General features: G+C 33.7%; 7 protein-coding genes and 1 long non-coding RNA gene across 18 annotated transcripts; 5 read left to right on the top strand and 3 right to left on the bottom strand.

Moving 5' to 3' along the window:
* The first annotated feature begins 7,513 nt into the window (after positions 1-7,513).
* On the top strand, positions 7,514-12,104 carry LOC103487380 (uncharacterized). The gene is made up of 8 exons (XM_008445676.3): positions 7,514-7,782; positions 7,865-8,001; positions 8,414-9,398; positions 9,881-9,972; positions 10,565-10,639; positions 10,809-10,870; positions 10,952-11,021; positions 11,134-12,104. The coding sequence occupies exons 1-8, from the start codon at positions 7,614-7,616 to the stop codon at positions 11,929-11,931; spliced, it is 2,388 nt and encodes a 795-aa protein (XP_008443898.1). The 5' UTR covers positions 7,514-7,613; the 3' UTR covers positions 11,932-12,104.
* A 2,451-nt stretch (positions 12,105-14,555) lies between these two features.
* LOC103487379 (transmembrane 9 superfamily member 11-like) lies at positions 14,556-17,630 on the top strand. Of its 2 annotated transcripts, XM_051081573.1 has the most exons (4): positions 14,556-14,709; positions 14,824-14,870; positions 14,975-15,150; positions 15,341-17,630. In XM_051081573.1, exon 4 carries the CDS (start codon positions 15,374-15,376, stop codon positions 17,345-17,347), a length of 1,974 nt encoding a protein of 657 aa, XP_050937530.1. In that variant the 5' UTR covers positions 14,556-14,709; positions 14,824-14,870; positions 14,975-15,150; positions 15,341-15,373; the 3' UTR covers positions 17,348-17,630. The 2 variants fall into 2 exon arrangements, with proteins under 2 accessions (XP_050937530.1, XP_016899800.1); XM_017044311.2 differs by lacking the exon at positions 14,556-14,709 and having other exon boundaries at positions 14,733-15,150.
* Positions 17,631-19,949: 2,319 nt separating this feature from the next.
* LOC103487378 (sugar transport protein 7) lies at positions 19,950-23,433 on the top strand. 3 transcript variants are annotated; one of them, XM_008445673.3, is made up of 4 exons: positions 19,950-20,671; positions 21,304-21,624; positions 21,884-22,510; positions 22,721-23,433. In XM_008445673.3, exons 1-4 carry the CDS (start codon positions 20,603-20,605, stop codon positions 23,165-23,167), a joined length of 1,464 nt encoding a protein of 487 aa, XP_008443895.2. In that variant the 5' UTR covers positions 19,950-20,602; the 3' UTR covers positions 23,168-23,433. The 3 variants fall into 3 exon arrangements, with proteins under 3 accessions (XP_008443895.2, XP_050937529.1, XP_050937528.1); XM_051081572.1 differs by having other exon boundaries at positions 20,305-20,680; positions 21,290-21,624; XM_051081571.1 differs by lacking the exon at positions 21,304-21,624 and having other exon boundaries at positions 20,305-20,671; positions 21,888-22,510.
* Positions 21,307-21,985, bottom strand: LOC127148226 (uncharacterized). Its single transcript, XR_007819067.1, has 2 exons — positions 21,842-21,985; positions 21,307-21,698 (listed from the first exon to the last, which is right to left on the bottom strand). It is a non-coding gene; the product is annotated as an uncharacterized LOC127148226 (long non-coding RNA).
* A 1,358-nt stretch (positions 23,434-24,791) lies between the features above and the next one.
* LOC103487492 (uncharacterized) lies at positions 24,792-25,715 on the bottom strand. Its single transcript, XM_008445818.1, has one exon. The coding sequence runs from the start codon at positions 25,713-25,715 to the stop codon at positions 24,792-24,794; it is 924 nt and encodes a 307-aa protein (XP_008444040.1).
* Positions 25,716-30,187: 4,472 nt separating this feature from the next.
* On the top strand, positions 30,188-48,480 carry LOC103487375 (dicer-like protein 4). Of its 5 annotated transcripts, XM_008445666.3 has the most exons (25): positions 30,188-31,117; positions 31,741-31,918; positions 32,793-32,903; positions 33,175-33,315; positions 33,409-33,481; positions 34,437-34,501; positions 36,040-36,183; positions 36,263-36,391; positions 38,176-38,317; positions 38,548-38,644; positions 39,254-39,446; positions 40,838-40,998; positions 41,083-41,289; positions 41,405-41,676; positions 41,753-42,024; positions 42,107-42,540; positions 42,692-42,792; positions 44,045-44,250; positions 44,336-44,545; positions 45,220-45,678; positions 45,791-46,063; positions 46,512-46,838; positions 47,369-47,690; positions 47,772-47,886; positions 48,043-48,480. In XM_008445666.3, exons 1-25 carry the CDS (start codon positions 30,951-30,953, stop codon positions 48,200-48,202), a joined length of 4,959 nt encoding a protein of 1,652 aa, XP_008443888.1. In that variant the 5' UTR covers positions 30,188-30,950; the 3' UTR covers positions 48,203-48,480. The 5 variants fall into 5 exon arrangements, with proteins under 5 accessions (XP_008443888.1, XP_050937523.1, XP_008443889.1 ...); XM_051081566.1 differs by lacking the exon at positions 32,793-32,903; XM_008445667.3 differs by lacking the exon at positions 48,043-48,480 and having other exon boundaries at positions 47,758-47,873.
* Positions 39,488-57,282, bottom strand: LOC103487377 (uncharacterized). Of its 3 annotated transcripts, none has more exons than XM_008445672.3 (5): positions 57,085-57,282; positions 56,206-56,977; positions 55,146-55,552; positions 54,526-54,624; positions 39,488-40,275 (listed from the first exon to the last, which is right to left on the bottom strand). In XM_008445672.3, the coding sequence occupies exons 1-5, from the start codon at positions 57,213-57,215 to the stop codon at positions 40,161-40,163; spliced, it is 1,524 nt and encodes a 507-aa protein (XP_008443894.1). In that variant the 5' UTR covers positions 57,216-57,282; the 3' UTR covers positions 39,488-40,160. The 3 variants fall into 3 exon arrangements, with proteins under 3 accessions (XP_008443894.1, XP_050937526.1, XP_008443893.1); XM_051081569.1 differs by lacking the exon at positions 39,488-40,275 and adding an exon at positions 53,295-53,820; XM_008445671.3 differs by lacking the exon at positions 39,488-40,275 and adding an exon at positions 53,295-53,923 and having other exon boundaries at positions 57,085-57,281.
* Positions 48,853-52,618, top strand: LOC103487376 (uncharacterized). Of its 2 annotated transcripts, XM_008445670.3 has the most exons (9): positions 48,853-49,017; positions 49,092-49,149; positions 49,860-49,968; positions 50,040-50,181; positions 50,325-50,376; positions 50,475-50,621; positions 50,714-50,825; positions 50,907-51,033; positions 52,136-52,618. In XM_008445670.3, the coding sequence occupies exons 1-9, from the start codon at positions 48,935-48,937 to the stop codon at positions 52,593-52,595; spliced, it is 1,290 nt and encodes a 429-aa protein (XP_008443892.1). In that variant the 5' UTR covers positions 48,853-48,934; the 3' UTR covers positions 52,596-52,618. The 2 variants fall into 2 exon arrangements, with proteins under 2 accessions (XP_008443892.1, XP_050937527.1); XM_051081570.1 differs by lacking the exons at positions 48,853-49,017; positions 49,092-49,149; positions 49,860-49,968 and having other exon boundaries at positions 50,299-50,376.
* Positions 57,283-59,950: the final 2,668 nt, after the last annotated feature.

Below are 59,950 nucleotides of genomic sequence, written 5' to 3'. Positions count from 1 at the left end.
TCATTGTTGTGGACATCTATAACTTTCTAATGGCCCCTGTCGTCTGTTCATAGACCTCCCTCGCATACATGCATTCTATATGCAGCCATAATCTTTAAGGACAATATTAAGTGATATCTAATTTTTGCTTCTGGAATGTTTAGATACAATATATTTGATGTCTGGTAGGTACATCAATTACGTGGTAGTTGGTTTAGTTATAGGATATTTTAGTCTTTTTAAACTTTTTAGAAACTCTCTAAGTTGAATTCTTTAACGTTGTACATCTTAATTCAAATGATGGTATTTTTTACAATATCACACTTTTGTTTTTTTATTATCTATTCGATTTTTCTATTTTAGTAACTAAATTTTCTTTTTGTTATTTGTACAAAGTAAACTTTTAATTTTGCCATTTATCTAATCGCCCTTAAAAAAAACCAAGTCGAGGCCAAGATATGTCGAAGCAAAAAAGAGTTGGGCATTTGGGTCAATCTATCTGTTGCCTCGGAGACTAACCCAATTAATATGCAATGCGTAAGATGGGTCCATCCTCATCCTCCAAAACTAAAGAGCCCAAGCATCATATGGGTCATCTCAAACAATGCCTTCAATCAATAAATTTGCATATTATCTTATTAGATTGGAAAACAACCGAATTCCCATATGAAACAGGAAAAGACCTAAGTTAACTTTTTTTATAATTTTATCATCCTAGTTGATCATATAAAATTACTAGAATCTTACTCTCAAACTATCTAGCTTCCCTATTCTCTTTCACCTTTTGACTTAAGTCACATGTGGCAAGCACTACATTGGTGTGCATGTTTTCTCTTTTACAAATGACACTCTTTCTCCTTCAAAATAAATTCTTGTGTCATGTGATGACCCAAATTTGTTTTCTTTATCCCAAATATTGACATCAACAATAAGTAGGTGTTGCATGTCACAATTGTTTAGTTAAACTTTATAAATCTTCTCAAAATTGTTTGTGTTCACTAGAAAAAAAGTCCACTTTTTTTTGCCTATTTTATAACTTTGAATATTGACATACTTCATGAAACTTATGATCTATTTTAGTACAAGAATGGTAAAAAAGAAAGATCCAACCTTTGAACTAAATTCATTTTAACACATGGTACATAAATATAAAATATCTCACATCTTCCACTAAATTATGGTTTATACTCATGAATTCTCAAACTTGGATTTCTTGAAGACTTAATATATACTTTTAATAATTGATCGATATTGGTGTAAGTACTAGACACATAGCAAGATGTGTTGAACTCAACGTTTGGTAGTAGAGGTTGGATGCTTGGAATGTTGGATGCTTGGAAGTGAAAATTGGATGCCTAAGGTATGCGGCCAAGAACTTGTCGCATGGATCTTGTTGCCTAGGATTTGGACGCTTCGTCCGCGTCGCTTGGAGAACAACACATGGATCTCGTCGACTGGTTTTTTTCGTCTGGAAGTTTGAATGCCTAGGGTATGTGATCAAAATTTTGCAAAACAAAAACTTGTGAAAGTGGTTGAGCCGCAGAGCACTCTTTCTTTGAGATGTTTCATGTCTCTACCACGGATGCAAAAAGATCTTGTAATTTTCATATCATTTCTAAGATAAAACAACCAACTCGATTGGAATTGCATCAAAATTTATTAGAATACTCAACAACTAATAAGACAAAATGAACATTTTAAGAGACAATAAAATACTATATGTTGAGCGAAAAGTGAACAACGCTGTCATTCGATAAGTAACCAGCCTCAACCGAAAATGATAAATAAATGATTTAATACATTTAATAAGTACAAAACATTTAATTAAAAATAATATTTATATCATTAATTTACTCATCACACATGTACAAACAGGGTGTATGCAAAGATATCAACACAAACCTTCATTTATCCATCTCCTCGCATCTTCTAAAACATCAACACCCTTTGAAGCCAAAACCATGACTCGAAGTTAAGGGTATTTAAGAGTCTTCTATTCACTAATCTTAACCATGTAAGAGTCCCATAGGTGAATAAAATATTAACAGAGATATTTCTCTTTATAAACAAAATTTTGATCAATAATTAATAATCACTATGCACATGGGTCGGTTCTTCAAGGCCATAGCGGCAGTTAATAGAGAATGGGACAACATATAGGAGGTTACACTTCCACCATCTTCTATTCATTCTAATTTCAATCCTTCCATTACATTTACTTAGTTTTTCCTTCTTTTTTTTCCCAAAGGCAACTACGTTAAGTTAATAAAAAAAATCAAACTATTTATAAATGTAACAAAAATATCACACGTAGATGTTGATAAACACTAATAGAAATATAGATTATGAAATTTCGTTTTAGTTACGAATAGGAAAATAATTTAAAAGATAATATAAAAAATGAAAAATCATAAACCATAATTGATTCCTAATACCCATTTTTACTACTATACTAACCACTTTAAAAGGACTATTCTAAATTGACGTAGGTAATTATTATTGAAATCGATTAAATAATTTTTATGAAAAAAACAAAATATGCAAGTATATATTTAAAATTTATAGTAAAAATGTTAATAAAAAATAAAAAATAATAAAAACTCTATACTAAATTTGTAAGAGAGATAAAATTTAAGATTTATCAAAAAAAAAAAAATAGGTGGGACTAGAATTAAATAAACATTAAAATATGTTATTTTAACTTTTAATTTATTATGAAATATAAATTTTGTTATTTTAGTATGGGGAGAATAATTTATTATAAAAAGAATAAAATTTGAATTTTTGGTAGAAAGACAATGCGAAGTTGGAAATTAGTTGTGAAGGACAGAGGAGAGGAAAACGAATCTGCCAGGTTGGTCTACGTGTTACCCTTTTCCTTTCTTAATATTACATGATTTCCATTATCCCACAATTGTTTTAAAATGAAAAAATCAAATCAAATCCAGTGAAGAAAAAGAGCATTTGACACAATATTTATTTTTTAAAAAAAAAGTTTAAATGCAATGAATTTTATTTTTTAATAATTTTATTTTAAAATCTTTTAAAAAATATAATAAAACAACAAAATATTTGTATAGAACAATTTTAGAAACGACAAAAGTTAGGCTACCATGAAAAATACTAAAAATGTTACGTCAACACGTAATATATTTAGTACACCATCGATTAGATTTAATTATTGTTTGTTAGACGATCGTTTAAATTTACTAATATATTTGATAACACGGATAATATATTTGGTACACTGTTGTTCAAATTTTGTTATTACTTGGTACAAGATTGTTTAGAAGTTTGTTATATTCATGAAGATTTATTTTTTTATGTAAATAATTCGTTAAATATTTTATTTTTGAGAAAATCTCAAAGGTGTTTTCAACTTGAATAATTACTATGGACAAAAATTAACTCACTCTGGTCCTTTCTAGAATTAGATATTTGCACTAAAGCAAACTTATTTAAAAATGAATAAAAAAAGATAAAATGCAAAAATAACTAATTTTCTTTTTTAAGATTTGAAATTACCATTAGTGCCCCTTATTTAAAATGGAAAAAATAAAATAAAATTTAATAAATAAGTATTGTAATTTTTTAAAAATATAACAAAATCACAAAATATTTAACGAAAACGAAAAAAACCCCATCGTTTAAATTCGTTTAGATACGTTGATTTAAAGCTTAAATTTTTTTAGTGATGAAGGATCTTAGGATAGATTTGAGATGAATGTTGGCTTAAAGTTTAAATTTTAGTGATGAATGATCTTAGGATGACATTAGTGACTTGGAAAATTACTAAAATATCTCCATCCTCACGCAAGGCTAGCTCGTTACGAAATGATAAAGTTAAGTAATAAGTGCACACTTAGCAAATAAATATTAGTTAATTAATTTCATATTGTTGTACTTATTTGTTAATTAATACAAATTAATTTCATACTGTAAATTTAGTTCACATACCTCTATTTAAATTGATTAAATATTAAAATATGAAAAATTCTCTAATTTTTAGATAGAAAATATGTAAATATGTTGTTAAAATTTATAATGAAAATTTTCATTTATTAAAAGTAGGAACTGAAATTGAATATTTAAAATTACATAGAATAAAATTGAAACTTGTAGGTACCAAATTGATATTTTAACGTAGTATAGGGACGAAATTGATATTTTAATATTATATATATTTATTGGCCCACAAATAGAGTAAAAAGTAAAGATATTTTTATAATCGCAGAAACCAAGAAAAAATGGATCAACGGTTAAAAGCAATCGATGGATGCTTCCATTCCATCTTCATCACATGGAAAGAATGGAACAAGATTCCTGAATTTCGCCTAAAGAAACTTGGATCCAGAAGACTTCAACCTCAATTTGTAATAGATGAAATGATTTTCAAACGAGAATCATTTCACCCAAATCAAGAACAAAAATCCATTCCATTAAATCAATGAATGAATGAATCAATCAATCAACAAAGATTAGAAGAAGAAACAGAGTCAAGTAATTAAAATCTACATTCATCACTTCACTCTTTCCAAATCAAGAATTCCACATAAGATATATATATTACAAAACTAAAATCAAATTAGATCAACAAAACAAGAAATAAGAAACAAAAATCAGAACGACAATACGGCTCATCTCTTGTAAGATCCAAGGCTTTCGACCTGATCCATGGACGGCGAAGAAGGAGAAGAAACGCCAGAAGCCGCAGAAGCAGCAACCATAGCCAAACAGCCCTCACTCCAGGCTCGTCTGATCGGGTAGGAGACGGACTTATGTTTAGACAAGGAATGAGAACAGCGTCTATTATCTCGGTCGTGAAGAGCGCAGCTGCAGTTCTTATGGTAAGGACGGCGGTCGATCCCGGCGTCGGGGCCAGCGATGCAGCCGTGGTAGACGCATCTGAGAAAGGCGTCGGCCATGGAGAAGAGCGTGGGGGAATGGCCGGTGCCGGAGGGGGTTTGAGGGAAAGAAGGGGAAGGGAGAAGAAGGGGTTTATATAGGGAGTGAGGAAATTAAAGGGGAGGTTGAAGGGAAGACAGTTGTCGGGAAAGTGGAAAAGGGGGAATTAAGCGATGTGGGATCCGTGTGATGTGCGTTGGGAGTTGGCCTACTTTGCTGCTTGCCGCCTTGCCATGTGATGCCATTCGGCCTTTTGGGTTGTACAAGACATTGACTCACTCATTGTTATTACTATTTTTATTTTCTCAATAAATTATTTCGTGCCTTTATGCTTGTTTTTGACCATATTCCAATTCTCTATTTTTTGAATGAATTTTTGTATATATTAAATCCATGGAAATGTGGAAATGTCGATGAAAATATCAACACGTCATTGATGGAAAATAATAAACAATGTAAGGATATTAAACAAATATTTACTATATTTATTATATGTTTTAAATACTTTTACATATTACTATTATAGTTGGAGTCCTAAACATGGATGAGCTATAGCAATCCATCTCACGAACTTCAATTTGATACCTTCAATACCCCTAGATTCAACACTTTTAACCTTAAGTTTTCATTAAATATTCACTTTTAATCTTTAATATTTATTAACTATTTTAAAATAATTATGGAGTGAAATTTGAAATTTACTTTTAACCATTATAAAATATAGTAAAACTTAATTAATTACGATCGTTTTAAATTAATTAATAAAAATTAACTTGAGAATATTTAATGAATCAATGTTATAAGTGTAAAACTTAATATACATCCACCAACTTGAAATAAAACTTAAAACCTCAATAGTAAAATTATAATATTTTGAATATTGAGACTAAATTAGAGCCAAATTCAAAATTTAAGAACTAATTTTATAATATTTTAAAACTTGGGAACAATATAAAAATTAGACCTTACACGTAGAGAGATAAAAAAGATGTATTTTCATTTTTGCCATGAGCTTAGCTATGTCCCCGTAGACAAAATGTCTTAGGTTTAAATCTTCCATCCATACATTTTCTTAATCGTATTTTTTTTAAAAAAAATACATATAATTTTTTTATGAACTTTAATAAAAGTAGCAATTGAATTCAAATATTAAAAAAAATAATTCGAAGAGAGTAAAAAATATGTATATTAAATTATTATCTATATTAAAAATATTCATTAATGTTGGTATGATCGCACCCTACATGTATTAAAAATCTTCATAATATGATGATTAAATCAATTAAAGTTAAATATTAAATTTTTATTAAACTATTTGCTTATATTTTTCTTTTGTTCTTAGTTTGACTTTGACATGCTAATATATTTTTTTTGTCTAATGGAATGCTTTTATAATTTTTTACATAAAGAGTATATGACTTGAACATTGATAATACGTGTTTGATGTCAATTGATCTTTAATAGAAATTATTAAGTTTGCAGTACTTGTGTTATGTTTATTTATGCGAATATAATTCGATCTTTAATAATTAATCATTTTGATTCTACATGTTGAAGACATATACTTAATTTGAGGAAGCATGTGAATGTTCTTGAAGTTGAAGTATTAGAAGATCGTGTTTATCTTTAAAGGACTTGCATGAGTATTTAGCTTCCAAGTGTTTTGGAAAGTGTTCTAATTGTTAAGAAAATTCTCTTTAGGTTGGCTATGAAAAATTCTCCATTTATAGAGTTTTTATCGTTAGTTTGGGTTTGGTTGGTTTATAAACCTAACACTTGGGTCTAACTAATTGGATTTTGGGTTTAGTTTGTCTTTAGGACAGGTTAGACCTATTCTTTTTGGCCCAATCAATACTAAATCTATCAAAATTCATTAATTCAATCAAATCTTCAATTTCCACTTCAAACCCACAATGACTTTAATGAGTCTTCAATTTGATAATTTGAAACCTCATCGTTAATTTGAGAAATTATGTAATTTTTTGTAATTAGTCTAAAATTTCTTATTCAACCACACTAATTGAATCGAAAGAAAACACACATCTCCAGATAATTTTGTTAAAGTGAAAATATGCAAATAAAAAAAAATTGTTAATTATAATGATTGTTGTAATCAAAACCTCTATGATCTATCGATCCATTCTCTAAACTAACAACAATGTTACGGTTTCACCTTTAAAAAGGATAATGGTACAAACTATAATTGAACATAAGTGTTATTCCAACACGACTGTGGAACTATATAATCAAACTCAAATATAATACATCAAATTTGTTATTTATTAAGAATGGTTTGAAACATGGCTATGGTTAGTTGTTAATGTTACCATTTCAAAATTTAGAGCCTTTTTAGCCTAATGATAGCAAAACTGGGAGACCGAATCTCCCCCCTCATACTATATATATTAGGTGAAATTATACTAATTTAAATTAAAATTTATGGAGTTGAAAATTTAAAAATTTTGTTTGTAGATCATGATTGGGGTTTACTTCAATGAAATTAGGGTTGAAAAGAGTTGGGATTCTGTTAAGAATAAAGTTGGGCTTAAACGGGCCTTAAAGAGGAGTTGAAGGCTTTGAAGCTTACGTGCCCAGAAAGTTAATGGATCCCATTATACTTTGTTGTTTTATCCAACCACCGAGTCGACGCCACCGCAAGGTTCCGCTTTGTAGCGGTTTATTTAAGAGTTCGGGATTTGGATTTATGGCCTATCTTGCACAGGCGTACGATGGCCGGAGGAAGACGAAGAACGAACCATGCCAAATCCAGTGATATCTTCAGGAAGAACAAGACTAATTCCGCCAGAAGAAGATCGGACCCGCCATCAAATTTGTTTGTCGATGGAGGGTTTTTATCCGATTGGCAGTTTCAGTTATCGCCGCCCATTTCCGCTCGAGGTGCGATTTTCTCTTTCTCTGCATCGGTCTTGATCATTTTCTTTCTACGTTTATTGATTTTGTTTTGCCATTTTTTCTTTAGAGGGAAATTCTAGGGCGAAGGGCAAGTCTGGATCAAAATCGGCTACCTTAGATCGTAAAAAGATTGCTTCATCAAGTGGGACTAAACAATCCAATGGTTATGCTATTGGCTACGAGTACCCTTCTGCTCCGAATCAGGTATTTCTTACTTGATTCACCGTTCTCTCCTCTTTTAGTCTTCTTTATTCTTTTGTTCTTTATGTTGAGTTTTCTTTTCCTATTAAATGTTTTCTTTTCTTTAATTGTTTTTAGCTTTTCTTGACGCATTCTTTATCTCAGTGTGTTAGAAAGTCTGGTTACATGAGATATACTTCTGTCTTGGCTTCTTGATACTTTCTTTTCCTATCAAATGTTTTCTTTTCTTGAATTGTTTTTAGCTTTTCTTGGCACATTCTTTATCCTAGTATGTTGGCAAATTTTGTTTATTTCGAAGGTATTTTACTTCTTGTTCTTTTATTATGTTACTGTTCTATGACATTATGTCTTTTTATTGAGATGGGGGGACTCTTTTAGATTCATTTTCAAGAATTTCTTTTGGCGCTTTTCACAGGAAGATTTGCAGTCGGAATCCCGTGGTCTGCAGAATGATGCAGAGTGTAGCTTGGACGACTCGCAGCCTTTTATATTACTTAATTCTAAGAGTAATCAAATTGTCGCCTATGTAGATGAAAATCCACAATTAATGGCGGATAATTTAGAATTTACTTATGATTATGGTACTAGTTTTGTGTTAGGTGATAGTTCACATAGAGGACTAGGGTTTCAAGATGACGATGAACTTGTTACAAAGCAGAACACAGATGATGATTCAGCCACACAAGTGGAAGAACAAGGAGGATTATGTACTGGTTCATTATCCTTTGAGAAGGAAACTGGTACAGATGAGAAGGTTGATGGCAGGGTAGGAGTTGAAACGGCTAATGAGATGGTAGCTGAAGCCTCACCTTCCAACAAAAATTCAGATGATATGTACTCTCCAAAAAATTCAGGTTTCTTGTCAATTGGTGGTGTGAGATTATACACCCAAGATGTATCTGATGAAGAAAGTGATGATGATGGGGAGTCATCTGATGGAACTTCCGAGTACTCCGAGCCTTTAGAGTCAGATGAATCATCTGAAGGTGATAGCTCTGTGGAAATGTCTTGCAGTGGTTCCGATATTGATGATGAGGTGGCTGAAGATTATCTTGAAGGGGTTGGTGGAAGTAAGAATATTTTAAAATCCAAATGGTTAGTAAAACAAGAGTTGCTAGAGTCTGGTGATGATAGTTCTAGCAGTAGCCTTGATGACACTTTAAAGAAATTAGGCGGTATTGCTTTGCAGGAAGCATCAAAAGAATATGGAATGATAAAAACTAGATCAAGAAATAAAAGATCCGTTGTTTCTAGAGATCATTGGTCAGCACTGGCTCTAGATGACATGCTAGTAAAAGATATTAGATCTACATCAGGTAGAAAGCAAAAGAATGCTTCTCAGTTTGCTCGTTCTTGGCCTCCAAAAGCTTCGACAAGTAAAGCTACTAGAAAGTATCCCGGTAAAGATCTCATTTTCTCGGAAAATTTATTAATCACATAGGTTGTCTTCTCTTTCTACGATAAGTTATTCAATCAATTGAATGAAGCACATATAAAAGTAGAAAAAAGACTCGATTCCACTAGGGGAAGTAGAATAAAAAGACTTGCAGTGTAGTTCATACCCAAATTTCTGAAAATAATTGAACCTGCGAGAAAAGGAAGAAGGATTTGCTTCATATAAAGAGTTCTAGGTAATTTACCCCAGAAACCTTAACTTGATTCTCTAAAATATGGCCTCCAGGGAATAAATAAAGCAGAATGCAGAATAAGGTCTACTCTGTGAAATGGCTGTAATTCCTTGTTGCAGAATATCGGACTTTAATATGTAGACTCTGGGAATGAAGGGAAAAGTTTTAGTATTCCTAATTGACTTCTGCTCTTGTGTCGTGTGCAAGTCATCTAGTAAACTTTTGATATGCAATAATATTGCAGTTGTTGTCAGGTGAAAAGAAGAAATATCGTAAAGAAGCTATTGCAGCAAAGCGTCGAGAAAGAATGCTTAATCGGGGTGTTGATCTAATGCAAATAAGTCTGGTATTATTTATTTTTTTTTTTCATCCGGTATTGAATTTTCTCTAAAGTTTTGTTCTACAAATAAATCACTTGTGTAGTATGCACCTGAATTATGGATAGTTAAGAACCTTGTTCTACTGAACATCTCAAGTCCAGTACTGCATTGTTTCTTTTCACAAGGTCTTTAACAATGTATTCTCATTGCTCCTTCTTCATAAAAACAAAACGTACAATGGTAGAATTTGTAATTGGAAGCATAACTATTTGATGTACAATGTTATTCAATTTTATTGCTATGTTATATAAATAATAGTCCGTAGGGTGGGAGAGAGGGGAGTGTAAAACAATTAGAGAATAGGGTGGGAGGGATCAAAGCATAAGAAGACAACGGGATTGAAGAGGGTTTTTCTTTTTTCTTTTAAAGAAAAGAAAACTGTGCTCTCGAGTCATGCATTTCTTTGATCTGCAGTAGGAATGTAATCTTTGTTATCATTTCTATTCATTTGCAATTTCTCCATGTAAATATGGCCTTATTGTAGCATATACTTCACTTTGCACAAATTGCCTTCTTTGATTTTTGCATATCTAAACTTCCAGTTTCTTTGAATTGTAGAGATTGGAGCACATGGTTCTCAATAAAGAAGATATGTACGCTTTCCAACCTATGCATCCCCGTGATTGTTCCCAGGTATGTAGCATGCTACTTCACTTGCAGTTTGTTATCAGTTTGTGCCATGAAGAGGACAACGTTCCCAGTAATATTTGTCCTTGTAGGGTGTAAACTTGATTGATTCCTTTAAGGCTGCTCCATTCTGGATCCTTTTATTTTGTCAATAATGACAGTTGGATATCATTAGGTACGACGATTGGCAGCAATTTACCGCTTGCATAGTGGATGCCAAGGTTCTGGTAAAAAAAGGTAAATGTTAATTTCTTTTCTTTTTTGTCATTTCAGTCATTAACTGCTGATGCTTAAACTTCGCTGTAATTTGTTTCTCAGGTTTGTAACGGTAACTCGAACACAGCACACTGGAATGCCATCAGCAAGTGATCAAGTTCGCCTTGAACAGGTTATTGAAATCTTTTGGGTTTGAGAATTCTTTTCTAAATGTTGTCGGACTCAACTTCTTGGATGGTCCACAAACTTACTGTTTTTATCCCCCTTTTCTTCCCAAATCTCAGCTAATTGGAGCAAGAGACGAGGATAATGACTTTTCTGTTGCGGAAGGCTCAAACATAAAATCACGGGGCAGCGACAGAAGCAGAGAAAAGAAAAATACCAAAGTTCGTGGTTTGCACACATTGGAATTTGATCAATCTGTAAGCAATAAGTCGAGGTCAAAGGGTTCTGCAGGTAAGGGCTCGAGTCAGAAAATGACTGGCAAAAAATATGCTGATCAACCAGTCTCATTTGTATCATGTGGAGTAATGCAACCAGAATTAATGGAAGTGAGACAGGTCCATGATGCTAATGATGTAGACAAAGGTAAGGACATTGTAGCTACATCCGAAATGATCGAGATGATCACTAGTAATGTCAATAATACGGATATAAGTAGGGATAGTATTGGTTCGTTTGAGCTGCACACCAAGGGTTTTGGGTCAAAAATGATGGCAAAAATGGGATTCGTGGAAGGCGGAGGATTAGGGAAAGATGGTCAAGGAATGACTCATCCCATTGAAGTGATGAAACGACCAAAATCACTAGGGTTAGGCATCGAGTTCTCCGAGGCCTCGACATCTGCCGCTGGTGATAACCAAGCAAGTTGGGTATCTTCTGCCAGAACGAGGTCCGGTGCTTTGGAAAAATCTAAAAGAATTGGTGCTTTTGAAGTGCACACTAAAGGATTTGGGTCAAAGATGATGGCGAAGATGGGATTTGTTGAAGGCATGGGATTGGGAAAAGATTCACAAGGGATAGTCAACCCTTTGCTTCCTGTTAGACGGCCTAAAGCTCGAGGATTGGGAGCCAAAAGTTAGATATTCAAGAATAGATGTTCGTTTCATCATGTTGCTAATACATTACTTCTCTTAGATTCTCACATTCTGTGTCAATGTCCTTAACAGAGTAAGTACAGTGCAATCCTGTTATTTTCCTCAACTCTTCCTCTTAAATTAGTGATAATGAAAAGACAGAAACTTTATTTTCTTTACTATTAAGAATAAGGAGTGTTCATGGGTTGGGTTTTCGGCCTAAAGCTTACAAACTCTGACTATAGGCCTCGGATAAGAACGTATGGCTAGGGTGATTACAAGAGTGAGGAGACACGATAGAGACAAGAATTTAAAATTAGACCTTTAAATGTTAAAGGACAAAATAGATACTAAATACTAAAACTTGCATGAGTAAATTGCAAGAACCACCATATATGGTGCTTCAAATTTTTATTTGCAAAATTGAGCCCTCGACGTAGTTCAATTTTTATCATATTTTATCAATTTTTATCGTTTGAGGTTTAATTTTGAAGGCTTAATATCACTTACATCTTAAGGATGTAATTGCAACTACTTATTTAATAAGGTTGTTTTTGTCCCATGTGCTTAAAGTTGATGTCTCGGATATAACCTTAGATACAAGTTTTGAGCTTCTTTTTTATCTGCAGCTCTCTTTTTCCTCTCCCATGTTTTCTCATGCTTTTGTTTTTTTTTTTTTCTTCTTCTCCATGTTATCACTTTTCTTCTCCAGCTTTTCCATCTCGCTTCTTCTTCTTTGTGGCGATGAACAAGGTGATCTTTGAATTATTGATTTTATTTTAACAAAATTGTATACCGTGACTATTTGGTTCTTCAATTATTAAAACTAACACTTAAATCTTCATGTTTGAAAAATAGTTTTAGATGGTCTATAATTTGATTTTGATCGTTAGTTGATTGACATAAAATAATTCGGTAAAATAGTGTGTGGCAACATAGATCAAGCTCTTTGATACAACCATCGTTGTGCTCTCCATCATCGTCATTCGTAGTTCATTCCCGCCTTACAATATATCAACACTAGTGAAACGTTTTCAGATATGTTTTGTTTTGTAATACTAACCAAACGAGTCGATGTTGTATTGTATATTGATTTCTCGTGTTATTTGCTGATGGATATAAATCAACGAAGAACTATTATTTTCCTATAATTTTTGGTCACTGTGAATTTAGTTGAATTCAGGATCTTTTTTACAAAGAACTAACTGTGGTTGGGAAACTACAAAAATTGGGAGACCAAGGTATGCTTCTGATATCACTTTTAACACTTCTTTGTATGCTTAAAGGGTGGTTTAATTTTTGCAATTTGTCTCTTTTGCAATTTGTCTCGACTACATATAAAATTCTTAGTATTTAATTTTTTTTTTCTTTTTTACATTTCTAGAAGTACAATTCTAAATTCTCATGATCTTAATCCTGTCTTGACTCTTGGCATTTTCTCAAGTCCTAATGTAACATTTGCCTCCCAATCCTCAGAGCTTTAGGCCATCTAACAGGAAGCAAAGGGTTGACTATCCCTTGTGAATCTTTTCCCAATCTCATGCCTTCGACAAATCCCATCTTTGCTATCATCTTCGACCCAAATCCTTTAGTGTGCACTTCAAAGCACCAATTTTTTTAGATTTTTTCAAAGCACGGGACCCCGTTCTAGCAGAGGATGCCCAACTTGCCTTGTTATCACCAACAGTAGATGTTGAGGCCTCGGAGAACTTGATGCCCTAACCCTAATGATTTTGGTCGTTTCATCACTTCAATGGGTAGAGTCATTCCTTGACCATCTTTCCCTAGTCCTCCAACTTGTACGAATCCCATTTTTGCCATCTTTTTGACCCAAAACCCTTGATGTGCAGCTCAAATGAACCAATACTATCCACACTTATATCCATATTATTGACATTACTAGTGGTCATCTTAGTCATTTTGAATGTAGTTACAATGTCCTTACTTTTGTCTACATTATTAACTTCATTGACCTGTTTCTCTTCCATTAGTTTCGGTTGCATTATTTCACCTGATACATTAGCCTATTTTTTGCCGGTCACATTCTGACTCGATCCCTTACCTGCAGATCCCTTTGACCTTGATCTATTCTGGCGACGAGGTATAGTACACCAATATTGTATGCTGTAGTAATATAGTACACCAATGCTATTTGGCCTATTAACTATATCCATATTATTGACATTACTCGTGGTCATCTCGAACCTTTCGAATGCAGCTACAATATCCTTGCCTTTATCTACGACATTAGCATCATTGACGGCGACGATGATGAATGACGGCGACGATGACAACAATAATGATGACAATGACGACGACGACGCATTAACTCTAGTTGCATTATTACTTCATACAATACAATCAGGACATGTTGATCAACATATACTTTTTGTTCATCATATCTGATTTATTTCCTGTCAATAACAACATTTTACTGCTTTGTAACAGTAAACCGAAATATCAATTTCTGTTTTTTAAGAAATTGATGAAAATTAATTTAATTATTTTTAAAGCAATAAGATATTAACACAAAGGATGAGAAAAAAAATATTTTTCAAGAAAATCAAAAATCATTTTTACTTAAAACTCTTTTTAGTAAATCGAATAAAACTGAACTTTTGATGTGTTTGGAAAGTTCTTCGGAATGATTTTCGAAGACCTTAAAAAATTTTAAAAGGACTGCCTGTGAAAAATTATCAAAACACAATCTTATAACTAAACATTAGTGATGTTGGGCCGAAAATCAGAAAAAATGGAGATAAATGCAAGAAATTCAAGTGTCAGGTAATCATAATCCTAAACTTAGTAAAGATCTATCTCATCCTTATCATTATACTTCTTTATTCTTCAATTCTGATCTCTGACTTGAGCGTCGGAGTCTTTTTTTTTGTTTTGCAGATTCTCCTTTCTCAAATTACAAATTTACGGTTACCATCGAAGCTTAGGTGCGTTTCGTCACATTTGCTACTAAGAAAGATTATGTGAAATAAATATATACAAAAACGAATGTGATTACTAATTGAAGAGGACAGAATGGTCATTTTAATAGATTGGCCACAACTTCTAGTCTTTCGTCTTCACCAGTCCACCGTTACGGTAATTTAACACGCCGGGAAGGAAAACATCAAATCTATTAAATTCTTCTTCAAGCTCGAGGAGTTTGGAGCAGCAGCTGCAAATTCCTTCCTCTGCCGGAGATTTTCCTTCCAATTTTCTATGTCTCAGGTCAGTTTAACTTCGTTCTTTCTTTGATTCCTTCTTCCTGGAACTTCCATTTCTTGTTCTCTGATTTCGTTTTTGTTGCCAGTTATACGTTATGTGAATTCCTTTATTATTATTATTTTTTTTTTGGTGAATTTGAGAGCTGCTGTAGATTTACCGTTTTGTTATCCACTTTTGTATGTGACTCTTCTAGATCTGACTTTAATCGAGCTCGTACTCTTCAAGGATGGAGTTTTTGGGTGGATTTAGGATCTGGGTCTTATCCCTATGTTTGATTTTTCAATCTGGATATGGGTTTTATCTTCCGGGGAGTTATCCTCTAAAACATGTTGTGGGTGATGACTTATCTGTCAAAGTTAATTCTATAACCTCAATCGATACCGAAATGCCGTTTAGCTATTACAGTTTGCCTTTCTGTAAGCCTCCAGGGGGTGTTAAGGATAGTGCTGAAAATCTTGGTGAGCTTCTTATGGGGGACCGAATTGAGAACTCGCCGTATTTGTTTAAGATGTATAAGAATCAGACAGATGTGTTCTTGTGTCAAACGGATCCATTGACTGATGATCAGTTTAAGAACTTAAAGGAGAGGATTGATGAGATGTATCAAGTGAACTTGATCCTGGATAATTTACCGGCAATCCGGTATACCAAGAAAGAAGGCTATCCTTTGCGTTGGACAGGATATCCTGTAGGAATCAACATCAAGGGTTCCTACTATGTCTTTAATCATTTGAAATTTAAGGTTCTTGTTCACAAATATGAGGAGACCAACGTTGTGAATGTAATGGGAACGGGAGATGCTGCAGGTGTGATCCCATCAATCAGTAAACAAGAATTAGATGTCCCGGGATACATGGTTGTTGGATTCGAGGTTGTACCCTGCAGTCCTTTGCACAAGGTGGAATTAGCTAAGAACTTAAAGATGTACGAAAAGTTTCCAAATCCTGTTCAATGTGACCCTAGCAGTGTATCAATGCAAATTAACAAAGGGCAACCTATAGTATTCACGTATGAGGTTACATTTGAAGAGAGTGACATCAAGTGGCCTTCTCGATGGGATGCATATTTGAAAATGGAGGGTTCAAAAGTTCATTGGTTTTCAATCTTGAACTCTTTGATGGTGATAACATTTCTAGCCGGTATTGTTCTTGTAATTTTCTTGAGGACTGTCCGACGAGATCTTACACGTTATGAGGAACTTGACAAGGAGGCTCAAGCGCAGATGAACGAGGAGTTATCTGGTTGGAAGCTTGTTGTGGGGGATGTTTTCCGTGCTCCAGCCAATCCTGCACTTTTGTGTATAATGGTTGGTGATGGGGTTCAGCTTCTAGGGATGGGAATTGTGACCATATTGTTTGCTGCTCTCGGGTTCATGTCCCCAGCATCCCGTGGAACACTGATTACAGGTATGCTATTTTTCTATATGATTCTCGGTGTCGCAGCAGGGTACGTTGCTGTACGTCTTTGGAGAACTATCTGTTGTGGCGACCACAGAGGATGGATCTCAGTCTCATGGAAGGCTGCTTGTTTCTTCCCTGGCATTGCCTTTCTAATTCTTACTACACTGAATTTTCTATTGTGGGGTAGTGGAAGCACTGGTGCCATTCCTTTTTCGCTCTTCGTTATCCTACTTTTGCTGTGGTTCTGTATATCAGTTCCTCTTACTCTTGTTGGTGGGTACTTTGGTGCCAAGGCACCTCATATTGAGTACCCTGTCAGAACCAATCAAATCCCAAGGGAAATTCCACCCCAGAAATACCCATCATGGCTTTTAGTACTTGGCGCTGGCACTCTTCCATTCGGCACCTTGTTCATCGAACTCTTCTTCATCATGTCTAGCCTCTGGATGGGTCGTGTTTATTATGTTTTCGGGTTTCTCTTTATAGTGTTGGTGCTTCTTGTTGTTGTTTGTGCTGAGGTATCCTTAGTGCTAACCTATATGCATCTATGCGTAGAAGATTGGAAATGGTGGTGGAAGTCTTTCTTTGCTTCTGGTTCAGTTGCCTTATACATCTTCTTGTACTCGATTAATTATCTCATCTTTGATCTTAAGAGCTTGAGCGGACCCGTCTCAGCCACCCTCTACCTTGGTTATTCACTCTTCATGGTTCTTGCAATCATGTTCACCACTGGAACAGTTGGATTCCTCTCATCGTTCTGGTTCGTGCATTACTTGTTCTCTTCTGTGAAGCTGGATTGAGTAATCTCATCATGTCCAAACTCCTGAAACCATTAAAAGGTGCAGCAAGCAAGCTCTATGCAGATGTTCTATCATGTATTAGTCATTGGCTTTGTTTTTTTTTTCACTCAATTTGAGCATGGATCTAGATAATGTAGCAACAATAATTGGTTAGAAGTTTTGCTTCCTATTGTTTTATGGAGCTCATTGTATGACATTTCGAACCTGAGTTTACTTTCAGCTTTTTTGTTATAGAAAAGACCAATAGTAGCTCATTATAAGTGGTGGGTAGTTTACAACTAAATGGTTTACATTGTATTTTTTGCTTTATCAAAACCATATATTTCTCAGCCTCTAGCACTCGAAAAGTTCTGTTTTTAATCTTTGGGGATACATGGTAGAGCGGCAATGATCCTCGTCCCTCCCCGATTTACTTGATGTTGAAAGAGCTTTTGATGCATGAAGTTCGAGCATCGATCAAAATCTGAGCTAGTAATTTGATTTGGGAAGGGGTCAAGTTCTACCTCAAACATGTATATATATCTTCAATTTTTTCACTTATGATAAATTTTTGCTGGTCCCACATGTTCAATGAATTGTAAACATGTATATAGTGTAAAGTAGTAGAGCTAGATTGTTGTTACAACATAGCAAACTTACTGGATGATTAATTTGAACAAAATTTGATTTTATCAAAATTAGTTGGATTTGTGGAAATTTTTGGATTGTTAGTTTGTTAAAATTAGTGGAGTGAATTAGCAGAAATTGAATTAATGGTATTAATTGCAATATTTATTTAAGTCTTAATCAAAAGTTTAGGGTGGAGTTTGATTTAATTTATAACCAGTTTAAGAATACAAGATGAATTTTTTTCCCTTTTACTTTTTCTAGTTAATTTGAAAAATCGAATAAAGAAATAAATGGGGTAGGGTCCCAGAAATTTCTATCTTACAGGTACTAAAGTCCTTTGATTGATTGCTCATTTCAAAATGAATCCACAAATCACATCTTTATTTTCACTCTTCACACTAGTTTTCTTCAAACAAAAATCGCATTTAAATGATAAAACTATAAAAAAATATCAAAGTATATTTACGATAGATCGTAATAGACTATCATAATGTGACATAAATAAATAACAGTCTATCAATGATAGATCGTAATAGACTATCATAATAGTGATTTTTGTTTTACTATTATAGACTATCAATATGATATTTTAGAGATTCATTTTACCATAAAAAATCACTTTATTTTTCTTTTATATGTTCATGATAAATCAACTAAAGCAATTCTCTTGCTTTTACTAAAGAAAAAGTTCTCTTTACTGAATATGTGATACTTTTTTTAGTTGTTTTTATCATTATTTCTTACAAAAAAAAACAATTATTTTTTATTTTTTGGAAGAGCTTTTCCTTTCATTTTCATGTGGAATCAAATATATTTCAAATTTTAATCATTTAAAAATTCAGCATATATATCATTTTATGTTGTTTCTCTTCTTAAATTTGTCAGTCTGTCTAATCAACTCATATTCTTTCTCAACTCTTATCTTAAAAGAAGTTTTGATAATGATATAAAATGTAGAAGCCACTTTATATCATTGTATTTCAAGTGAATACTACAATTCCCCATATTTCAGTTATGAAAAATCAAACTCCACTATCCATTCTGAAACTTTAAAATCACTTTAACAAATCATTGTCTTATCCAACTCATCTTTTGTAAAAATAATTTAAAACGTAATTTAAACTGATATTAGGTTTAAAATTTATGAACCTAGCGTGATTGACTTAAAGCACGTTACTGCTGCAAGCAATAGTAATCAAAGTATTAATCCAAATATAATTTAGTTAAAATATATGGTGGTAGATAAAGATAAGAAAGTCAGAAAAACGTACATCATAGCATGACATGACATCTAAACAGAAAGCAAGTCCGGACTAGTTTTGATAAAGAAATCAAAATCAAAAGAGAGAAAAACGAACACATGCAACAAAAACCTTGAAATTATCAATATGTCCAAGTGGAGCTTATCTCACAATTATATAACTTTCAAATTGGTGAGGCCATATGCCAACTCAGAAAGACAATGGACCCTTTTCCAAGAACGCGACTTTTATCCAGACGTATACACATAAATTTGGTACACATAAAGAATGGAAGGTTAAAACTTAGTCCTATAATTTATAATTAGAATTAGTCACTGTAATTTGATAAACTAGTTAGTCCTATAATTTATAATTAGAATTAGTCACTGTAATTTGATAAACTACTCTAAAATAATCCTTATCGTTTATGATGTCTTATCAAACTAACAAAAAGTTGTAATTGAATCTCTGAATCTCTAAAAGAAATGATATAATATAAAATTGAAACTTTTAAGAATAAAACATCTTCCCAACGTGCATTGTGTGATTTCATAGTGGAAGATAAAGAATTTTAGTTTATTGAAATACGGAAAGATTTACAAAAATTGTTTTGAAAGATCACTTCCTAAAGCATGTATAGATGACAAATTAATTTCCTATAACATTAAGAAACCACTTTCATTTTAGTAATTTTAGGCAAGCAATGAAACAAGTTCTTGAACAAAAATGGGTTTTAATGGCAAGTGAAGAATAAATAGCTCCATCCCCCTCTTGATGTTTGGGGCCCTGCCTGTTGAGGAAAAATGTTAGTGGGTGACGACTTCGCTTTGAATAAGACAAAACACACCGATGCAATCGACAAAACAAGGGATATTATTCAATGTGAGTTGAGTGAATCCTCCATGGTCCAAGCAAGAAGATTGGCCAATCAAATCAAACAAATAAGTCCCTAGGTAATGAATGAAAATTTCGACTACTGAACTTGTAACAGATACAATGCAACTGCCATACACATGAAACTGCCCATTTGAAAAATGTAAAGAACAGAGAAGAAAAGAAAATTAGAAACAAAATTGGTCTACAGAAAGCTCTAAGATTTATTTAAAGGAAAATGATGACTAAGACACGGGACTTAATTTCTCTTGACCAAAATATTGAAAGTTTGGTTTCTCATCCTTTCCTTCTCATTTAGTTGAATATGACCAATTTCTTCACACCCACCAATAAACTGAAGAAATCCCCGGAAGGTTAAAAACAGATAAAAGAAAGGTTCAAGATAATTGAAGGTTGAACTGAGGAAGTCGTGAATTTTGTTGAGAAGGGAAGGAGATGGCAGGTGGGTCTTTTGCTCCCGCAGGAGTGGCCAAGGAGAGAGCAGAGCAGTACAAAGGAAGAGTGACGCCTTATGTGGTTATTGCTTGTCTTGTGGCTGCCATTGGTGGCTCAATTTTTGGTTATGATATTGGAATTTCAGGTACTTTCTGTTGTCTATCCAGCTTCTTTTGAATCTCTTAAATTCTCTCTAGAAAAGTACAGGATCTTCGTGATTATATCAGGCTATTCCTTTTTCGTCGCTTTTTTTTTCTTTGTGGGGGGGGGGGGGGGGGGGGGGGGGGGGAATTGGCCAATACTATATGGGGGAGAAATTGGATGTCAGCCGCAACTTCAAAGCTTACATTCAATTATCCAGCAAAAGACTACAAAAAGTTGACTTTCTAGCAGAGCGATTTAGCTAACAAACAGGAAATAAAAAAATCACAAAAGTTATACCAACTTCGAGAGGTGATGGTGCTAAAAAGCATCTTTCGTGATTTTATGATTTTTTCTCCTCATGAAAATAATATAGAATAACTCCATAGGACCTGGGTGAATGAATCCCTTTAGCCCATATTACTTCCATTTCCAACTTTCATCCTTTGTTATTTATATTTTATCCACGGTTTAAAAAATCAAGCTTTTAAAAGGTGTTTTTACTTTTGAAATTTAGTTAAGAATTCAACCATTATTTCGGACATTGAAATGAAATAGGCTTAATTTAAAAAAAAAAAACAAAAAATGGAAATACAACCGGAGAACATTTTGAAATGTCAAGTTAATGATCAACAGGTGGGGGTGACATCGATGAATCCGTTCCTTAAAAAATTCTTTCCAACGGTGTACAGAAACAAGATGCGTGCACACGAAAACAATTACTGCAAGTACAATAATCAAGGGCTTGCAGCATTTACCTCATCCCTATATCTTGCTGGACTAGTTTCCTCATTGGTGGCCTCCCCCATCACCAGGAATTATGGGCGCCGTGCAAGTATAGTCTGCGGTGGACTTAGCTTTCTTGTTGGGGCAACTCTAAATGCAGCCGCCGTAAATATTGAAATGCTCATCCTAGGAAGAATAATGCTTGGTGTAGGCATTGGCTTTGGGAATCAGGTATGCTTCCTGCACCAGATAATGAAGAGAATGGAATGCCTCGCTCGTGCTTAAACACCTTCATTTGCAATCGTCTATTTAAAAAAAAAGAAAACGAAACCTTTCATTGATATAATGAAATGAGTATAATGCTTAAAATACAAGACACAATCATCTAAATTTAAAAGCAAATAATTGAAACATTAGATGCTATGACTAGATAGGAACTCATTTTCACCTCAATTACTCCTAATGCGTTAATGCTTATTTGTTATTGAAGGCAGTTCCACTCTACTTATCAGAGATGGCACCAACTCATCTTCGGGGAGGCCTGAACATGATGTTTCAGTTAGCAACTACCCTTGGGATCTTCACGGCAAACATGATCAATTATGGTACACAGAAGATTGATCCATGGGGATGGAGGCTCTCCTTGGGTTTGGCTGCATTTCCAGCTTTTTTGATGACAGTGGGAGGCTTACTTCTACCTGAGACGCCCAACAGTTTAATGGAGAGAGGAGCAAAAGAAAAAGGAAGAAAAACCTTAGAGAAAATTCGAGGAACAAACGATGTGAATGCAGAGTATGAAGACATCCAAGAAGCAAGTGAATTTGCTAATTCTATCAAACATCCTTTTAGAAACATCTTTCAAAAGAGAAACAGACCACAGTTGGTAATGGCATTCTTCATGCCAACATTTCAGATTCTCACAGGCATAAATTCAATCCTATTTTATGCTCCAGTATTGTTTCAGAGCATGGGGTTTGGTGGAGATGCAGCTCTCTACTCCTCAGCCCTAACAGGAGCAGTTCTAGCATTTTCAACTCTGATTTCAATAGCAACCGTCGATAGATTAGGCCGAAGAGTACTACTAATCTCAGGTGGAATACAAATGATAACATGTCAGGTAAGATTTCATCATACTTTTCTTTATCATACTTAACTGACTAATCAAAAAATCAAATAGCCCTTATTCTTACTGATGAAAACAACAGAAATGAGTTGACAAATGAGAGATTCTTAACTTACACATGAATAGAAAAAGACAGAAATCCATCAGCAGTCATGAAAAACAGTCCAAAATTGCTGATTATTGACTTTTCTTTTCAATAAACAGGTGGTGGTCGCCATTATCCTGGGGGTAAAATTTGGTAACAATGAAGAACTATCAAAAGGGTTTTCGATTTTGGTGGTGATAGTGATTTGTCTATTCGTTTTAGCCTTTGGATGGTCATGGGGGCCACTGGGTTGGACAATACCGAGCGAGATATTCCCGCTAGAAACAAGGTCGGCGGGACAAAGCATCACAGTGGCAGTGAATCTTCTCTTCACATTTGTAATTGCACAGTCGTTTCTTTCATTGCTATGCGCATTGAAGTACGGGATATTTCTGTTCTTCGCCGGTTGGATCATTGTGATGACGGTGTTCGTTTATGTATTCTTGCCGGAAACCAAAGGAGTTCCCATCGAAGAGATGATACTGATGTGGAGAAAGCATTGGTTTTGGAAGAACGTTATGCCTTCAAATGTCGATGATGATCAAAGTAATGGTAACGCTATCTAATCTTTTTTCAACCTTCTCAAATCAACAAGGATCAGTTTGCAATTATGCTAATCTGTAAGGGTAGAAAATAAAAAGAAATTTTCATGGTGAAAATTGTTATAATGTTTAAAATGTGACGAATTAATTTTATGAAATGTCAATATAAATATGATTTATATTAGAATGTCGATGTAGTTAACAAAAACGTTCAAAATAAATATTTAAAAATTTGTCGTGTCTATTATTTATTTATATTATATAAATATTTATGTTTCATGGTTTTTTTACTATGTCTATATGAAAAGTAAGTCTTGGTGCTTTGTTATAAAACACTTCGAATGGGCATTTTTCTCCTTGTTTTGTTCTTCTCATATTGTTGAAAACAAATTTTGTTTGGGGCATTGTCATGTCCCACTGTTTAGGGCGTGTTCCATTCAAACAATAGATTAAGTTTTCCAAAGATATATTAGTGATTTATATTTGACTCTTGGTTTGAGGGTATGAGGTAGTGTTGAACTTCAACATTGTATCAAATTTCTTCCAAAGAGTTATTCAAAAGTGACTAAGGAATTTAACATCCCCATCGGATCCTATTGTCTTTGGTATCCTGTATCTTTTCAACTATTATATGAAAGATTATCATTAATTTGTGGACGATTTTGCATAGAACTTCTAAACTTTTAAACTATTGTAAATCAGATGAAAAACCTCTGTGTGTCTTTTCACTAAATAACTTTTAAGAAATACTTTCAAAATCTAGAAGTATAGTTGAAACCTTAAAAAAAAAATTATAAATATATTTGTACAATTTAATTTATAGTATCGATACATAAGGCATCCTTTTAGGTAGAATGGTAGAAATGAAGAACCTTTGCAACTAGTTTCATAAATTGACCTAAAATTTTGATATTTTACTTAGGTTTCTCGAAATAAAGTTTTTACAACTCTTTGAGGTACATTTCCTTTTCTCACCCAACCACCCATCTCAACTCTTTCACTATCCTCCCCTCTATATTTTGTCCCCAACCATGGTAGCAATAAGTGTAGTTTTTTTTCTTTGGAGCAAGACACAATGGTTGATACATACAATTTCGCCAAACAAATTAAGTACAAAGGACAAGGGTGAGAAAGTGAACTAGAACAAGAGCAAGAACCGTCAAATAAAGAAAAGAAAGAGCAAAGTTTGAACCTATGTCTTCTTGAAAATCTACATATAGCAAGCACGCTCAACATAGATTACTTGGTCATGACCTACGAGAATTAATTATCAAAACAAACATGACTCAACTGATTTTATATTTATACTACCAAATTCAAAGTTAGAAACCTACCTAAATTAGATTTACCAGAACCATCTTTTTCTCTTCTTCTTTTTTTTTTTTTTCATATTTTCAGTAACATTTAAGCCAAAGGGAAAACTAATAAATTTTTGTATTAAAAGAATGATATTCTTAAAAGAATGATACAAATGGTGAAGATAACCAAAGCAATTCAAAAGCAAAGCGCTGGTTTGAATGAATAAAGATGAAACGATTCCTTCTAAATTATTGTATACAAGAAGATTATTCAGCTTCAAGTGCATATATAAAATGGCGATTAAAGTTACCGTAAAGAACTTGAAATGTTTAAGAATTTAGAAAGTGTTCTAATCTAAGCTCTGCCATCTCCAATGAAGAGAATCAACCACACCATTGAAGCTATCAAACTTAGGACTCACCAAATCAACCTTAACGCCGAGTCTCTCAGCTCCTGCCGCTGTCACGGGCCCATGCGCAGCCACCACCATTTCCGGCCATCTCTTTTTCATCATATCCCACTCCAAACCCAAATGCTCCAAGCTTTTAAGCAGCCCCTCCACTTCCCCAGTACTTGTAAACACAATGGCATCCAATTTCTCATCCTTCCCTCTCTCCACCAGCTTTCTCGCGCAATCGGGTCCGGCCCATCGGGTCTCGTAAGCATCGACGCGGACCGGAACCCAACCTTTCGCCTCCAGGTCACGGAGGAAGTTTGGAACCACCGGGGGTTCGTTGAGTCCCACGACGCGAGGAACCGGACATAAAACCCGACGGTGGTTTCCAACTCCAAGAGCTTCAACTAAACCAGTTGGAGTTGCAATTTCAGGTACCACAACTCTAATTCGACTCGTGTTAGGGCAAATTGTGGTAAGAAATTCATGGTCGAGAAGCTCGGAGTCCTTACCTAGGGCTGCGATTAAGAAAGTATCGCCGTGCGACGGTAGCAAGGGCTCGCCAATTTCAGTAGCAGCGTCGAGGAGGGCTGTAATGCCGGAGCGGGAAGTGAAGGCGACGGCGGAGAAGGAATGCAGAATGGGCGGAAGGAGATGAGATTTGATGGCGAGAGGAGTGGGCTGGACGGTAAGAGTGGGACACCAGAGGGGTTCGAAGCCTTTGAGCGAGAGGAGGTGAGAGAGGCTGCCGGCATAGTTTTGAGGCGTCGTGAAGGCCACCGTACGCGGAGAGGAGTGGGTGGGGATGGCGGGAGAAGGAGATGAAGTGAGTGGACTGATGTGAAATGGGCCGTTGGGATGCGCGGCGCCGGTGCTCATTTGTGATTTCTTTGGAGTTCACACTCTTTTTCTTCTCCTCCTTCTTAAACTTTTTAAAACTTTTCATAACTTTATGTCAGTTTTACTATTTCATTTATCTTCTAGATTTCAAATTTCATTTGTTTTTAATTAATTTAATAATTTTAAAAAATATTTTTTAAAATTTGTTTTATTTATAAAAATAATTTTAATTAAATATCAATAGTGATTAATTTATACCTTTAGTCATAATATTTGATATTTTTATTTTTTAAATTTTATTTTATTTGTTTTTCACCTTTTCAAATTATTTATTTTAAAAATAATCTATTTCTATCTAAACTATTTTTGGTAAATTTAAGTTAAATAAATTTCTAACAAACGAATTTTATTAAATTTATAAAAAAGTTAGAAGAGGATCTAATATTAAATTAAATGACTTTTAAATCCTTAAGTCTATAGTATATATAAAAGGATGGAAGTAGAGAAACGTTTTAGCTCAATTTTGCCCTTTCGTTGACACATTTTTTTTGGTCTTGCATTAATGGTATTTTTGTCATTCACATCGATTTAATGTTTGTGATCATTTTCACATTCAACAAGATAGAAGTTTCCATTTGTTAACTTTTCATCTCCTTATTATAACTTTGCTCAAAGTTTTAAAATTTTCTCTTCAATTAATTATATCATTTAAATTTATCCAAATTCATTTACATTCCTCTCTCCCTTAATCACTATTCACATTCCATTATTTCATATTAACTCTTTTGAATCTCTTGCAACCTTTCCAAATTCTTCCTTTACAAATCTTTGGGTATAAATACCTCATCTTTTTCATTCATGTCACAACAAAATACTAATGGTGGAGAATAAATCAAATTATGCTTTTTTTTATTATCTTCTAATTTTTTTCTTATTTTATTGCCTATTTTTTGTATATAGAAGTATGCTTGTGTATATTCTTTCATTTATAGGATTATTTTTAGTAGACAACAGAAGTTGGAAAAACTTGAACCACCAACTTTGGCATGTATATATATCTGTCTCTTTATGTTTAAGTCATGCAATGAGAATCATTTTTTAATGTAACCATGAAAATCTTGCTCATGTTTTTTTTTTTCATTTATTTTTTTTATCAAAGCTATTTTATTAATAAAATGTTTGAGTAACCTATACTTTGGTTTAGTGAAAACAATGTAAATATTATTGGCATTTATAAACTATATATAAATGTAATAAAATGTGTAAAGCTATAAATATTAAAATATTTCCTTTAATTTTTTACCTACAAAATCATTAAAAAAAAAATTATGGTTTTACATTTATAATTTAATGATTTCAAAAGAAATATGATTTTGATGGATGTTTTTACTCTTTCAATATAGTTTTTTTTTTTTAGTCTTGCTTTAGTGGTAATTTTCTCGTTTACATAGATTTAATGTTTATGGTCATTTTGACATTCAATAAGATAGTGTAACTTTTCATCTCATTACTAAAAAAAAAAATTGATCTCAGAACTTATATTATTTAATGTTCTATGTTATTAGGGTCATAATGTAACATAATGCTATATGTTATTACACAACTAACAACATTTATATCTTCCACTTTATTTAGATATATATAAATTAGATGGTTAAGTTTGTAACTTGTAAGCTCGAGATGTTAAAAAATGAAATTTTAATTGTGCAAACAAATCAAATTCAACATTCAATCAATGGAAAAACAAAGAGACATAGGAGAAGAAGATGATGAATTTGGAAAATATTGAAATGACTCTTCCAATTTTATAAAGTTAAGTTAAAATTATAATTTTTTCATGTGTAATTTGCACATGTATCGCACCAATTGTTTAAGTAACCTAAAAAAATGTATAACAAATATTTTAAGAATTATTTAAACTTTAAATGTATAAGACTTTTCTTTTAAAAAATTTCAATTTAATGGCTAGATTTGATTTAAATTTATTTCAATTAAAATTTGAATCTAAAATTTTTACCAAATTATTCTACTTTTCCGAGATGTAGTATTTTCTCTTTATTCTTCCTTATTTTTATATCTTCATTAATACGTTATAATTTTTATTTTAAAAGAAAAAATAGTAATATATTCAACCATAACGATTATTAAAAAAAGTTAAAAATTTCAATTCATATTTAAATTAAATGTACGAAGTCCTGTGTGTTAGATTTAGAATATGAATTCTCTTTTAAAAATATTCTCACATAACGATTACTTAAAAAAGATTTGACAAATTGTTTTATGAAAACTAAGACGATTTCGTAAATTAAATATACAAAATTTGTGTGTTGGAGTTAGAATATGAATTAAAAAATAATTAATAACTTATTCGCATATAACAATTACGTAAAAAAAAAGTTGAAAATGAACGTTTAATTTAAATAAATTATTATAAATTGTTTTATGAAAATAAGACATTTTAGAAAGTTAAATATACGAAACTTGTGTATTAGATTTAGAATACAATTTTTTTTAACTAATAATTTATTTGCACGTAACGTTCTTTGAAAAACGTTGAAAATGAAGATCACATTTAAAGAAATTACTAAAAATTGTTACGAAAATAAGACAATTTAATAAATTAAATATACAAAATTTGTGTATTGGATTTATAATACTATTTTTTTTAAATGTATAAAATCAAATAAATTTCATAATCTTACATAACCCTTTCTTAAATACATTTTATCATAACACTATCATGACCCTACTCACATAACCTTTTCCCAAACATATCTTATCATAAAACTACATTTTTAAACATTCATGTTAAGTTTATCATAACATCAACCCTCCATAACCCAACCCTTCCCTCAAACGATCTCTAAAAAGTTACCCTTACAATCTGAATTAAAAATAGGGGTATTTTCAAAAAATAGAACAAAGCGGCAAAATATTTACACTGTATAGAACAATTCTGAAAACGAAAAAAACCCACGGGCTCACCGTGTAAAATACAAAAAATGCCCCGTCAACTACGCGAGCAAAATACCGAAAATGCCCCATCAACTACGCCATCAATAACATGCGCATAATATATTTGCAATTTTTTAGATATGGTTCAATATATACGCGAACGATTAGATATGGTTCAATACATACACGATCGTTTAGATATGGCTCAATACATACGCGATCGTTTAGATACGGTTCAATATATATGCAATCGTTTAGATATGGCTACAAGATGATTGTTTAGATATGACTATAATTTATACGCGATCGTTTAGATATTGTTCAATTTATATGCGATTGTTTATATATAGTTCAATACATAGATATGACTACAATTTATCTTTTCAGTTTCATCGTTTAATTTTGTTAGACGATCGTTTGGACTTGGGGAATTAAATCTAAATGATTTCTTTTTTTAAATTTGGTACACGATTTTTTAATTTTTTTGGTACACAATCTTATAGATTTTTTTATGCTATCGTTTAGATTTATTTACACAATTGTTTACTTGTTTACATGATCGTTTACTACTCCAATCCAAATGATTTTTTTTTTTCAAAATATTTTATATACGATCTTTTATTTTTTTTACAAGATTGTTTACTTTTTTATATGATTGTTTACATTTTACTATTTTGTTGTACACAATCTTTTACACAGTAGTTTACATTTGGGGCGTAAAAAAAAAAAAAGAAGAAAGATGATGGAAAGATTAAACGACGTGAAAAAGAATTAGAAAAGAAGAAGATGTAAATATTAAACGAGCTAAAAAAGAATAAAGATGGTTAAAAAATGGCTAACTTTACTGTGTTTTGTTAGCCCTTCAAAATAAGAGTAATCATAGCAATTTTTAGAATAATTATTTAATATATAGTTAAATTTTTAAAAATTACAAATAGAAGAATCAACTTCTCTGTGGTGATCTTATATTTACAAATAAGATATATTTTGACAAATTATTTTGAATCTAAAAATTAGATTCTTGATATTTAAATAATGTTTTTTTTATTAAACTTTAGAAAATGTTTTTCAAAAAATTATTTTTATTTAAACTAGAATTGTTTAAAAGACCTTTCAAATGCTATTTTGGTTCTTAAGGAATACTTTTGTTTTTCATCAAAATGCTTTTACGAGCCTGTATTGACAACCAAATTTAAATTTTATATTTTAGATAAAAATAAAATTATTTATCTATGGTATTATACTTAATAAAAATGTGGGGACTTGGTAATTTTAATCGTTTTTGTCACCAGTTTTTTTCTAAAAGAGTCTTTCATATAATTTTATACTAATTTTTTAAATGATTACATGCTTTTTTTTAAATGGAAGGGTATCTTTTAAAAATATAATCTCTATTAAGACTAACTTATTTTAATTTTAAATATCATATAATTATCTTTTAAAAGTTCAAAAGGCCTAATTTTAAAATAAAAACTCGAAAAAAATTTGTAATTTTTCAAATCTTCAAAAGAAAAAGAAAGAAAAAAAAAAGGTAATTTTGCAAACAAAAAATGTAGAAATTCCCATTTATTAAAAATTATAATAGGGTTAGAACAGACATTTTCTAACGGTACAGTTCACACCTGCTCCAACCCCTACAAAACCGGCGGTTCCCGTCATGCCGTGGAGAAAGAAACGGCGACGACCACCGGACGACCTTGCAAGAAACAACCAAAGCTGATTTTGATAGTACGAAGACGAAGCAAAGCAACCTTCTTAATTATTATTATTAAAGAACCAAAAGCCGATTGACTTTGCCAAACGTGTATGTCAATGAAAGAGAACTTCAGTGAGACCTTGAAAAACCTCGCGAACAAGCAATGAAACTTACAGTACCAACAAGAAACCCCGGTTTTCCGTTCAGTGTCCTCAAATTTCTATGAACGAACCCCACAATTTGCTTTTGAATCATCTCCTTCTTCATTGATCAGAGGACCGACCCCCATTCCATTCCATGGTGGTAATAACTTCTAGTGGAAGGAAATTAACTTGCTCACTAAGTTTGGAGTGACTGTATAGACTTTTCTTCTTATGGGTCTTGCCTTTTGGTCTTCTTCTACAACTGGGGTCCCACTCATTGTACGGATATTCGTGTGCCCACCCAAAAACCAAGACATTATTCGCATAAAGAAGCACGTAGCGTAGTGTTTTTTTTCATTTTTACAGACTCCCTTCTTCTGCTGTACTCTGCTTATTTCAGTATCTGACAAGCTCATTCATCTCTGTGGTCTCTTCTTTCTTTCCCATTGCTTTTTTTTCTTTCTACTTGGAGTTGGGTTTATGATGCCTGATGGCGAGACCAATTCTACGACTGAGGTCAGCGAAAATTTTCGACCCACTAGTTTTGTGCCGGTCGAGAGATTAATGGGTCCGTCTCTGATGAATGATCGGGATGCGGGTTCAAGTACAAGTACATCAGAGAAAGATCCCAGGAGAATCGCAAGGAAGTAAGTTATTTAATGTCATCTCGTATGGTTATAAAAAGCTTTACTGCATTTGTTTGGTTGAACAAGCAGGAGAGTTTCTGTTTCTCGAGTGATTGGTGCCATATTTTCAGTCATAATGTCGTACTTAGAATTTAAATTTGTTTAATGTTTACATGTTTTATTCATATGCAACAACTATGAACTATGAACTATGAACTATGAACTATGAACTATGAACTATGAACTATGAACTATGAACTATGAACTATAAACTATGTTTCTAATGCTTTCATAAGTACAGATGATTGTTAATTTAACGTTCTAAGTAATGAATTTGCCAGATAGTTGAAGTGCATATCTACGTACCTCATTCTTTAACTTCACATTGTATGTAATTTTCTTGAAAATACTTGCCGAGTGAAACGTTTGACTGAAGGTCATGCTTTTCTTGGACTTAATCTTGGGATCTTACTTAGCAGCCACATCAACTACTTGTTTGTTTCTAAAGGAGCAGATATCATAGAACTGCTTAATGTTCCATCACTATCAGTTGTTTTTCCATTTTTCATTTTAAATTTCATGTAGTATCGTTGCTCCGCTACAACCTGAAAATGTTGTTGAAACTTTCATATTCCTTTTTGTAGATATCAATTGGAGCTGTGCAAGAAAGCTTTGGAAGAGAATATCATTGTGTATCTCGGGACAGGCTGCGGCAAGACTCACATTGCTATACTCCTGATATACGAGTTGAGGCACTTAATCAGGAGGTCCCAGAATGGTATCTGTGTGTTTCTGGCTCCTACAGTTGCTTTAGTTCAACAGGTGTCGAAAATTGAAATTTTGCAGAAATTTAGTGGTTTTTTAATTTATTTATTCATTTGATTAATATTTTTATGGGAATAAATTGTTACACTTCTATCTCTGCCTTGTTGAACTGCGTAATGGTAGAGTGGCATGATCTCTTTTATCAGTCGGCCCCTGTAATTTTCATTGGTTTGATTTGCACTCTGAATTCAGTCCTTAAAATGGGTTTTGAAGTTGTTTTGTTCAAGTTCCACCAATTACAACCAATGCATTATATTGTAGTCATTAAAAGAGTCAGAAAGTTTCATTCATGTGAAGGTTGGCCCTTTGAACCTTATGACATGTGGGGTAAGCAAGCTAACTGGCAAATTGCAACTAAGCAAACCAAAAGGAGGGCAAAAGTTTGTATCTAAAAGAAAAAGAACCACATAGTAAGAATACGTTTTATACTTTTCAATAAGTAACTGCAAAAAGTGGATTAGGTTATATTTTGTCTTTTTTATTAAATATCTGGGAACAAATGAAAACCCAAATGAGAAAATGCCTCTATTTCTCTATATGGACAGAGAAACAAAAAATGGTTTAGCGACTCCTTTGACTTCCTCACCAAGTTAGCGAGATGTGAGCTTCAATAATAGTTAGACTCACAAAGAGTATAACTAATAAGTTCTAGCTCCTCGATTCTAATATAGGCCAAAACCTTTTTACCTTTGTCTTTTATTATCTTTGTTTTTTCATCATAAACTTACTTTCTATTTAATAATTGCTCATTTAATGTCAAAATTTATTTGCTTATATAAGTGATTTTAGATTAAATATTTTGATCAATTTCTGCTTGAGTGGTTCCAAAGCTCAATGTAAAGGCTTCTTTTTGTTCGTTATTGCATTTTAGCAAGCAAAAGTTATAGAAGACTCCATAGATTTCAAAGTCAGGGTCTACTGTGGAGGTTCCAAAAGCTTGAATAGTCATTATGACTGGGAAAGAGAGATGGAAGAATATGAGGTGACTATTCATTTTTATTGTTCCTCTTAATAGATAGTTGCAAGGGTCGAGCAATATTTTCTTTTCTAGCCAGCCATACATGGCTGTTACTTTTTTTTGAGATTGGGAGATCGTTAATATCAATGATTGCATTAAATACAGTGAGAAAGGATGAAAATAACTATTTTTATGATCATTTTGCTGAACAGAATTGGATATTTTTAACACATTAAGAAAAGGTTTCTTTAGCTACTTACTTCTCCATCTCATATACATGCTTGAATTTTTCCAGGTTTTTGTCATGACCCCTGAAATATTTCTGCGTAATTTATACCACTGCTATATCAAGATGGATTGTGTTGAGCTTCTAATATTTGACGAGTGTCATCATGCTCAAGTCAAAAGTGACCATTCTTATGCAGAAATCATGAGAGTAAGAGATTCTATATGCATATAATACTTGGGGCAGATGGGTTGATATGCGCACTTAATTTCTTGATATAATTTATTTTCACCTTTTCTATAGGTGTTCTATAAAACAGATGATCCTAAACGGCCTCGGATTTTTGGTATGACTGCATCTCCAGTTGTAGGAAAAGGTATTTCCTTTGAGTAAATTTAGAAACTTCATTAGGTTGTGAACCTATTTGTGGGCTCTATTGGTTTATTTTTCCTGAGTACTCTTATTTTAATAACTGCAAAGATTCTTAAGTCGGTACTGCTATGAATGCTTTTCAGTGGTTTTTTAGTACTAATACAGGAATCTTGACTACCAGCTTCTTGATCGTAGGATCTGGTGTCAGTAATTTTTGTTTCTTTAGTGCTGCTATTTCATGTCTATGTATATTATTTCAATGACTGTTGCAATTCGTAAATGATGTTATTTTATTTTCGTTGGATCAATTTTCTCTAATTTGAAAAGGGTTTTTGGTCTCTGGATTCTTCTTTGGTTCAAAACTGAAATGGCCAATATCTTGGTGGGACAGTTGTGATCCTCAACTAGCAGTTGGTGGGTTGTGAGGTTGTTTTAATACACTGTAGGCATTCCACCTTGCTCTTGTTGGCTCTTGATTTTGTTCTTTCTGGGATCTACTGGTGTTCAAGGTTTAGACAAACCTTTTTGCATGAAAGAATTTCTTCCTCTCAAGGGGGCAGGCTCTTTTATTTTCTGATGATAGTGGGGTGGCTAATTTTGGTCCAAACTCAGTTAAGTGAATTTCTCTCAGTTTTTTGCTCACCCAGGTTTGTTGCATTTTAGAAAAACATTTGAAAGATTTTTTTTGGGAATGATGGACGGAGAAAATTGCATCCGGTGTGGTGGAAAACAGTACTGAGAATGTTTAGTAGGGTGCATTCTTCATATGGAGAACCTTGCTGATCATTGCTGATCTATGAAACAATTCCCAATGGTTTGGACTCTGTTCGTGACAATAATCCTTGGGCGTTTTAACTTCTTTGCTCGGGATACTTTCTACGTGATTGCAGATGACATGTCTTACCTTTGCTTGCCAGTTTGGTTTTATTCTGATTCTACTTTTACTTCTACTAATTCAGGTGCTTGTAATCAGCAAAATTTATCTAGAAGCATCAATAGTCTCGAGAAGTTACTTGATGCAAAGGTGGGTTGTGGAGCAACCTGAGGTATATATATGTATATTTTAATCGAGAACACTGGAGTTGTCTTTTGAATTGGAGCACGTTTCTGTACTTAGGTTTGGACTCCTTTTTTCAATCTTTTTCTCCCAGTTTCTTTCATTTTCTCAATCAAAGTGCAGGTTATTACAGAAAATGGAGTAATAAATTTGATAAGGACACAGTAATTTTCATGTTGAAAATTGTAAATAGTACTGTGTAATAAATGAATCCAAAAAAGTAATTACAATGTGAGGTCATACGAAAGTCCACCTATGTAAAATAAACAAAGGTTTTTCAAGTAGCGAACTGGACATCTTTTTCTTTAAAAAAGGACATTTTTGAGGAATCAGGGATTCAGATCAAGCACATTTCGAAGGACATTTTTTTTTCTTTAAAAAAGAACATTTCCAAGGAATAGTTCTCATTTCATGTGTCAAACTTGGAAACTAACTCCGTTGAAGTATTAAGGGTCTGTTTGGTAAAGAATATGAAAACAAAAATTTGAAAATAAAGGATTCAATGAAAACAAAGTTGTATTTTATGTTTTTAGATATGTGTTTGGAGGCAGATTTAGAAATTGGATTCTAGTTTTAAAAAAATGTTTTAATTTTTTTTTGTACTATGTATTTATAAATCATAAAACTAGTCTTACTGATTCACTGAGATCTTTTTGATGATTAACTATTACTGATTTATTATGAATATAATTTATGTTTGAAAAATTGGTTAAATTGCAATTTTAGTCCCTTTTGTTTGGAGAAAGTTAGAGTTTAGCCTATAATTTGATAAAACCTCACATATAGTCCTTATGATTTAACTATCTTCATAAATAGTCTGTATGATTGTTTTCTATGATTTTATCAAACTAAAAGGACTAAATTCTAGTTATAAACCATAGAGACTAAACTCTATCCTATTAAAACCATAGGGACCAAATTTGTAATTTAACCTAAAATTTGATATAATTATTATTTAGTATTATTATATAATTTATAATACATATTATGTTAAAAAAATGAATTGAGTTTATGACATGACATATTGTATTTCTAAATGTTTTTATATGCATTTAATATAATTCTGCTTTTTGAAATGTAAAATCCAAATTATGGATACAAACATAAGAAAGTTGTTTTAAGAATTTGTACTGTTTGGTTCACAGAATCTGAAAACAACTTTCAGAAACATAATCTAGATTGTATGCCAAAAGACATATCTGCTGAACTTAGTGAATCTGAAAACATAAAACTGAATTCGGATTTTCTACCAAAAAGGCTCTAAATTTCCTTGAAAACACCGAAATTTTGAGCAAACATTGACAGCTGCGAATGAAACATTTTCCAAGAAAGTTTTTTATATGATCAGTTTTAGAGTACTTCTGGGCAAATGTACTTATACTACCCTGATGCAACATTGCAGGATTACAATCTTTTATGAAGTCAAGGAAAATACTATACTTTGTATTTAAATTTTGTTGATTGTTGAACATAATGGAGGAATAAAACTGACTTTTCTTTCGTAGGTTTATTCAGTTGAAGATAGGGAAGAACTGCATGCATTTGTGTCATCACCAATTGTTAACATATATTATTATGGTCCTGTTGCGAATGGGTCTTCTAGCTCCTTTATGTCCTACTGTTCCAGACTTGAGGACGTTAAACGCAAGGTATTTTGACAATCAATCTTCGTTATAACTCTGTTATCAAGATAGATTTTCACTTCTTCCTTATCTTGGACAAGAGCAGTGCATAGTGGCTCTTGGTCAGGTTGAAGGTGAGCATGAAGTTCTGCTGGCCACCAAGAAATTGTTGTTCAGAATGCATGAAAATATCTTATTTTGTTTGGAAAGCCTTGGTGTTTGGGGGGCATGGCAGGTAAAAAATTTCAGCAATCTAAATGCCATTTTATGTCCCTATTTTTGTTATCATATTTTTTCTATACCTGATGTTTGTGGCAATTTTTTTGTTGCTCTGCGATTAGAAGGGGCATATAGAAAGAGTCAAAATGTTCTATCTACAATAGAAAGAGTTTTTATTTTAGGTTTTCTTTTTTGGTGAGTGAGGGTAGCTGATCTACATTGCTTTTAGTAGACCAATTTTTACTCAAATTCACACATTTTATCCTTTGCTTGTTTGTTGATGCACAAACAAATGAAGAATGTAGTTGTCTTCTTTTCTTTTATTGTGCTGGAAATGTACTTCCTAACTCATCTCTAGAGGGGTGGAAAGAAACAAAGACTACAGTGAAGGTTTCTATGTTCGTTGAAATAGGTTCACGTTTCACCTGAACTCTTGAGTCATTTTGTATCAATGTTTGGGTCCAAGATTGACATGAATATGTGCTAATGATGTGTGTTAACTGTAATTTCTCTAACCATGGAGGTGGAACCAAATTGCACGATGTAAGATTTCCATGTTGTCTCATCCTTAATTAGGTCTCTTTTTGGGACATAATACTAGAAAAACTATGGGCGGTTTTGGAAATTGTGCTTGTTTTCTTCCATTTCTACACAATGTTTTCAACTTTGTTTGAAGAAACATCTGAATTCCTATTTCAAAAACAAAAACAAATTTTTAAAATTTTCACAAAAAAGTTTCTAAAACTATCTCTCTTTCATTTTCACAAAACTTGGCATTAACCAAGAAATCTATGGGTGGAATGAGCGTTCGTAAGCTTTAACTTTCAAAAATAAAAAATCAAACGGTTATGAAAGGGGGTCTCATATTAATTGATTAAACTATGAATTCCCTATGCATATGTCAGTGGGTGGATGAGCTTTGGGTTAAAGAAAAGATTAAACAATGAAAATGATCAGAAGAAAGTAATAGGAATAAAGAAATGCAAATGGAGAAAAGAAAAAAAAAATAGTTTGGCAGAAATAGTAGGGCATCTAATGTATGTTATTATTTACCTCAATTTAAATTATTCATGGTTATTTTTATCCAAAAGAAGAATCAAGGTTATTATGTCTATGAAGGTCCTTGAAGCTCTAATTTCTAAATACTGATGGCTGGTTATCTTTATTAATGAGATATTTTGCCGAGGCCACCCATACTATTTACATGGACTTGGAGAAGGAGCAGAGACCCAAGGGTATGGGTAGTTGTTGTTCCTTCTATAGGATATAGTTTCCAGGTGATTTGATTTTTCTGGTAGTCGTACAAATTATTAGATTGTAGCAGAGGGAATGTATAACTAGAGGGAAGTGAGCAAAGACAGATGAAATTGTTTCTGTAGGAAATTGTAATATCATCTTGCTAAGATTGTATAATAATTAAAAGAGTTAATAGTTCACTACCATTTCAAGAGGATGGCACTCTCCCTTGCTGTGAAATACTAATCACCAGCTATTACATGAAATACCAAGATTCTGCGAATACACAAAAAACATTAATATATACAAACAGCAGCCTGGCCAACTAGGTGGGTGGATTTTCACTTTTGCCCCTCCTAACATATCTATTACTAATTGGGGTCTAACAAAGAGTTTCAAGTCTCTCGAATGCATGGAGATCAAGAGACTTCACCTTTTGAGATCTAAGATCGATGATTCTTTGTGGAAATTTTCTGTTGTTTCTTTTCTATCTGTTTGCTACATACTATTTTATGTATCTTCATGTTAGCTTTACTTATTATCTTTTCTCGTCTGTTTCCTTAGGCTAGTAAAATTCTCCTTAGTGGAGATAACTCTGAGCGAAGTGAATTGATAGAGGAAGCAGAGAGAAACCCAAGAAATGACTCTTTAAGTGATAGGTACCTTAATCAAGCTGCTGAAATTTTTGCATCAGGTTGCAAGGAAGGTACTTAAAATTTCTTATGGAGCAGATTAGATTTGCATTCCTCTCTGATTTATGGCTGCTATCCTCTTTCCTATGTTCTGATGCTCCATTTTACTGTTAGGCACTATGTATTGTTTTTAATTGATGTATTTGTGCTATCAACATTAACTGTTATCAGTTATGCCATGATAACTTTGTGCGCTCTTAACTGAGATATTTTCTGTTTCTTTTTTCTCTTTCCTTTCCTGTAGATGGTGGAATCTCAGATATGTTAAATGTTGATTTTTTAGAGGAACCCTTTTTCTCAAAGAAGCTTCTACGACTTATTGGAATTCTTTCTTCCTTCAGGTCAGAATTGAAAATCTGTTACTGTACTATTGCTTTTATGTTTTATTGTTGTCTTTATGGAAGTGATAGATAAAAATACGTTATGCAAATGAGCAGCGGCTGTTCTCCAATTACTTCAATATATTATATTCCAAAAGGTGATTATATCTCTCTCTCTCCTCCTCCTCTTTAACATGACTATGCGATAATTACCCCCCTCCCCGCAAGATAAGAGGAGGCAAGAGAGAGAGAGATGTAATCACCTATTGGAATATATATATTGAAGATAATTGGAGAGCAGCTGCTGCTCATTTGCAGAATATTTTTGTATCAAGGTTGTTACCTATGAATATCTATTATAAGTAATATATGTTTAAAAGGGATTTTGTTATGTGCAAATGTGCATACTGTAATCTTATTACTAGGACCCAATATATAACTACGTACAATTTTTTTTTTGATAAAATGTAACTACCTACATATGTACACAAGTATTAGGATGTGGCTGGATCTTCCTAGCAGCTTTGCACAGCTCATGTCTTTGGCATGTACTTAATTTGTATAAAGAAAGTGAATTTCTTGTAAAAGCTACTAAAAACCTGTTACTTTGTCTTTGTTTCTTCTTTTCAGGCAACAACTCAATATGAAATGTATAATTTTTGTGAATAGAATAGTTATAGCTCGGTCCTTGTCATACATACTTCAGAATCTAAAATTTTTGGCATATTGGAAGTGTGATTTTCTTGTTGGTGTACACTCAAAATTGAGGAGCATGTCAAGGAAGACCATGAACCATATTCTTACAAAATTCCGATCAGGGGAGGTAAGTTGGTACCCCCCCCCCCCCCCCCCCCCCCAACCACCACCACAATCCACACACCAAAACACACACGTGCACACCACCTTGGACAAGTGTGGTCAGGTATCTTCTTTTGTAAGATTATGTGCTTCTGCTTGGCATCTTCTGTATTATTTATTTTTGAGGGGTAGGATAGATTGAAAATCTAAGTCATCAATTCAGTTGTTGATGAATGTTCTTGACTAACCGTCTGATTATGAATGTTCATGGTCCACTGATTCAGAAAAAAAAAAATACAATAAAAGTATGTACTGGGATGGAGAGGAAATCACCAATGATCACTACATTAATAATATTTTAAACAACAGTTCTCTCTCTCTCAGCCTCTTGATAAAAAACAAGAAAAGGACATAAGTGCCTTCTTTAATTATTATTTTATAATAATAATTTATTATCACTTTAGTGACCGGAGTAATTACAGTAACTCTTCAAGAAACTTCAGTCAGTTGGAAATCAAAATACACCAGGTCCATATAATATGCATTTTCCTCGGAATCTCTTGATAATTTTTGCTTCTTCTTTATAATCTCATTCTCCGAAAAGGTGCCCTCAACTCATTTTTACCTACACAGTTCTGGCCCTTTTCTTGAAGCTGCAATCTCCTCTACACCTTCATATGTTTATGATTATTATTATTCCTATTTTCTCTAACAATGTTGGGTTGTGACACATCATGGTTCAACCTTTCAGAGTAGTTCCCGAGGGGAAGTATGGCCTGTGGACCATCATAACTTTATTTTCTGCATGGATACTTTCTTCACTTTGCTTTAGTATGTCATGCTTGAACATTCTCCTAAGCATACAAAATGTCAAACGTACAAAACATCATTCTTCAGGAAGTTGAACGAAAATATCATAAAAAGAGGAGTAATGATAACACAGTACTTGTAAAAGAGGATGAATCCCCATCATCTACGAATAACTTGAAATAAGTTGATTAACCCCTTTGTGGCTCCTTTTGAAGCCAATACATGTATTTTCATTTTTTCTTACTTCTTAGCTATTAATTACTCCTAATCCCAAAACAAAACTTCATGTTTTTAAGTTAGGGTAAATTTAGATATTCTGTCATATGAGCGCAACAAATAGACTGTAAATACTGGAATGAGCATTGATAATGATTGAGTTTTTTACTTAACGGCTTGTATTCAACATCATGTTAAACTATCTTCAGTTTACAAGCTTAAACCATTACAATATGATGAATTTATTTAATCATTTCACTTATTTTTTATATCAACGAAAACCTTGTTTCTGATTATTTTTAACCTCTTCTAGCATGTTGAAGCCAATGGTTGTTTTGAACTTGAAAGAGGTAAGTTTATGATTAATCCTTATAGCCATTGCTCTGGCAGCTAAACCTCTTGATCGCTACAAAGGTTGGTGAAGAAGGGCTTGATATTCAGACTTGCTGTCTTGTCATACGATTTGATCTTCCTGAAACAGTATCTAGCTTTATCCAATCAAGAGGTCGAGCACGAATGCCTCAGTCTGAATATGCATTCCTTGTTGATAGGTTCTCTTATCCTTTTTCCCTCTTTAAATTACAGACATTTTTTAAATAATATTCCTTAGTTGATCAAATTATTCCACTTCTCAGTGGGAATGAAAAGGAGCTAGGATTGATAAACGAATTTCGAAAAGATGAAAATCGGATGAACAGAGAAATTTCTTCACGCTCATCCAATGAGACATTTCATAGTCATGAAGAAAGCATCTATAGAGTGGCTTCAACTGGTGCATCTATTACATCTGGACGTAGTATATCCTTACTGCATGAATATTGCTCAAAACTTCCACATGACGAGTAAGCAAAATTCTCTCCTATACTAGATTACATATTCAATAACTTAAAATTCATTAAGTGTGTTTAATTTATTTTTAACAATGTATAAACTTTTGCAATATTCTTCTATGAACAGGTACTTCGACCCCAAGCCGAAGTTTTTCTATTTTGATGATTTAGGAGGGACTGTATGTCATGTAAATCTACCCTCCAATGCACCGATCCCCCAAGTTGTCAGCAGCCCACAATCTTCTAGGGATGCTGCTAAAAAGGATGCTTGTCTAAAAGCTGTAGAGGAATTGCATAAACTTGGTGCTCTCAGTGACTATCTCTTGCCCATGAGAGGCAGAGGCAGTGCCAATGAACAGGAATCAGAACTTAACTCCTCCGATTCTGACAGCTCTGAAGGTTCACTTGAGTAATTCCCTGGTTTTTAATTTTAAGTTTTATGGATCTTGGTTGATATTTGTAAGCATGGATGCAGATGAGAGATCGCGTCGAGAACTTCACGAGATGATATTTCCTGCTGCTCTAAAAGAGTCTTGGACTGGTTCTGGATATCTTGTTCTTTACTGTTACCATATAAAATGTACTCCAGATCCTAGAGATAGAAACTACAAAGAATTCGGTTTATTTGTGAAGGCACCATTACCCCAGGAGGCTGAGAGAATGGACCTTGAGCTTCATCTTGCACGTGGAAGATCTGTAATGGTAAATTTAATGCCATCAGGGGTTGTGGAGCTTTTGGAGGAGGAGGTAAATGGTTTATCTGCTGACTCTGCACTAGATTATTCTCTTGTAACTTTTTTAACTTACCCTAAGTATCTTTGTTTTCCAGATTACCCAGGCAGAGAGTTTTCAGGAGATGTTTCTTAAGGTCATTTTAGACAGATCAGAATTTGTTCAGGAGTACATTGCTTTGAGGAATAATTCTTCTAGATCTGTTTCATCAACATCTTACTTGTTGCTTCCTATGATTTTTCATGATAATGAGGGATCACTTTTCATAGATTGGAATGTTATTAGAAGATGTTTGTCCTCCCAAATTTTCCAGAATCATGCATGCTCTATTGTCAAGGGAACTGCTTCCTCGGATACCCACCTGATGCTTTATGATGGCCGTAGATCGTCAAGTGATATTGAGAATAGTTTAGTGTATGTCCCCTACAAGGGTGAATTCTTTTTTGTTACTAACATCGAGAGGGGGAAGAATGGACACAGTCAATACAAGAACTCAGGCTTCTCAAGTCATTTTGAACATTTGAAGACAAAGTAGGTTTCTCTCTGACTAGAATTTATCTAATGCTTCTAAAGACTACATGCAGTACTATAGTTTCTAGTTTTTTATTGTTGTATTCCTATATCTTTATTAGTTCTTATCTGTATTACATTCATAAAGTTTTTGTATCAATGCTGTGATCAGGTTTGGCATTCATCTTAACCACCCTGAGCAGCCTCTTCTTCGTGCAAAACCTCTGTTCCTTTTGCACAACTTGCTTCATAATAGAAAGCGGGAAGATTCTGGTAATATTTTTAGTTCTTTTGTTACATAGACTTGTAATTTTCATTGAACTCTGCTGCATTCAATGTCTGGATATAGGCGTTGAATAGTCAGATCGAGCTTTCATTTCTGAACTTATTTTTTTGTCATCTTTTGTCACGTTGCTCAGTCAGTACTCAACATTAAAGTTTTTTTTCTTCTTTTTTTTAGTTTATTTCATTTTGTTGTTTATTAAATGATATTTTTTTGGTTCTTTGGCTGAGTTATAAATTCACTTTGATGCTTGATTATATTAACCTAATATGTTCACTTTGATGCTTGATTATATTAACCTAATATGTTCCTTTCGGTTCGATGGAAAGCTTCTCCATTGTGTTATATTTTCGATCTCTTATCAGGCTTATCCTTGCAAGATACTTGTATGAACTGGGAGGTCCTTGTAACTTCCTCTTAGTTGTGTGTGTACTTTTATGGTTATTATTTTCTTTACACTCTCATTGGAAGTGTATATCTTTGACTTCTGTCTATTCTCATTAATTTAATGAGCTCCATTTCTATTTAGAAAAAAAAAAAAAAAAAGAGAAGGGAACTGATTTTTTCTTTGCTGAAAGAATCACCAAAAAGAAATAAAGGGTGTTAACCTCAACATACAAAAGTATTCCATCGTACAAAGTTTGTTGAAAGGAAATTTTAAAGTATAGTCCCTGGATGAAGAATGTTGTGCCTCTCCCTGACCACAGTAAACATACAAAACTCTATACACCCCTTCCCTTCTTATAGTAATTTACATAATTCCCTAGACCAATCACAATGCATTTATCACATAGATCTCTTCAATTACACTCACTTAATGGCTATCTTCCTTGCTCTCTTCCTTACCTTTCTGTCGAAATACGTGAAATGTATGGGTGGTCAATCAGTTTCCAATTTTATTGTCACGATTTGGTGTTAACAAGTTCAATTACAATACAACATTTAATCAGCTTCAAACTATTTAATTAAACCCTCATTAGCCATAACCACATATTTGGAAATTGTATACTGCATATGCTTATTTCCATCTGCTAACTGTATTAGGATCAAAGTATCTTAGATATTTATGTCGAGGAAGCTTAATAAGAAAGGTTTGTCTCTTTTAATAAAACTAAGAAATGCAGATGAATAAACAATAATTAACTAAAGTGCTTTTGTCTAGTTTTGAAGCTGGCTTAGTCCTTTTATTCATGTTTTTTTTTTTATAAATAATTTAGAAGTTCTATATCTTGCTCGATACAGAAGCACATCATCTGGAAGAATATTTTATTGATTTGCCTCCCGAGGTTTGTCAGTTGAAAATAATCGGATTTTCGAAAGATATTGGAAGCTCCATATCTTTGTTGCCATCAATTATGCATCGTCTGGAAAATTTGCTTGTTGCCATTGAATTGAAGTGTAGGCTAGCAGCTGCTTTTCCAGCGGGTGCTGAGGTTACTGCTAACAGAGTAGGTTGCTTTGTCTTGCACTTTCAATTTCTCCAGATATTTTGGTTCTGCTCATGCCTTTAATAGCTGTGAGTTTTCTTGTTAGATTCTGGAAGCACTCACCACTGAGAAGTGCCAGGAACGCATTTCCCTGGAAAGGCTTGAAATACTTGGTGATTCATTCCTTAAATTTGTAGTAGCAAGGTACCTTTTTCTTACCCATGACAAGTTCGACGAAGGAGAACTTACAAGAAGACGTTCTTATTTGGTGAAAAATTTCAATTTGCTCAAGCTAGCAACTAGAAAGAATTTACAGGTATGATGGATGTGATCTTCAATTCCTAGGTGCTATTTTTAAGTTGATTCACCATTTAACTGTCTATGCCTTTTGTGTTTCTTAAAAATGTAAACAGAAACTAAACTTTTGCTCTGTTTATAATTTATTATTATGATTCCTCTGTTTGGTTACTTTTCTGCATACTCTCTGAAGTGAGGTTGTTAGTAATTGTTTGATCATGTGTTCTATCCTACGAATTGAAAGATTGGTGTTGAAAATTTTGGAGCATTGATTGTGGACGAGTAAATCGGACTTTTAGTTGTTTATTATTCCTTTTTTACTATGATTAGGGGTGACATCAGTGTAATGAAATTGATCTCTGTTTAATATATTTGATAAACTTTGATGATTGATTTTCAGATTTAGAATTTGACTTTATTTGAACAACTCTGTAGATTCCTCGAAGTGACTCTTCTGCATATTCCCTAATTGTACACCTTGTTAGTTCAAATCTTAATGACCATGAGCAATTCTTAATAACCGGGCTTGAGTCAAATAATGGCATTGTGCATATACATCTTGAGATTGATCAACAGATTTGACATTTATGATTTCCTCTTTTTTTAATGGATAGGCATTGGCATTTATTAGTCACTTGATTACACTCTTTCCATGGATCATAATATCAGTGCATGTATCGTTTCTTTCTTCAGGTATATATACGTGACCAGCCATTTGAACCTAGTCAATTTTATTTACTTGGTCGTCCTTGCCCAAGAATTTGTAATGAGGAAACTAGAAAAGATATCCATTCTCACGATGAAGCAAGAAATAATGGAAAAGTCAACGAGACCAAGTGCAGCAAAGGCCATCATTGGTTACAAAAGAAAACGATCAGCGATGTGGTTGAAGCTCTGGTAGGAGCATTCCTAGTTGACAGTGGCTTCAAAGCTGCAATTGCATTTCTCAAATGGATCGGGATACGAGTAGAATTTGAAGCTTCACTAGTTACCAATGCTCTCATGGCAAGCAATGGTTACGTCCTACTTGCAGATAGTATAGACATTTCTGCACTTCAAAATTCATTAGGCCATCAGTTTCTCCATAAAGGTCTGCTGCTTCAGGCACTCATTCATCCATCTTACCACAAGCATGGAGGAGGTTGTTACCAGGTACGAACTTTCTCTTTCCATGTCAAATGGCACGCTGTAATCTGCATTTCTTCTAACTATTATTTCTACTTAACGTTGCCATTTTATTGATCAATGCTCTGGGTTTGACCAGAGATTAGAGTTTCTTGGAGATGCTGTCCTGGATTACTTGATCACATCATATCTATATTCAGCGTATCCTAAACTGAAGCCAGGTCAATTGACAGATTTGAGATCAGTGTTTGTGAGGAATGAGGCTTTTGCCAATGTTGCCGTAGATAGATTCTTCTACAAGTTTCTGCTTTGTGATTCTACTAGCCTTCTAAGTGATATAAAAAGTTATGTGCACTTCATTAAAGCACCTCCTTCTGAAAGGGATTCACGTGAGCAGCCGAGATGTCCAAAGGTATTTGATACGCATTGAAGACATAACTTTAAACAATACAAGGATTATCATGTGGATATTTTGGTGACCCTCTAGCATTTAGAAACAACTTTTGCATAATTATTCTACTTTACTTAGAAGCAACAAAAATTTCATTTGCCAACATGAACATAGCTCAACTAATATGAACATGTACTCTCAACCTCGAGGTCTGAAGTTCAATCCCCTACCCAACATATTATTAAAAAAAAAAAAGGAATTCCATTCACTGGAGTTGTCAAAGAACCTCTTATTTACCAATCTCTCGTGTCTTTATGTATGTAAATCCTGAGGAAAAGATAGTACTTTGACTTCCTTTACCTCCTGAGGAAAGGAGAGTGCTTAGGGTTTAGGGAATGACTTTGTCATGTTGGAGTTCGAAAGTATTTTCTTTTGTTTGCTAATTCAGCGTTGCATCTTATGTTTGCAGGCTTTGGGAGACTTGGTTGAATCTAGTGTTGGGGCCGTTCTTGTTGATACAGGGTTTGACATGAACTGTGTTTGGAAGATAATGTTATCTTTTATGGATCCCATCATGAACTTTTCAGGCTTCCAGCTTAGTCCTATTCGGGACATAACAGAATTTTGTCAAAATTGTGGCTGGAAACTAAAGTTTAATTCATCAAAAATGGAAGGATATTATTCAGTCAAAGCAGAGGTGAAAGGAGGCAACTTTCATGCCGCTGCTTCTGCAGCCAACCGTCGAAAGAAAGATGCCGAGAAAATTGCTGCGAACTTAATACTCACAAAGCTGAAGGTGGGTATTAGTATAAAATACTTCTACGGTGCTTTTATGCCAAAGAACCATCTGTATTCTTTTTCCTAATAATCATAAAAAGGCAATGAATATCATTGGAGTTTTTAGTGTTTGTTTACACTTCAATTTTTGGTAATAATCTGAATCAGTTGATCTTTTTGGTGTTTCCCATATTTCATTTATTGACGAAATATTTCTTTATGTAAAAACGTCCTTTTTATTATTCTGAATTGTCGATCACCATCAAATAACTTTGGTTGTCTCCCGGAGCAAGGAATCTTTCAACTCTGGAGTTTAGATTTTGGAACTAATTGATTGTCATTATGAGTTGGATTATTTGAGGACATGGAAAAGCAAAAACAAGGTTAATTTTTTTTTATTTGTGGTCTGATCAACTATTTCGATCATTTATGTTTATACCTGTATTATTATTACGTGTCTTTGTAGTATTGCATGAACCCTTCACTTGCTAAGCGTATCTTTTCCTACATCTAAATGGTTTTAACAAATTTCTTAACTTATCATTGCAGGCCAAAGGATTCATACCTGAGGTCAATTCATTAGAAGAGATCTTAAAGTCGAGCAAGAAGATGGAACCTAAGTTGATTGGTTATGATGAAACACCCTCGGTCATGATTGATCAAGTTGACAATGGTCTTAGAACATCAAATGTGCCAGAATTTTCTAGTGAAAACTCAGATCCTCGCATGCACTATGAAGTTGACAATTCTCATCCAGTACGCATTACACGGATAAGCAAAATGTTGGTTTCTTCATCTCGAACTGCAGGGGAACAACTAAAGCTGGCCTTTGAAGGTCACGATAGTCCAACAGACTTGCAGTCATCATCAGGTTAATACCGTGACTACTACTGTTCTTGGAGGGATATTATTATGTGTTGAATTATTTTCTAATGCAGAGTGGTCTCGGTAGGTCGGTCGGGGAAAACAACGGCAAGATCCCGTCTGTATGAGATCTGTGCTGCGAACCATTGGAATCGCCCTTCATTTGATTGTATGAATGAGGAAGGACCAAGCCATTTAAAGATGTAAGTTCTTGCCTTGATGAATGCTACAGTCAATATATGCATAGCAGAAGAATTGAAAAAGGCTGGGATTTTATAGCCTGGTTTTTAGAAAGTTGTTGAATTAGACCTGCCATTCTTAAAAGTAGGTATTCCAATTCTGATTCAATTTTCTTGCAGGTTTACTTACAAGGTTGGATTAGAGATTGAAGAAACCCCTGATACGATTTTTGAGTTCTTCGGAGCACCTCATTTGAAAAAGAAAGCTGCAGCCGAGCATGCGGCCGAAGCAGCTCTTTGGTACCTGAAGAAGGGAGGATACTTGGCTGGGACAGACTGATACAGTAACCGCTGACTGAAAGCCATTCATGTGGATAGCTAATGTGCAACTCAGTAAAATAGAACCATATGAATAGCCGTGTAAAGATTGTATAGAACAGTTAAAACTATTTTATCAATTCTGGGTGGGAGTCTTGTGTACGTAGTTAGTTATGTAATTTATCCATTTATTTTGTGTTGTAACTTATAAGGTGTAAATTCTGGACAAACTTTTGGACAAATTTGTGAGTTATACTAATTATTATTAAAGCTGATTAAATTACAAAATTCAGTTCCACATTTCGATGTTTGTGTTGGTTTTATTAGAAACTTTGATATATTATCATCTTTTAAATTTCGAGTTAAACAATGTAGGCAAAAGTTCTTAGTAAAAACTCGAAATATATGCTAGTTGAACAATATTTATGTTTATCATTTTTTAATTCCATAAAATAGGAGACTTCAAACAATAATAATTAGTTAGAATTTATATCAACAGACCAACCTAATATTTTAAATGAGAAAAATGTATAGATGATCTTGAAATGACAGAGATTTGTTATGATTACCTTCGACTTTTAATTTTATCCTCTATTCTTCAATTTTGTGGTTTGTTACAGTGAACTTTTAATATGATCTAATAGTCATTTATATTTTCATATATAGGAGAGGAAGAAATCAAACGGTCAATGGGTAATATGTTTAAAGAAAGCAAAACGAAAGTGTAGTGTTCCCTTTACTATCTGTATGAAAAATGGTGAGTTTGAGTGGAGGTTCCACCTTTCAGGCTGCCGCTCCATTGTTAGCACTTTCTTCTCTCTCGCCGCGTCCTCTGAGGTTCTTCGACCTTTCCCTTCTTTCTCAGGTCTACTTCTGAATGTATTTACCCACAAAGTGCTATCCTTTTATAGGTACGCAGTGCTTGGAGCTGGTTTTGCTGGGCTTTCGGTTACTTGGCATCTCTTGAAGGTACGGTCCTGTGGGCTCTGTTTTTCAACATTTTGCTTTTGCTGCGTACAATGTTCTCTTCTTCAAACCCTTAGTTTTTTGGTTGCTGAATTGTGGTTTTTGTGTATCAATCGGCAATATGAATTTGTTCCGATGAATTTCTTACACTTTGACGTGTTTGGTGAATGTCTCTTATGATTTATGATTGCACGAAGACATATACATTCATGACGTATATTTAATTCGTTCCTTCGATTCTGTCAGGCCTCCATTCAATATCCTATTGAATCTTCGTAGCCCTTCAAATTTGATTTGGCCTCTACATGCTATCTAGAGGCAGTGAGCCCAAAAACCAAAAAACGGGATCTCATGTAATCATTTTTTTTTTGGAAAAAAAAACATTTCATTGATTGAATAAAATAATGGGCAGAGCCCTATACACTCAAAGGTGACCACATAAATTTAGTTAACTGAACATATTTCCGATTCAATATGTACTTGTTGTAGGCCACAACAAATCATCCTTCACATATCTTCATTATGTTATGATATTGTCCACTGTGAGCTTGAATAACTCTGCTTTTAGTTTCACTGAAAATGTCTCTTATCAGTTGAGATGTTTTCCACCGGTTGTATACCTATGATCTTTTTATCTAGTCAATTGGGACTTTGATGGTGTTCCCAACATTTATTACTTAATGTTGTAGATAATCTTATTGTGTTCTTTGCAGCTGTGTCCTAAGGATGTACCTATACGTATTGACTTATATGACGAAGCTGGCATTGGTGGCGGGGCGTCTGGAGTTGCTGGAGGGCTTCTTCACCCTTATTCTCCAAAAGGTTCCAACATAATGACCCTCCGTTGCAAAAGCTGGCCTTTTAATGTGGCTAACCCCTTGAAATTATGTCAGTTAAACTTCTCTGGAAAGGTGCTGAATGTTGGGCTGAGTGCTTAAAGCTTTTGAGCGTTGCAGAATCAGCTCTTCACCCCAAAGAGTTGGATAGTGAGATGGATGAATGCCAGAATATGAATGAACTCATTGTTCTAAGACGGTATGTTTCTTTGTTTCTTTTAGATTTGGAGAGATATACTTATCTTTACGTCTAGATATTCCCATCACTTAAGGATCTGTTTTTCTACCATTTTTATGGTGATTGCGGCATGTGAAGCATTGCATGCTTATGGTTTATTTTAGGGGCATCTTGAGGCCTGCAATTAGCTTGAAGAATTTGATGGTGTTAAAAGAAGTAAGTATATTTTATATTCTTGCTTCTGTTTTTGTTTCAGTACTGCAATTAGAACGTCTTAACAGATGTCAATAATGTTAATACAATGATGAAATTAGAATGCTCGGAATGGACTCGATAGCTGCAGGATCGAAACGATTGATGAAGTTTCTGCCCGAGATCTTGTTCCTGAGCTTTGTGTTCCTCTAAATACAGCTTTTTACATGCCTCAAGCAGTAAATATCAATTCTCAACGTTATCTTGAGGTCACAACTTCAAAGCAATTGACTTATCTTCCATTTGTTATATTATCTCAAGATAATTCTTTGATCTTTCTTCTTCCCTATCTTATGCCTAGGCGCTATTTATAGCATGTGAAAATCTGACCAAGGAAACATCCACCTCAGGTTTTGGTCATAAGGAGTTGTATTTGCAGAAAAAATCTATTAACAAACTGCGTGAACTAGAAGGTAATCAAAGTTTCTCCTGCCAAATCTTCTCTCGGAACTAAGCTCTTTGTGCTGTGATAAAACTTTCTGGAAAACTTGCAGGGACATACGATGCTGTGATAGTTTGTCTAGGTGCCAAAATGGTCATGCTTCCTGAACTTACTGGAAAGCTTCCTTTGAGAACTTGCCGAGGTGTAGTTGCTCATTTTCAGCTACACGATGATATCAGGTACCTATTTTTTATGCCTAGTATGTACTCTCCCTCCACAAAATTCATAATTTGGGCCATGAGAATTACTTCAGCTAAGTGATAGTTATCATTTATCATCATGAGCAGATTGTCCTGCATATAGGATGATTGCTTTTAAATCTGTCCGAACTACGAAGTTGTGCTTTCACATTTTGAGTTAAGATATCAAATACCTATGAAGCTAGATATGACAGTAGGTCAATTTCTAAAAATTTAGAAGACATATCAAATATGTTGATGATATGTTTAAATAAAATCTATAATATATGTAAATTTAACCTAAAGATTCAAAATGTAATCCACTAGAAAACATAAAATGTGATTTTAAGAACCATAGTATACGTACACTTCTTTTTCGAACTGTTGAAGTTATTCAAGTGGGTTTTTTATGTGTGATTTGGTAGGGAGTGGGGACGAAGGCATGAAGATGAAGATTGCATTATTCTGGGGTTCAGTTTTTTCCCTCTTTTTGTTTTGTGCTGGGGCAGTGGACTTTTTAAAAATATTTTGCTTAGTTTTGGGTTGTTAAAGTATCAAATGAGATACTTTTAAGGTCTAGAGTATTCATTTCACGTATCTAGAAGGGGACACGTATCGTACAAGAAAAAAAAAAAGAAAAGAAAAAATTAACAAATAGATTTCTTCCTCACGTGAAGTATCTGAGAGTATCGGTGCCTGATATGTATCCGATACTATTCTTTGTCTCAGATGAAGTATTTGTGCTCAATGGTCAAACACCCAATGGACAATTTGTTAAGGGGGGATAAAGGGCCCAATATAATTTTCTTGGATTGTCCTGAAATAATTAGAGAAGCCTTGTCACGAGCAATCTTCTATTATATATAGGAATTCTGATGCTTTTGTCAATTGAGCATACATGCATAGGTGTTATTAATGAAGAGGTCCATGGTTCGAGTTCCATGGTTCGAGTTCCCTCACTCCCTATTATACAAATATTTGGATAGTTTTGAGAATTTTTAGCTCCAAGGGCATTGCTATGAGGTGCATTATTATTTTCTTTTGAAATTCCAAGAAACACATTCATAATATATTCCTGTTTGTCTGATATCTGGTATATTAGCAATGCATACCCAGGGCTTGGGCCTTCTATATTGTCAGACGCATGGCTAGCCATACGAGGTCCAAGAAGTTTATATATGGGTTCAACATGGGAATGGAAATCAACAAATTCGTCACCTGAAGTTTCAGAAGAGGAAAGTTCAAGAGCGGTTGCAGAACTTTTACCAAAAGTGTCTGCCATTTATCCATCTATAAAGGAGTGGAGTTTCATAAGAGCAAGGGGTGGTCTCAGGGCAATGCCACCACTCAATCCTCATGGATCTCTTCCTCTTATGGGTTGTATAGATGAAATTATAAGACACAACAGCTCTTGCAAGTACTGGGTATTTGGAGGGCTTGGTTCAAGGGGATTATTGTACCATGGTTGGCTTGGGAAATTAACAGCGCAGGCTGTGCTTACATGTAATGATGAACTAATTCCATCTGAACTGACCTCTTGGAAGAAAATAATGAACAGTTAATCCATTTTCTCTTTCCCCATTCATTCTCTCCCTCTTTCTTTCTAGACAGAGAGCTTTGTCTTGCAGCCACTAATAGATTGCAACGGCGAATGTCCTATAATCATATTTTCCCCCACATGGTGCATTATGTGTGAATCTAGTGCTAAATATTTAGGTCCTTTATTTGACCGATAGGTTGAATAATATTTTGTTTTAAGATAGAGACCTTTGCTTTGGAGTTATTAATATCACTAATAGGTTGTAACGATGGACGCCTTATAATCATATTGTCCCCTCACATGGTGCACTATGCGTGAATCTTGTGCTAAATATCGAGATATTTACTCGATTGATATGTTGAAACGACTTGACTAATATGTTGATAGCAAATGTTCTTCCTATAATCATCTTTCCCCCTCATGGTGCACCATGTGTTAACCTACCCTCATGGTGCACCATGTGTGAACCTAGTACTAAATATCTAGATAACTTATTTTTACACTACAACTCTTGTTTGGAAAGGTATCTTGTAGGTAACGTAATAACGTTTTGAACTTTCTTGCTTCTATTTGATATTGGCCTTTGTTCAAGCTTTCTTCTACCTGCTTTGGAATGAAAGAAATCAGTCTTTTGGGGTGTTTCTTAAATCAGTTTTTGAGCAACGTTCCTTCACCTTTATTTCAAACATCTCCTAAAGAAAATCAACTTTAACAGCCCATGTTTTCACGCCATTGTAAATAGTTTTTCCACTGCTTTCTAATAAGGAATCAATTCAAATGGAAACACTCTCTTAACAATACTAGTCTACCTAGCCAAAGAAAAATTGCATAAAACTTTACATGTCAAAAGTTGATTTAAGCAAAGTTTTCGACACTTGTCAAAGTGTGCTTAGCTTAATGTAGTTGACATGACCTTCCATCCGATCTCTTGTTGTATAAAAAAGAAAAGAGAGGTAAAGCATTCCCAAGATTCATCCCATGAAATCCAATTGCAAGAAGAGGTAAAGCATCTCTTCTACCTCAGAAAGTATTTTTTGGTTGTTAGCACCGGAAATGGATGGAATTCATGTACAAAATTCTCATTCTATCCACAAAATTCTTATCCTGAGAACTCTGTCACAAGCAAATTATATATCTTGACTCATTCTCCACATATAAACCTGTCCCCCACTAGTGGCTCCTGCTAATGTTCCAACATCATAAGGATGTGCATCGAACCTGCACGGTATTGCCGATATGTTGGGGCTCTGCAAAACGAACACTCTCTTCTGATATGCCCGTGAAATAACATCTACTGCTCTCTTCATATTACCGATAAAAATATACAAGTCATCCCAACCCCATATTGCTCTGCTTTCAAATAGATAGATGTCGTTAATCTTCTAATAGAAGGAAAAAAAAACAACTGAAGCCTACTAACGATAAACGTGAAAGTACAAATAGCAATTAGAGGACAACATGAAAACAATACCCTAATAATTCAGCCCAAGAACCACCCTTAAGTCCCTAATTATAGGGATAAATAATCATTGAAGAAGATACCATTATATGTGTGATGCAGGGGCATCTGAAAATCCAATTTCTTTATGCAATAAATCATTCATATGTTGACAGAAAACACTTGCAAAATGTAAGAAAATTACCAACTGGTGAGAAAAGAAACTTGTGGTGTATCATCATTCATATATATAAGGATATGATCATCAAACGTTTGAGATTGAACAAAATAAGAAAATAAGATGCTTAATAAAAGATATTAGTGAAACATTTTCATTCTTTTGACACAAGATTCGAATTTTGATATCAACATAACCAGAAAATTAGTCATTCATATGTATATTTAGAATATCTCAGTGAGTAGAGCAAGGCGAATCGCACAAGTAAATTTCAGATGGAAATGGAAAAGGAGAAAAATAAAAGGTAAGTGATAAGGACAGGGTTACAAAACTTGCCTGAAAGAAGAAATCCATCTGCCTGTCTGATTATCATGCGGTATGAGCGAAGTATCTTTAAAGTTAACTCCACCATATATACCAACAGTGTCGTCAAAACTACATGAAATGAAACCAATTAATCTCACAACTATCACATAATACTATTAAGCCATTAAAATCCTACCTACTACACTACACCTGCCTAATTTCAGTGCTTTAGTTGTGGGGTGGGGGGGAGGGAGGGGAGGGAAGGTGGAGTTGTGAACAATTCATCGTTCTTCTGACGTAACAATAAAAGAGCCTCGGTTTTAATTAAATGCATAAAGTGCAATTTCAAAATATTAAGTGTACAACATTTAGAAAGTTCTACTGCCTAGAAGAATTCATCATCGTCTTAAACAATCATTGTTGTTCCAATGTAACAAATTAACAATAACAAAGCCATCATAGAACTGTAAATTTTAAAAAAGAAAATGATACGAAACTGAAAAGTTGTGATAGAAAATTCTACCGTCTTAGGACACATTAATTAACCTGAGCTATAGGACACATTGTTAATGTATTCTCTCTTTTACCCCTTTGCTGATTCTATCACTACCATTTGCCTATCAAAAAGTTTCAAAAGGTGATCAACTTACCTAGTAGTTGCAAGGAAGCGTCCAGAGGGCGAGAAGTAAGCAGAATGAATCGCCCTTTTATGGGTGATCATCTTCAAGGTTTGGGGCTTTTCATCACTAACACTTCTCAAATCCCAAATACAGGCAGTTCCATCACTGGAACTAGTAGCCATAATGTTGCTATTTTCTACATTAAAATCGATGGAATTGATCCTATCTTCATGCAACGTCCATTCCATTGGGCAGTTTCCAGTCCTTTTATCCCATATATTCAACCCTCCACGACCCTCAGAAAAATATAAGCAGTTTGCATCATTTGATTGTTGAGCTAGAGAATATATAGTATCTTCATTACGATATACAAGATCAAATATCTCTTTCTCTACGTCCATCAATCGTATAAATCCATCATAGCAGCTGGTATAAACCTGCAATTATTACACAAGAATCATAATTAGCATACCAAACCTAATTGCATAATACCAGAATAAGAACCCATGCAAAATTCAGAATTAATTTTCTAAACCATAAGAAAACATTCTAACAAAGAAAACGACTAGAGTAGATGTAAAGCTCCTTGCAAAATCTGATCCAAACATATCTACAGATGGTTTCTCCTTAATTAAAAACCGCAATTATATCATTCATGCACATTCCAAAACTATTATCTTATTTGGTCAAATACCTGGTTTACAACTGACTACTGAGAAATACCATTAAATACAGAAGCATAGGAAACAACTAGAGAAGGAATTCTACAATTAACTGAAACTATATTGATACATGAAAACTTCTTCCTCATATGCCCAGCTGAACCTTTTCCATCATAATGATAACTTTTCGTGAAACATGGGATCACATCATTTGAACTCAAGCAAAAAGTAAAACAATGGACTTTGACGATAAAACCTACGGAGAAAAGAACTATCTTTCTCTCACAGTATGAATTGTTGTGCGCAAGAACCCAGAGCTTCTTCATGCTAACAGACCATAAAAAATAACAGATATTTTAAAAAAATCAAATTCAAAAAGTTAATCTTCATCTTTAAAATCTTCCTAGAATCTCCTGGATAAATGTTACCTTCGACAATGCATGTCGTTGAATTGAAATCCCAGAAATGGGACCCGAATGGGGGTGATATAAATAAACTCCATTTCCTTCCTCACCCTCGTGATCAGCATTCCAGAACCCGACTTCCCCAAACTTGTTACCAACAACAATCATTCTAGAATCAAGACAAGGGAAAAACCTCACGGCCATTATTCTCCCAGGCACAACCCGAGCTATGTTGTCGGCGTTAAGAACCAAAGATGCAGGCTTTAAGCAACTTCCATCATTCTTATGTTCCATTTTAATCGAACTCATCAAGGGATCTTTAACGTCACTGATAAGTTCTTCAGTCTCCCTCTTAATTAAATTCGAATAATTATCAATAGGCTCCATCTTCAAACAATTCCCATCTCCCCCTCCTTCGATCTTTACCTCATTCGGGAAATTCCCATTCCCTTCCTCCAATTTAAAATCCTTAACGTCATCAACTAATTCCTCTTTCCCTGACCTACTCAACAGAGACTTACTCAAAGCACCCAAAAGAGATTCAATCAAAGACGGATGAGACTCCCTCTCACTACAGACTTCAATCATTTCAAGGGGGCCTAAAAAACGAGGCGAAGACTTGGACTTGATTTCTGACTTCCGAATCTTAGTAGCTGACTCCGTAAGATCATCTATATCTACAAGCTTTTTGGCATCGGGGGGAATTCCTCTAGCGCGCAAAGAGCGTCGTAAAACCATCGGAGTCTCGTTTTTAGGTTTGGTTTTCGGATAAACCTTTTCCGATTTGGTTTCAACTCTGGAATGGGAACAACAAAGGGTCACAAAATAAACATAACAAAACGAAGTGGGATAAAGAGATCAATACAGAGAGCGAAAACGAGAGAAAGAGAGAGGGAAAGATACCTTTGACGCTTGGAAGCAGCGGAGAGTTCAGAAGCTTTGGATTGGAGCTTGAGAGCGGCCATCATTTCATCGTTGCGGCGAATGTTCTCGAGCCTTTGGCGCTCGTAATCAGTGAGAGCTTGAGAAGCCATGGGAAATAGATAGGGTTTTAGGACAGAAGAAGGAGAAGGAGAATTGGGAAATTTGGAATTTGGAAATTGGTAAGAGATTTTATATAACGTTCGCGTTGGCGGGAAAAACACTACGGCGGGACTTCAGTGACTACGTTGTCATTAATCGCCACGTCACTCTCATCCTGTGGTTAAAGTATATTTCTTCAATTATAAATTAATTTATATATATATATATATATATATATATATATATTATCATGTCATAAGTTTGGTGGTCATAAATTATACTTTCGTCAAAAAAAAAAAAATAGTAAAAGAATTTATGATAATAGATTTCATATTAGTATATCTTTTAAATTATAAAAATAGTAAATTTAGAAGCAAATAATTATCTCACTGACGTCTAATATCATTAATGTTTTCCTTTGTCATATTTATTATATTTGTAATATATAAAAAAAATGAAATAGATTGTTTTTTTTTCTAATTTCTTTTTGTTATCTGATGCAATTTTTTTATTTTCTAAGTCCATCTAATCTTTTTTCTTATAATTCAACAAATATCGAGCTTTAAAGAGAAAATTTTGTTGAAGTTTGAAAAGCAAACCATACATATATTGATTTATTGAGGTTAAAATATTATTTTGATTCCTCTTTTCAATTTTAAATTTTAGTCTTTATATTTTTAAATGTTTAATCTTAACTATTTTATCATAGTTTTGTCACAATTTTTTTTTATTTTTTATTAACATTTTTACTATAAACTTTAAAAATATATTCACATATTGTAATTTTTTTTTTATGAAACTTATTAGGATCGATTAATCAGTTTCAATAAAAATTAAGGTTGAGTGACTATAATTAAGATTCACTTAATGTACAAGTAACAAAGACTAAGATTAAACAAATTTCAAATCGTACAAATCAATATAATATTTTAGCCTTTTATTTATTGATTAATTTTTCTTAATACATTACACTATATCTTACTTTTACTTTTATCAAGATTTTGAATATTCCTCATCATTATTTTGTCCTTGCACATATGTGTATTGTTATGATGAAGAAATCAAACATTGAACAAATTGATGAAACATAGAAAATGTATCTAAAAAAATGAGAGAAAAGTGAATATGATATTATAAAAAGCACTAAATGTTTTTTTAATACTTTATATCGTATAGCATCTAGAAACATTTATAATTCTATTTAATGTGAAATAAGAGTTTTTTTAAAAAAAATAGAAAAGAATAAAAAACAAACTATTTATACTCTATGGTAAGAATTAACTAGAAGACAAAATTTATTACCTTAAGATAAATATTTTGTTAATCTTTTTATTTTTGATAATTTTTTCTAAAAAATATACGTGGAAGATAGAAATCAAGAGCCATTTGTTTTATTTTTTTCTCACTTTTTTCTAACATAGAGATATTTTCTTACATTAGATTAAATAATCTTTAAATTTGGAAAGCAACAATTATATCTTATCTAAATTAGTCACCGGATAAAACTTGTAACATCAAATTCTAGCTTTGGAATGAATATTCGAGTATTTGACATTTTGAACAAGAATACATATATTAAGGGAAATTGCCAAAAATAGGTTAAAAAAAGAGCTTTAAATGAATTTTGGGACAAGTTTTCAAAAGAAAGACTTTTAGGACAATTTGGGTGTGAAAGGACAAAAATGCCCTTCCTTTCCTTTCCTTCTTCCACGTTTGCTTTCCCTTCTCTCCATGATCGAGTCATTCTCTTTCGCGTATAGTTCCCTTTCCCTTCTCTTTTCTTTCGCGTAGAACACCTGAACCTACTCCGCCCATCGTCGCTTGCCCTTCGTCGGTCGTTGTCCAGTGCATTTCGTCGCTCCTCTTTGGACCATTCAATCAACTTCGAGCGTTTTCTCTTATTTGGGTGAGTTTAATGTCTAACCGATTTTCAATTTATCTGCTGTAAGTAAATGTTTGGTTGGGGTATTTAGTGCTATTTTCATCCGTAATTGTCTGGTTTTTGGAATTGGACTTATTTGCCGTAAATTAGTTTAGTCAAAGTTTGGTTTTAGGTTCTTAGAAAGTTCAATGGGTAGTGAAAAATGAATTGAACTAGAGGATGAGGATTTAGTTGGATCAAATAGAGGAGGAGTAAGCAATAGGAATAGAAGGAATGAAGGTTTTTTTTTTTTATCTCGCACGTATTTTTTTTTATCTCGCACCTATCTCGCACGTTCCAAACTTTCACTATTTATTTCAAAATCAACTTGGTGCACCTCCTAATCCATTTAGAGCTATTCTTTGTATGTTTAGTAACTCTCTTAGGCCCTCATGCTTTATCTCGCACGTATCTCGCACATTCCAAACTTTCACTATTTATTTCAAAATCAACTTGGTACACCTCCTAATCCATTTAGAGCTATTCTTTGCATGTTTAGTAACTCTCTTAGGTCCTCATGCTTTATCTCGCTCGTATCTCGCACACATCTCGCACGTATCTCGCACGTATCTCGCACGTTCCAAACTTTCACTATTTATTTCAAAATCAACTTGGTACACCTCCTAATCCATTTAGAGCCATTCTTTGCATGTTTAGTAACTCTCTTAGACCCTCATGCTTTATCTCGCACGTATCTCGCACGTTCCAAACTTTCACTATTTATTTCAAAATCAAATTGGTACACCTCCTAATCCATATAGATCTATTCTTTGCATGTTTAGTAACTCTCTTAGGCCCGCACACATCTTACAGTTATTTTTTTTA

The sequence above is a fragment of the Cucumis melo genome, chromosome 2 (assembly GCF_025177605.1).
Source record: "Cucumis melo cultivar AY chromosome 2, USDA_Cmelo_AY_1.0, whole genome shotgun sequence".
NCBI lineage: Eukaryota > Viridiplantae > Streptophyta > Magnoliopsida > Cucurbitales > Cucurbitaceae > Cucumis > Cucumis melo.
Note: the sequence above shows the minus strand (reverse complement) of the source record. Positions and strands in the feature narration are given on the sequence as shown.

Excerpts from the sequence above, each read along its gene's own strand:
- LOC103487380 (XM_008445676.3), top strand. The coding sequence starts at position 7,614 with ATGGCCGGAGGAAGACGAAGAACGAACCATGCCAAATCCAGTGATATC. Across the intron at positions 9,973-10,564 it reads ATCTAATGCAAATAAGTCTG|AGATTGGAGCACATGGTTCT; the intron begins GTATTATTTATT and ends TTTGAATTGTAG. Across the intron at positions 11,022-11,133 it reads ATCAAGTTCGCCTTGAACAG|CTAATTGGAGCAAGAGACGA; the intron begins GTTATTGAAATC and ends CCCAAATCTCAG.
- LOC103487378 (XM_051081572.1), top strand. The coding sequence starts at position 20,527 with ATGGCAGGTGGGTCTTTTGCTCCCGCAGGAGTGGCCAAGGAGAGAGCA. Across the intron at positions 21,625-21,883 it reads GCATTGGCTTTGGGAATCAG|GCAGTTCCACTCTACTTATC; the intron begins GTATGCTTCCTG and ends TTGTTATTGAAG. Across the intron at positions 22,511-22,720 it reads TACAAATGATAACATGTCAG|GTGGTGGTCGCCATTATCCT; the intron begins GTAAGATTTCAT and ends TTCAATAAACAG.
- LOC103487375 (XM_008445666.3), top strand. The coding sequence starts at position 30,951 with ATGATGCCTGATGGCGAGACCAATTCTACGACTGAGGTCAGCGAAAAT. Across the intron at positions 33,482-34,436 it reads ATCTCCAGTTGTAGGAAAAG|GTGCTTGTAATCAGCAAAAT; the intron begins GTATTTCCTTTG and ends CTACTAATTCAG. Across the intron at positions 39,447-40,837 it reads CAAAATTCCGATCAGGGGAG|CTAAACCTCTTGATCGCTAC; the intron begins GTAAGTTGGTAC and ends TTGCTCTGGCAG.
- LOC103487379 (XM_051081573.1), top strand. The coding sequence starts at position 15,374 with ATGGAGTTTTTGGGTGGATTTAGGATCTGGGTCTTATCCCTATGTTTG.
- LOC103487376 (XM_008445670.3), top strand. The coding sequence starts at position 48,935 with ATGGTGAGTTTGAGTGGAGGTTCCACCTTTCAGGCTGCCGCTCCATTG. Across the intron at positions 49,150-49,859 it reads TTACTTGGCATCTCTTGAAG|CTGTGTCCTAAGGATGTACC; the intron begins GTACGGTCCTGT and ends TGTTCTTTGCAG. Across the intron at positions 50,622-50,713 it reads ATTCTCAACGTTATCTTGAG|GCGCTATTTATAGCATGTGA; the intron begins GTCACAACTTCA and ends TCTTATGCCTAG.
- LOC103487377 (XM_008445671.3), bottom strand. The coding sequence starts at position 57,215 with ATGGCTTCTCAAGCTCTCACTGATTACGAGCGCCAAAGGCTCGAGAAC. Across the intron at positions 56,978-57,084 it reads GCTGCTTCCAAGCGTCAAAG|AGTTGAAACCAAATCGGAAA; the intron begins GTATCTTTCCCT and ends TTCCCATTCCAG. Across the intron at positions 55,553-56,205 it reads AACGACATGCATTGTCGAAG|GTTTATACCAGCTGCTATGA; the intron begins GTAACATTTATC and ends TAATAATTGCAG.
- LOC103487492 (XM_008445818.1), bottom strand. The coding sequence starts at position 25,715 with ATGAGCACCGGCGCCGCGCATCCCAACGGCCCATTTCACATCAGTCCA.